We start from the raw sequence: 72,089 nt of genomic DNA on the forward strand, positions 1-72,089 counted from the left end.
ATATCTTTTATATGTTTCCTTTGATTCCTTCAGGGAAATAGCCAAGAGTGATATACCAGGATCTTAAAGTAGAACTATTTTATTATTCTTTAAGTTGTTGTACAAAGGAGTTGCTATTTAACAAAGCAGCTTATGAATATGATTTATCTTGATCAATGTCACCGCTTTCAACATTCTCACCCATCTTTCCCTTATCCACTGGCTCCCTCAATTTTTAGTTGTTTGAAAAATTCATACTGATGTCCATAGAGGTTATTTTAATTCACATTCCTGCCACCAGTTAACGATGATTGTTGCTCTGCTATATTTTTCTGGGAAATTGCTCTCATTTGTTTTCTCATTAATAGTCATTCTGACTGGGTGATAGTCATTCTGACTGGGTGAGGTAAAATTGCAATGTAGGTTTGATTTGCTGTGGACAAATCAAAATCATCTTTTTAAATGTCTAGAAGTATGACTCAAGTGGTATATTGTCTGACTTGCAAATGAAAAGGTCTGAGTTCAAACTCCAGTATTAAAAGGAAAGAGAGAGAGGAAGAAAGAGAGAAAGGAAGGAGGAAAGGAAGAGAAAGGTGGAGGAAGGGAGGGAAGGAGGAAGGAAGGGGAAGGAAGGAAGGAAGGGAGGAAGGAAGAAGGGAAAGAAGGAAGGAGGGAGGGAGGGAGGGGAGCAAGGGAGGGGAGCAAGGGAGAGAAGGGAGGGAGGATGAAGGGAAGGAAGGAAGGGAGAGAGAGAAAGAGAAGGAGGGCTCATTAGTATATAACCACTATATGAAGAAGCCATTTTCTTGCCAAAACCTCCCTACACCTTAATTGGTTGAGGATGTAGGAGCTCTACTAGTATACATTGGCTGACTTCTGAATGGTATGCTAAAATAGTATGGTTACTTTTGCTATAGCCACCAAACAGTTAGATTAGACAAGAGTCTTTGTCTATTTCTTTAGTTCAAAATAATTAGCCAATGGGGAAAGGATAGTCTCTTCAGCAAATGGTGATGGAAAAGACTGAATATCTACATGCAAAAAAAAAAAAAAAAGACTAGATCCTCACAATGTAGTTTCTATCAGGAACCTCCCTTGAAGGCCCAAGCTTTAAAAGGATGGAGCCAGCTTGGCGCCATTGAGAGGCAGTGGGCACTTGGAGAGGGATGAGTCAAGTAGAAGGTTTTAAGTCATTGAGAAATAACTTCAAAAGGGTTTGTGGCCCTGTCACAGAGGCTGAGATCTGAAGATGGCAGTTCAAAGCCAGCCTAGGCAGGAAAGTCCACGAGACTCTTATAATCAATTAAACACCAGAAAACTGGAAGTGGTGCTGTGGCTCAAGTGGTAGAGTGCTTGACTTGAGCTGAAGAGCTCAGGGACAGTGCCCAGGTCCAGAGTTCAAGCCCCATAACTGACAAAAAGTAAAATAAAATAAAAAGGATTTGTGGGACATCAATATTCTTCCCTTATTTCTTCCTTGCTCTCTCTCTCTCTCTCTGTCTGTCTCTGTCTCTCTCTTGATCCATATCTAGACCTACAGCTATATCTATACATCTATATCTCTATAGATCTAGACCTAGATAGATAGATAGATAGATAGATAGATAGATAGATAGATAGATATCCCTCCCTTCTCCCTCCCTCCTTCTCCAGGATGGCTTTGCTCTGCCATCATGGACTCCATCAGCATAGACTCAAAAGCAGGGGGCCCAACCAATCTTAAACTAAAACTTAAGCCATGAGAAAATAAAAGGTGTCCTCATTATAAGTTGGTTGTTGCAGGTATTTAATATCGTAAGTTATACACAAACATCAATTCAAATTGCATGGAAAATATGAATGTTAAGATACAAAACCATAAAAGCCCCAGAAGAAACAGAGGGAAAGCTTCGTGGCACTTCTCTGGTCTTCATGATGACTTTTTTGGTTATAACCTTTAAAAGCAGAGCAAAAGGAAAATTAACCAAATGGAATTACATACATCAGGCTAAAAAGCTTCTGCAAAGTAAAGTAATTAATAACATAGATATGGAAGCTCAGATATTCAGATAAATAGACCATTGAATATTACTCAGCTTTAAAAAAAACATTTCTGTGAGCAGGGAAGAGCCTAGAAGTCATTATGTTAATGAAACAAATCCAACAAAAAATGCAAACACGCAGGATGTCATCTTTGTGCAGGAGTTAAAACTGTCAAATTCAATAGAAACAGACTTTATATCAATCCATAATAGATCTGATGGTAAGTAAGAACCAATTTCTTTTCTTTAAATTACCCTCCAACATAAAATAGATGTATAATTCATAAGGAATTTTCTCTACAAACTTTACCCCACACACATTATAACAATAGGAAATACACTGCTAAATAACTCCAGGTTTTGTTTATCCAATCAAGAAGGTGTGAAACATAGACACAAAGGAAATGATCAATGGCTGTCCCCCTCTTTTCTGTCATCACTGTCAAATGACATCCAGAAATGACATAACCTCATCAGTCTTAACAATTATGTATGTGGATTTATGGATATTGCTTAATGGTTGAGTTGTAGGGGAAAAAAAGAGAAAATGTAGAAATCAAGAAAAATAGAAATCGCTTGCTTGCTCGCTGAGAGGCTCGAGTTCTTCATCACTGTTGCAAGAGACCTTGCTCCTGACACATTCCCTCAGTCAACGCCATATTCTGCAGGTGTTATCCTTGCTACCTAATAAAACAAATTGCACTTGAGAGAACGTATTCCCTTACCATTTTTCACCTTATTCTCTCTTTTGCCAAGTGGACATTTTCTGGATCACAGCTACTAGCAGAGTGCTAAACACACTAGATGCTCAGCATCTATACTAGTGGCAGCATCCATGAGAAACTCATGCATGCTCAAAGTAGTCTTATTCCCCCTATACCAGCCAGTCATAAATCCAGCAGGTTCACAGTGTTCAAGTCAGACACCTGGAACCAACCTCACCCAACCCCTCTGAGCACTACCACCAAATGGAAATGTGACTACATTCAGGAATCAGTGATATATGCCAAGGATATTCTAGAAAAGGGAGTAGGAATGTGGAGTTGAGCTCCTGCAAGTATTTAGCCTGGAAATTCTAGCAGCTCACTTAAAAGGGGATTCAGGTCCACTGCGGATATTTCTCACATACCTGTGATGACTAGGTTGCCTTTGTAGTTGAAAGCACATGAGAAGATCTCATCAGTGTGCCCCTTCAAAACCTGGAGGCACTGGCCGGTCTGGACATCCCATATTCTGGCTGTCTTGTCAGAGCTGCCAGTCAGGAGCCGGTTCCCTTGGGGGTTGAAAGAAATCTGCAAAAGAAAAAGCCAAGAAAGAAAAAGAAAGAAAGAAAGAAAGAAAGAAAGAAAGAAAGAAAGAAAGAAAGAAAGAAAGAAAGAAAGAAAGAAAGAAAGAAAGAAAGAAAGGAAGGAAGGAAGGAAGGAAGGGAGAGAGAGAAAGAAAGAAAGACAGACAGACAGAAGAAAGGAAAGAAGGAAGGAAGGAAGGAAAGAAAGAAAGAGAAAGAAAGAAAGAAAGGAAGGAAAGAAGGAAGGAAGGAAGGAAGGAGAAAGAAAGAAGAAAGGAAGGAAGGAAGGAAAGAGAAAGAAAGAAAGAAAGAAGAAATGAAAGAGAGAGAAAGGGAGGGAGGGAGGAAGGAAGGAAGGAAGGAAGGAAGGAAGGAAGGAAGGAAGGAAGGAAGGAAGGAAGGAAGGAAGGAGAAAGAAAGAAAGAAATAAAAGAGAGAGAAAGGAGGGAGGGAGGAAGGAAGGAAGGAAGGAAGGAAGGAAGGAAGGAAGGAAGGAAGGAAGGAAGGAAGGAAGGAAGGAAGATAGGTCATAAGTTTGTGAAATGGTCTCAAAAGGTTTTTTTCAGAAGATGGAGCTATAACTAAACACCAATCACCTCCTCCAGCTGGTATAATTGTTTCCTGATGGGAAAAATACTGTAGGGACTATGAACACTGAAGCCCACATGAAAATTGCCCACCCTTCCTAATTCTAAGGATGAAAACCAAAACACACTGGCCATTTGTGTATTCCCCACACAAAGAGGTAGGGTCTTGCTATGAATGAAAACATAAAGCAGACTGTCAGACACAAATCTCAATGTCATCTCCACAAGATGACTCTGTAACAGAGAACACACAGATGCCCCTTCATTCAGGGACCTAGAATGAGAGTATTCCAGGTCTACAGGAAAGGTCTTTCTGGTCTATTTCTGCATACAGAATAGCACTTCCCATGAATAGGTTTGTGCAAGGCAGTGTCAATTGTGATCTGAGTGGCAAGGAGGGGAATCGCATTTCCGCCCGTAGGGCCCCTCCTCTGTGGCGGAAGGCTTGAGGTGGGTAGGGTCCTGTATCATATATCATCACTGTTCGCCGGCACCTGCACAAGGTGCCTAGCAGAGTAGAACCTCTTGAAAACTGTTTGATGCATGAATAAATACTTTAGCTTTGCACACCATAAGAATCTCATAACCAGATAGCAATTCCATAAGCAATGTGTTCAGTTAACATGCATAATAAACTTAATACAGAGTCTGACAACTGTATTCACACATTCACAAGAACACATGTATATTTGTTGAAGAATAATGCCAGACGTGTCAGTAATCACCTAACCAGACTCAGCAACTTGGCCTAGGCTCCCTTTCCATCCTGCCTTCCACCTTGGTCTTTCCCACCCCCGATGCTACCAACTGCCTCTCAGCCTATGCAGAGGGCAGTTTGGTTCCTAGAGCAACCAGCATGGACAGGTTGGAGAGCAGTGGCCCCAGCACCAAAGGCTCAGAGGAAAGGGGAAGAGCAACAGAGCATAGGGCAGTTCCAGATCTGGCCAGAGCCTTCTGAAACCTGAAACTATCAAGCTCACATTTAAATATGGACAAGACAGATACAACTTCATGTGTGAGAACAAGTATATGGGCAGAGTTGAAAAATGAGAGGCCCCACAGCCCAGAATTCTAGTGTGTTCTGGTGACCCATGAAAATCCCAAGTCCCTGAGCAAGTGGCTCTGTGCTGTGAGTAGGTTTGGGGGTACACCGTTCATGCAAAATCTTAAAGCAGAGTTTGGTTGTTTCAGAATAGATAATTGTATATATCATGTATTCTGTATTTCCAGAAACTATTTTCTCAATTGCATCTAATTGAGAGAACACGTGGAAATGAATGCACAGCGTGGGTGGGGGGGAGGGGGGAACATAATATAAACTCAAATGTTTACTAGAAGCAGAAAAGGCACTTCATAAGCTCCATAAATTGCTGTATTAAGTATTTTCAAACTAACTAAAATCTGTCAATGGTTGAATGCAATGCTTCCTTATAGTTTCTTATGTTTGTTAGAAATTATTTATCATGGGAAGTTAGAAAGAGAACACATTTACAAATAAAAACCATTTAGCAGGGTACTGGTGACTCACACCTGTAGACCTAGCTACTCAGGAAGCTAAGATCCAAATAAGCCAAGCTGTGGCTCGAGTAGTAGAGCTCTACCCTCAAGAAAAAGTGAAAAAAAAAAGCTCAGGTACAGTAGTAGGGCCCTGAATTCAAATCCCGGGGCCTGCACATAGAAACAAATTAACTAATTACACCTTTAGATAACTGATTTTTAAGGGAAAATGATAAAAATCGGACAAATTTTCATATCTTGGTCCAAAGAGACCTATTTTATTAGACACTGCATTTTACATATCAACAGGGACCAATTGAATGAAGAGATTTCAAATAGTTTAAAAAGAAAATTAGCTGAAAGTCTTGTCTGTCGTGGGGCTTGAACTCTGGACTTGGGCACTGTCCCTGTGCTCTTCAGTTCAAAGTAAGCACTCCTTCACATGAGCCACAGCTCATGTTTTTCACAGCTCCAGTTTTCTAGTGGTTGATTGGAGATAAGAGTCTCACAGACTTTCCTCCCCAGGCTGGCTTTGAACCGTGATCCTCAGATCTCAGCCTCCTGAGTAGCTAGGATTATAGGCTTGAGCCACTGGTGCCCAGTTTAGATGAAAGTCTTATATTCCTATTAAAGTCAATTATGTACAAGTGAAGTTTGTCTAGTCTGATGAATTTTTAACTGCCAGTTGTCCAAAGACCAGAAGGGAAGTTCACTGCCATAAATGGACATATCTGAAAAACTACAGGCAGCAACAGAGAATACTTTCAGTGGCACATGTTTCTGTAAGGGGTCTAATGAGTTGACTTAAATGGATGTGAATGTTAAAATAATGATCAGGTTGGGCATGGTGGTATACATCTGTAATCTAGTACTTGGGTGACTGAAAAAGGAGAATTTTGAGTTTAAGGTAAACATAATCTACATATAGAAACTATGTTTCAGAAAAAGAGAAAAGTCAGAAAGAAAGAGAGATAATCAAATAAGGACATGACATAGATTAAGTAAAACCATACATTTTCTCACTTGTGTCTCTCTATTAGCAACAATAAATGACACCCTTTGGACTCCGTATCTTGCTTCCATCTGTGTCTTCTCTAGATCAACCCACATTATTTCTCTGCTTATTCCACATGAATAAATATGTTAGGTTTTTTAAGAGGTAAATGGCTAAATATGAAAGTCAAAGGAAGAATTCCTAACCTATTTTTCCTATTTCCACTAAGCGTACTATTTACGTTTGAAAGTAAATAAACCTTTGCAAATGAGCAAACAACTCACCTTTGAAATTTCGCCTTCATGGCCTTCCAATTTGATAATGCATTTTCTCGTGGCTGTACAATAAATTCTTGCTGTCCCTTTTTGAGAGGGGTGGGATATGTGTCAATTCATCTGAAATGTAGAATTTTGGACCAAAGATCTTGAATTACCTAAATATCTATCCTCTGACACACAAACTCTGTGCTGTCTTCTTGCCTGTAGTGAGAGTCACACTTATCTTCTAAATGTGTTCCCACTGCATAAGTGGGTGAGAAGGAATTTCTGTATGTCCCTTATTAGAAAAGATTGGGAGCCCAAGTTAGAAAAATGGGTGATGGCAACAAGAGAAAAAATTGTAAAGGGAAAGAAAAAGGAGCAAAGCAAGTTTCACGAGACAGGTAGTGAGCAAAGCGTAAGCATCTTCAATATGATGCACTGTGCTGTGTCTAACTCATCATCAGGAAAATGAGGCATATGTAATGACATCATATACATAGAGATTGTACGCACATGGTAGTATTTTGCACTGTCCTAAAAAAGAGTGTAGATACTCTAATCTTAAATATGTCAAGTACATGATACATAGTATAGTATCAAACAAGAAGATAAAACATAATCACAAGGACATGATACAAACCCAGTGCAGAATAATTCCTGATTGTTGGACAATAAAAAGTACAGTATTGATGTTACCCTTGACCAACATGGAGATAGTAGATAGATACAGCATCATAGGTGGCCTATATGAAATTAATACAGCACCAACTACATAGTTACCAGAGCATGACATAAGCACTTTACAGAATCATAAATGGTAACCAAAGATCATGCAAAACATCGGTCACATGGGCTTATCACAAAGACTTGACCGATGTGATAGAGCAGAGCATTGGTTGTAAAGAGATCATTCAGATTTAGCATAGTACCAGCAATGGTCTTGGTCTGTCTGATGAAGCTGACACAGGGTAGCATCAAGCAAGATCACCATGGAGATGACCCAGAGCAGGCTATAATATGGGCTTACCATGATGAAGGTGACACCATTCCTATCTTATCAAGGAGGTGACACACAGACTATATATGCTATCACGGCAATTTCAAAAATATGGCATGGACACCCTGGAGTGACACAGGTCATTAAGGAAATAAGATGCATGGTGTTTCCACCTTAGAGGATCTCAGAAAGATGCCTTATGGGCTAGAATCATGCATCTGCATCGAAGCAAAGCCGTACGCTATGCATGCGTATGCATAGACTGCCTACCGTCTGCAGAAGCTGTGGCAATGAGCTTCCCCGTGTAGTCAAAGCAACTATCCAGCACTTCATCGTCATGGTCTGTTAACGTCGTCACACATCGCCCGTTTGTAGCATCCCACAACTATGATTAGAAAAAGAGAAACACATTTCCTGTCTGAAATGTGAAGGTGGCCTTTATGACATGCTTATGGCTATTAAATAACTGGGTCCAAACTCTGAGTACGAGCTTCACCGTTCAAATCATTTTACCTTGACTTATGGTAAGAGACCACCACAGCCAGTCATGCGGCAAAGTGCATTTTGTCACAGCAAAAAAAGACAAAGGCAAGGTACTTTGAATCTATCACCACATTAAAAAGAAAAGAAAAGAAAAAAATCTTTCCAAGTATATGCTTTAATGATTGGCATAAAAGGCCCCTCTTTACATAGGAAAGACATTAAAAGGCTTAATCCCAAACCACAATGCCAGAAAATGAAAAGCATATACTGCAATTAATAAATAATTGAACGGTGATTCCAGAGTATAAAGTCATAATTACCTTGGGGGAAGCAAAGTCACTGGGGGTGAGCTCAGGGCCTCGACCCCCTGAGCCACACCCCCCCGTGCCCTTTTGCTTTTTAGTTTGTTTAACCGAAAAGGTCTCAGCACTTTTCCCTGAGCCAACCTTGAACTATGATCCTCTACCTCTCTTCGTCAGTTACTGGGATTATAGATGTGTGCCACCATCCCTAATTTAGAAACCATTTTTTGAAATTCAGAGGCCAGAAGGATCAGGCTAATCACAAAATCTAAAAATGAACAGCAAGACATTAACCAAAAATGATGTGACTTTTAAACTGACACCAGTAGCTCATGCATGTAAACCTAGCTACTCAGAAGGTTGAAATCAGAGAGCCAGCCTGGACAGACAAATCTGAGATTCTTAACTCCAAATTACTAGCAAAAATTAGGTGATGGTGGTTCACTCCTGTAATCCTACTTAATGGGAAGGCAGAGATCCGACGATGATGGCTCAAAACCAGCCTGGTTGGGAAATTCCATGAGACTCCCATCTCCAATTAACTACCACAAAACCAGAGGTGGATCTCTGGCTTAAGTGGTAGAGTGTAGCCTTAAGCAAAAAAGAGCTCAGGGACGGTGCCCAGGCCATGAGTTCAAGCCCCAAGATGGGCACCAAAAAAATTAAAATGCTAGCAAAATTCCAGAAATAGAGATGTGGCTCAAGTGGTAGAATTCTAGCCATGAGCAAAAACACTAATCAAGATCCTGAAGCCCTGAGTTCCAACTCTAATACGACCACACACACACACACACACACACACACACACACACACACACACACACACACACACACACGTGTTCATGCACACACACATGCACACACAAAGGATGTCCTTTACAAATAAGATCTTCTGACATTGCCCCATTTGTTAGGAAATGGAAAGACTTGGAAAAAATTATATTAAGTGAAGTAAGCCAGGCCCAAAGAAACATAGGTCCCATGGTTTCCCTTATTAGCAATAACTAGTATATGTCTGAGACAAGCAGAAAAGGTCAGATAAGATGATGTTAGGGGAATGAACTCCAAGATAACTATTCAAATGTTTTTTTGTTTTTTTTTTCCTTTCATGCAATTGTTTCTATCATATTTATAAGATGATTTCTATGTTGCTTTGTATGTCCCTCCCCCACAGTATAACCCATGCTTTCACTGTTTTTGATGTAGGTATAATTTGTGGAGGGGAAGGGAAAAAACAAATTGTTTAACTAGGGATACAGGTGGACCCATTGCAACAATGAGATGTACAAGTCGTTATGTCGAAAAACGAACTTTACAACTTTGATGGAGGGTGGGGGAGGTTCGGGTGGGGGAGGGGAGGAGTATGGGAAGGGATGGGAAGGGGAAACAACGAGGAGGCTACAATGCTTGATAAGAAATGTACTCGTTATCTTGTCCATGTAATTGTAACTCCTCTGTATGGTATTCTCACAATAAAAAAATTAATTAATTAATTAATTTTTTAAAGAATCAAAAAAAAAACAAATAAGATCTTCACTACACGTGGTGCAATTTAACTTGTTTTAGCACTTTATAGTTTCTTTTAACTTGGGAAACCTGACACTTGAAATAAATTAGCATTTATATATATATATATATATATATATATAAATGTTTAACTGCATACTATTTTTGCAATTTGTTAAGTGTTTTGTGGCTATCTAACATACTATAAAGCAAGCTCTTTCCTGAGCTCACCATGCAGGTCTTGTCCACGGAGCCTGTTAATATGAGAGAGCTATCCCAGTTGAACATTGCACTGCTGATCTCCGCACAGTGACCAATGAGGGTGTACATCTTCCTACAGGAAGGAAAACATTCAAACTGGTGAAAGGCTCTTACTATGGCATACACCCATGAAAAAGAGATTAAGTTCATCAGTGTGAACAAAGTATCTTTAATGTTGAAACATCAAGTGGTTCTGCTACCCTCAAAAGCAAGCTAATAATTTCAATGAAAATGTACCTAAAATTTAATCAGAGGTAACATTTCTATGACTTATTTCACTTAACATAATATCCTCCAGTTCCATCTATTTTATGACATGATTAGCGCACATTATGTGCATACTGAAATACTGCACTGCAACTTACGAAAACATGAACAATTATTGTACATTAGTAAGTGTGCAGAAATTTGGGGAAATGAAAATGTTAAGTACCCTTCTTGGTCATTACACATAGAACATATATCAAATTATCACACTGTATATAATAAATGTGTAGGATTAAAACACTAATATTGCTTCATAATAAATTAATAATTAACAAGTTAATAATTAATACTACTTCAGATAAACTTCAGAAAGGAATGGGTAGAAACAATTGATTATACACATGCAGAAAACTGAAACTGGATCTGTATCAACCACCTTGAGCCAACATCAAATCAAAATGGATAAAAGACTTCAGTATAAAGCCTGAAACCATAAAACTGTTACAGTAGGAAAAACATTAGGGCTCTTTGGTACAAACAGAAACTTTCTGAGCGAAGATGCAGAAGCACAGAAAAATCAAAGAAAAGCTGGATAAATGGGATTACATCCAGCTTAAAAGTTTCTGCATGGCAAAAGGCCTAGCTAACAAACTAAAAAGACAGCCTACAGATTGGGAGATTTTTGTCAGCTATACATCAGAAAATGGCCTAATATCCAGAATGTGCAGATATTGAAAAAAACTAAACGCTCAAAGAATCAACAACCCAATTAATAAATGGGCTAATGAGCTAAATAGAGACTTCTCAGAAGAAATAAAAATGTTTGATGGACACCGCAGAAAACAAATAAGAACAGATGCTGGAGGGGATGTAGTCCAAAGGGAACCATAATACACTCTTGGTGGGAATGTAACCTCGTTCAACCATTCTGGAAAGCAGTACGAAGGGTCCTCAAAAAATTAAATACAGGACTACTCTGTGACCCAGCAATTCACTCCTGGACATGTATCTCAAATATTATAAGTCAATGTACAGTAAAGCCATGAATACAACCATGCTCAATATAAGCAATATTCACTATAGCCAAGGCATGGAATCAGCCCAAATGCCCCTCAAAGGATGAATATGTCAAGAAAGTGTTATGTGTGTGTGTGTGTGTGCGTGTGTGTGCATACACAATGTGATTTTACTTATCGATTAGAAAAAATGGAATTGTATCATTTGCAAAGAAATAGGAGGACCTAGAAATAATTATGCTAAGTGAAGACAGTCAGGCCCAGAGAGGCCAAGATTGTCTCCCCTCATACATGGAGGCTAGAATTCATTTATAAATGTAGACGTAAATACATTGGGTAGTATGCAAGTGTATACAAATGTATTAACTGAAATATGGTAGATTCAGGAGAAGTCAAATAGTGTAATTCCCTAGAAATAGTAAAAGGTAGACAAAATAAACACCAGAAGATTGGTACTTGCAAGAAGTAGGGTAAAGCGGGGTGGAGGTCAAAGAAAGGGAGGAAGATGAATAAAGAGAAGAACTGGGGGGGGGGGAGGGATGCAGTCAGAAATTCAATGCATATCCTACAAAACTAAGAAGACTGAGAGAAGGGAGCAGGGATGGGTGCCAATGATGGTCGAGACAGGTTGCACTGATAAACTCCGTTGAATGGCAACTCCTCTGCACAGCTACTTAAAGTTGTTCTCAATGTACTGCATGATTTCTTTGTTTCTTTTGTGCTTTTCCCCATATGCTTTATCCCGTCGTCACTGTGTTTGATTTTGGCACACTGGGTATTTTGTATATACATTTATCTGAATTAGGGAAGGGAAGGGGAACAACAAAATGGTGAGACAAAGGACAAAGGGGAAATCACTACAACAGCAATACTCAGGAGACAGTATGTTGGAAATGATCCGTACAACTTGGGGGGTGGGGAATTGGGAGAGGAGGGAAAGAGGGAGAAAAATGAGGGAGGGGGTAGCAAGTTAGACAAGAAATGTAATCATTACCTTACTTATATGACTGTAACCCCTCTGTACATCACCTTGACAAGCAATTTTTAAAGATAAGCATATTTTAATAATTTTTTAAATAATGAAGGTAGTCTGACCCTTAACAGTGTTCTCATATACAAGAAAAACTATATTAGAAACTAGACATCATGTGACTGAAAAACTTCCTTTCCTCTCATTTCTTTTTGAGTGTGTCTTGGTTGGTTCCCGTGAGAATGAACCACTCCACCAAAATGCACACAAGTCCAAGAGTGAACTTTTCCAGTACAAAGAGGCTAATTTTGTTGACTTCCTTAAACTAAGACCAAAAATCCTGAGGAAGAAAACTGAAGATCTTGGACCAACATTAAATTTGGAAAATTAACTGAGTTTCATTTGCTCATGATACACATGCCTATCCCATAGAAGAGGTCATGGAGATTTGACTAGGTAGCACATGCGTGTGCCAGAGTTACACAACCAGGCTGTCGCTCAATCTCCTGTCATGGCGCTGTCTGCCATTATTGCACAGAACTCTGAGGGAGCTCTTATTTTATGGATCAGAACTATCAGCAGAGAATTAAGTAGTTCAATGTTTTTAGTATGTCCTATTTCTGTAGAATGCACAGCACAATTACTAGATACAAGTTGAAACTAAGAAGTACCACATTCTTCTCAGCCTGCTCACCATGATTCAAAATGACGGGAGGGGTGACATTGATCAAGATACATTGTCCTCATAAACAGACATGTTGAATGGAAACCCCTTGACACTAATTAAAGATAATGACAAATAATTTAATTACCTTCCGGTTGCGGTGTCCCACGCCACTACTGTATGATCGAAGGACCCTGTGATGATTCTGTTTCCCGAGGTATCAAATGACAAGGAAATAACCTCTGCCAAATGTCCCTAAAAAACCAGTATTTGTCATGTTTACTAAGTGATATAACAAATCCTACAAGTACATTTAATGTCACAATCTAGGCAATTGCTAGGAAAGGAAAAGTTCTGGAGAAGGAAATGCATGGTTGGCTACAAATGGGCACAGGTTTCTTCCTGGAGTAATATGAATGTTCTAACAACTAGATTAGGTGACAAGTGCACAGTAAGATTATGTACCTACACACCTAAAGCAAGTTCATTTTGACGCAGGAGAGATGTTTTGGGGGGGGTAGGCACCAGTGGCTCTTGTAACCCTAGCTACTTGAGTGTCTGAGATCTGGAAGATAGAAGGTCAATGCCACATCAGACCTCCCAAAAGAAAAATCCATGAGACTCTAACTCCAAAAGAGCCAGCAAAAATCCAGGCTGGTGGCATGGATCAAGCAACCCAAGACACAGAAGGGGTTAAGACTGGCAGGCAATGAGGAAGAGAGGGTACGCTGTGGTCCTTGTAAATAATCCTCTGGGATGCTTCCCTACTTCTGCTTCTCCAAAACAGGCCCCCTCTCCTCTTAGCCCAATAGACAACTACAGGTTCCAAGTTATAGTTTATGTGTTTGAAAACATTGCGTTCATCAAAATAAAAGATTGTCTGACTTCTCAATCATCCTTACCAGGTCTCTCGGGACAGTCAGCAGACCGATCGTAACAGACAACAATCAGTAGTTCAAAACCGCCTTCTAAGTTACTGTTCATTTTGTACCAAAAAATGCAAACAGAAATGGGCACGCAGGGCAAGCGTGCCAACAATTGTGTACATACCGTTAGAGTGAACACTTCATCTCCATTCTCAATATCCCACAACTTGGCCGTTCTATCCATACTGCCAGTGGCTACCACTGTGCTTTGAGGGTTAAATGATAAACACACCTAAATTACATGAAATGGAAACAAAACAACAACAAAAAAAAAAAACACTTTAGAAGAACAGACTTTGAAATCGATAACTGGCAACAGCAACAAAAAGCCCAACATACCCAGATTCCTTTAGTCTTCTCCCCATTCACATCCTTCATTGCTCAGTGGTTCCCAAAGCCCCAGGAGGCCAGGGCTTCCTCACTCCCAATGCCAGGACCAAAGAGTCAACTGCCAAAGAGATTCCCACTTGGGTATCACATGAACTACTTCTTTCAATCTGCCCAAAACTCCCGAGTCAATTGGCACAAATGGACACCTCTTTTATGCAGAATTGTCCATGCCGCTGCCAGTGACCCATGATTCCCAAACACAGGAAGGCTGGATTCCTTCATGCCAACGAACTCCTGTTGTCACTGCTCTCAAAACCCCTCATGACTTCCTCCTCTGCCTTTGGCCGGCCTTTCATATTTGACATTTGGAGAGCAACAAGATCTCCAAATTGTCCATACCCATGATCCCAATCTCTCCTTCCCCCTGCACACAAGCAACCTCACATGGCCAAGTTGAGCATACCCTGCCCCTCAATGGAAGAACTCTCAAACATGTGACATTATCTGCATGATAAAGCCAGGTTTTCTTGCTTCAACCCAACAGTGTGGCCTTTGCCAACCTTTCCCATGCCAGCTACTCCTGGCTTTGACTGGACCCTGCTCCCTGTTTGTATTGTGCCCAACTTTGGTCCTCAGCTCCACCCAGCCCTGGAGCTCCAGCCATACAGCTGGCCCCTCCCTCTCTCCACTCAAACCCACCCTAGCTCCCATCTACCTCACTTCCTACCCCCAGACCCTGCTGCTACCTAGATAGTGGAGGCTGCCATGTGCTCCTCTCATAAACCTTGTAATAATCTTTCTCCTCTTCCTGTCTGCCGCTGCGTGGTCCCCGGGATGGATATGAGGGATCCTTCACTTCTGGACACAGAGCCCCACGGGTTTTCCAGGACACATCACAGGTGCACACCTCTGCCACTGCCCAGTGCTGTTCCTTTGGCCTGCTGCCATGTCTCTGTAAGCCTTTCCTCAACCCCTTCCCTGCCCAAGGACACCTGATGGCTACGCTTTCCCATATCCTCTCAATGCCTGGTCCGTGTCTACCAGCCTTACAACCCATCTTTGAAGCTACACCTTGAAGCCTCTGTGACCCAATCAAAAAGATCTTTGGGGAAAATATTGTCCCATGCTAGTAGTTGCTCCATGCTTCTTAGCAGCTCCACACATAGTTAACACTTAGTAACTATGTCTTGAATAGAGGTACTTGGTTATCAAACCATAACTGTCTTTCTAGGAACTATACAAAGAAAATATCTTTTCAAAATTCCAAGGAAGTATGATGACATAGCCACTCTCTAAAGACAAGGAATATGTCTTTCTTTGACCTTGGGAAAAGTGCTCTGTAAGCATCAGCATCCTCAACTAAGCCCTCAGATGGGAAACTATCACTTAGGACTAGGAGCAGGGAAAACTAAGCTATCAGGGGCCAAGGGCTTTGGACTGGAAGTGCTGCGCAGGGGCCCCTTGTGTCTGCAGAGTTCCTTGGGTACAGCATGTGTTCTTGTTAGATGAATACACCATGAATCTGAATGGAGAATAGAAGCAGTTTGCTCCTAAAATCAGCAGGCTGTTTACTTTCCAGACCCATGGCTTGTTCTGCAGGGTGCCAATTCTCTCACTAATTGGTGGAGGGCAAGGGCCTCCCAGGAGTGGAAGCTATTTAGAGACTCAGACTGTCTATACAAATGCAAATTCTAATGATGCCCACAAAATAATAGGCTTGTTTTACAGGACACACAAAAAATTATTTTAAAAGCTATTATTTAGAAAAAAAAAAACAACCACATCTTCCATACTGGGCAGAATCAGTTCTTTAAAGATTAGCAAATTAAAAGCAAGAAGTAAGGTTGGATATTATACTGATATATTGATCACATCAGAGTGCATTGATCACATCCTTACTGCAAGCTACTGTTCTTTTTAAATTACAGCAACACTCTCAGCTATGATCAGTATGGGTCTGAATTTGAAAATGAAATCTACAACCTTACTTCCAAGATGGAATCCTAACAAGGAGCTACAATATAAAATTCCTTCTTATTTTTCTCATTATTCTTATTATCATGATGTAGTTGTATAAAGAAGATGCCACTTAGCAAAGCAGTACATAAATACAATGCATCTTAATCAATGGTACATTTTCCCTCCTTCCCAACCCACCCCTTCCCTTACTTTTCTTAATTTTATAGTATATAAATTACATCTACATATAATTCATTTATGTTTATATATATTATATTTATATATTATTGTTATTGTAGAGGTGATGCACAGAGAGGTTACAGTTACATAAGTCAGGGAAAGAATACATTTCTTTTTGAACAATGTCACCCCTTCCCTCACTCACTCCCAAGTTTTCCCTCCAGTCCCCACCCATTTTCACCATAGGGTCCAATGAGCACCACTCCTGCATTTGTTCACCTTGTTCCCACCCTTTATATGTCCCCCCCCTTACCCTCCCAAAGACAGATAAGCTAACAAGCAACAAGCAAGACAAAAGGAAAAGACAAGTTGTTGAATATACTCACGATCTCTTTCGTGTGGCCCCTAAAGGTGTGGTAGCATTTTCCTGTCTCCGCACTCCAGAGTTTGCAAGTCTTGTCAAAGGACCCCGTGGCAATTTTGTCTCTGCAATTTTTGGAAGTATGCATGTTAAAACATACTCGACTGCATCACATGATCCATTGGACTAAGACAAGAAGCATTCAGATGCGGACATAACTTCACTTTCAAGACAAGCAATAGTATATTTGTTTCAATGAATAACAAAATAATGCCTCATCTTTATGGGATCAATACGTATCAATTCTTAATTAAAATAATGAAATACGGCAAAACCTAGGGAGATTCTGTAAATAGCTATAAAGGACAAATAACATAAATATAAAAGGAGAAAATTAAAAGAGAGGCAAAAAGCCTCTAGCCGGTGGGTATTGTGGCTTTGAGAAGTTAGGCAATGAGAAACTCCCTGAGAAAATTGTATTATTCTTTTTGCAAGAGAATTCTGAGAGCAGATTGATGAAAGACCAGCCACTTTCAGGCAAGAGACACCCCATATGAGTCTATAGCTAGGCTATGTTCCCTACCCAAGAAGAAGAACTGGATTACACTGGTTAACCATGGGTCTTGGCAGTATTTTTTTCTTATTTTACCCCTAGCCCACATTTATCATTTACAGCAAGTCATCAAAATGTCCTCACAGTTATCTTTGGGTGCTGTTTTAAAATTTAATTAACTTATTAATTAATGAGCTTTTAGTTTACGAGACACGAGTCTCACTATGTAGTCCAGGCTGGCCTCGATCTCACGATCCTCCTGCCTCAACTTACCCAATGGCAGGATTACAGATGGTAGCCACTCCTCATTTTCTCTTTTAAGACTCAACAATGCTTTTGGTTTTTCCTTTCTGCCATGCTGAGCTCAAACTCGGGGCTCGCTGGGCGAATGCTCTGCCGCTGTGCCGCCCCCAAGCCCCGGGCTGCCATTTACGGAGGACCCTCATTGTTTGAAGGTATAAGAGATCTTAAACCCAAACCGCATATCTGAAGGCAAATTATAGCACCAAGAGGGTAGTAGAACTTATTTGTCCATAACAACACTGGTGTCTTGCTTCATTCTTCTGGTGTCAGCCCCCAACAGGGCACTTCAGTGGTCATTTTGGGCTGAAGGTCCTTTCTGCCAGCGCTCTAGGAACAGCTTTTCTTAGATAACACCCACACATTTCTCTGTGTCCTTCCGGCCATCAAGGCCGGCTGCCCATGCAGAATTTCTGCAATGGCCTCTCCCTTTGCCATCCAACCCAGGGTACCTGGACATTTCCCACCTATTGCTGCTACCTTCGACCTCTGCTCAAGGTAAGCTCAAGCCCTCATGGGTCATATCCATCCATTTGTTCGACCTTCTTCCCTTTATCAGTATTCAGTGGTCATTGTAGTTAACCAATATCTATTGTATGTCTATTGAAGTATACTCTGTGTCCTTATGACACCATTGCATAAAAGATGCTACTCATATCAACATCTTGATTAAGAATTGCTTTACTGAATCAAAACTTACTCATTGCCATACACAGCAGTACATGGCTGTAATCCCAGCATTTGGGAGTCTGAGACAGGAAGAGTGCAAGTTGAAGACCAGCTCGGACTAAGTTTCAGGGCAAACAGGGTTTAAGTGATTTTTTTGTGCTTTGTATATCCCTCCCTCATGTTATAACCCCTATTTTCACTGTATTTGATATTGGTATAATTTGGGGAAGGGAAGGGAAAAAAACAAATTGTTTAAATAGGGATACAGGTGGACCCATTGCAACAATGAAATGTACAAGACGTTATGTCGAAAAAACGAACTTTACAATTTAGGCTGGGGCAGGGAGTGTAGATGAGGAGGTGGGAGGGAGGAGGCAACAATGCTGGGTAAGAAATGTACTCATTACCTTGCTCATGTAACTGTAACCCCTCTGTACAGTATTTTCACAATACAAAAAAGAAAACAAACAAAATTCACACCTTACCTACTGTAAAAAAAAAAAAACACGTAAAAACACACTTTTTGTCACACACACATACACATAAATACACACATAAGGAGACATGCACACACATGCACACGCGTGAACACACCTGAACACGCAGGTGAGTGTACATGAGCTGATGTGAATGTGCACACACATGAACACAACACAAGCTCCATCTTATTCTTTGATGGCTGTCTTAAGCTCACTTTGTGGAAATGTTCATGCCACAGGGAACCATGAAAACTACAACTTTTGCACACAACTAAATCATCAGACGATTTTGCACAACTGGAACAGTGGTCATTTTCACCTGGGGCCTTTAACAGAATCTACTAGAATGCCTCTTGCCTAGACTTGCCAGAGAATTTTATTCCCCAAGAGATACCAAATAAAAGATCATATCTGTTAAGTAGACCATTAAGAGATATGGTATTTATGTAATGGAGACTGCATCACGATAAAATGAAATGGGAATTACACCAGCCATAAAACAATGTCACTTACAATCCCAATCACATTTCCCCCTCCACAAGATCATATAATAAACTATTATGAATGTGATCATTCTCTAGGAAGTAAAAATCAAAGTTAAATTTACTGTTTTAGTGTTCCAATTAGGGTGGATAGTACCACCTCAAGTAATGTGCTCTGCAAGTGTAATTTCTAAGCCTAGATATCACTTCCAGAAACTATAGTGAAAAATTCTATTTATACACGTCTGATCTTCTTATTTTTTAGCTCATGGAGCTTGAACTCAGGACCTGGACGCTGTCCCTAAGCTCTTTCGCTCAAGGCTAGCACTCTACCAGTTTGAGCCACAGCACTACTTCCACTTTTCTGGTAGTTAACTGGAGATAAGAGTCTCAAGCACTTTCCTGCCCAGGCTGGCTTTGAACCACGATCCTCAGATCTCAGCCTCCTCAGTAGCTAGGATGACAGGCGTGAGCCACCGGTGCCAGGCTGCACATCTAATCTCCAGAGCCCCTCTGTTCCCTCTGCCACTCTGCCTGACAATGTTCATTGTCTTACTAAGCGCTTTGCTTCCTGCTGCTTCCCACTGCCAATGCCCCCAACACCTTCTCTCTGCCAAGAAGACCTTCTAAAGAGCATGCTCATCGCTCCTGCCCTTTGTTCATAAACTCCATAGCAACTCAGCCCTGCAGGACGAAGAGCATTCATACCACACACGGTGCTGTGACCTTGCCCCTTTGGTTTCTCATGAGAGAGACTGGCCATGGGGCTGTCTGAGGAAACCCTGAGCAGCCAAAGTCCATGCCCCAGGGGTCCTGGGCTCCCACCGTTTATGAGCCCCTCAGGCTGAGACTCTAATCTCACATCTCAGATCAAGAGGAATCCCCATGCTCTCCCTCTCCTCTTAACTTGTGAAGCATTTGCTGTTTTGCTGTGATCATTTACCATAGGAAATAGGCCAGAAATACTGAACCAGCTTCACTGATGTGAAAACTCATTTCTTGGTGGACAAGTGCTTTAAAAAAGTTATGTGTGTTTAACTTTTTATTCCATTGTGCCTTCATTTCCCAATCTGTGACAGAGGCCTTTGAATTGACTGAGCTAAAGAATCGACGACCAGGTATGAGTTAACTGAACATCTTCCTCTATTAAACCTCTATAAATCCTGCTTTCTTTTCTTTTCTTTTCTTTTTTTTTTTTGGGTCCGGTCGTGGGGCCTGAACTCTGGGCCTGGGCACTGTCCCTTAGCTCTTCAGCTCAAGGCTAGCGCTCTACCACTTGAGCCACAGCGCCACTTCCGGCTTTTTTCTTTTTGCTTATGTGGTGCTGAGGAATCGAACCCAGGGCCTTGAGCATGCAAGGCAAGCGCTCTACCACTGAGCCACCTTCCCAGCCCCTGCTTTCTTTTCTTTAAATGAGAAACATTTCTGAAAAAAACCCGAGTCATAATATTCCCAGGATTTTGGAAGATGCTGTCTAGATGAACCTCACTCTTTCCAACAATTTCATTAGGAACACTATTTCTCACTCCCCCAAGATTTACCTTTGAGAACAACAAACACACTTTGTTAAATGGCACTTCTTATGTAGAACTACTTAAAGATAATAAGAATTAAAAAAAAAAAAAAAAAAAGCTGGGTGCCAGTGGCTCACACCTGTTAATCCTAGCCACTCAGGAGGCTGAGATCTGAGGATCACAATTCAAAGCCAGCCTGAGCAGCAAAGTCTGTGAGACTCTTATCTCCAGTAAACCACCAGAAAACCTAAAGTGGCACTGTGGCTCAAGTAGTAGAGAGCTCACTTTGAGCTGAAGAGCTGAGGGACAGGGCCAAGGCCCAGAGTTTAAGCCCCATGATTGACCAAAAAAACAAACAAACAAAAAATACCCAGCCTTCTTTCCACACTCTTCCATTCCATTGGTGTATGGAACATTTTAACACAACAATTTCTGTAATGCAGTTTCGTATCAAGTTCGGTAATTAAAGTTGAAACCATGGCTTGGTCAACAAATGCAGGTATCTCTCTCTAAGCTTAGGATCCCAGGTCATAAGGACAGAAAACATTGCGAGCCCCAGACACATCGAGCCAGAGGTTGTTTGAAAAATAACCTCTTATCGTATTTGCATGGTTACTTACGAGGTAGCTGTGAGCTGCCACAGACTGAACATTATTTCCAAATGGAGAAGCAAGCTGCGGAGTACATTATATCATGGCGTCCAGGGCCACCCACCCATCTGCCCTAACCACCACAGCTGTTTGTGGATGCAGGCTGGCCTTGAACTCCTCATTCTATACCTGTCCCACGGGCATTAAACATTGAAGGAGATTCTGGAAGGCCATCAGTGGTATAGCAGACAGCCAAGACATTTTAACTGTCTTCCCTTGTTCCCTCCCCTCCTCTCCCCCATGCCCCCTCCCCGCCCTGACCCCAAGCTTGAGGCCTGAACACGTGACTTAGTGAAGGATCAAGTGAATGGACACACAGACCCATAGGGGTTGTTGAAGGCGATGGTGTACACCACGTTGCCGTGGCCTTCCAGGGTGTGCAGCTCTTCCCCCGATGTGGTGTCCCACACCTTGCACGTCCGGTCATAGCTTCCTGTGATAAAGCTAACACAAGGGAGAAGAACACAGGATGAGAACAGAAGCGTGTTCGTGAAGACTCTGCTATGAGCCTGGTGCTCACGCCTGTAATCCTGACTACTCTGGGCTAAGATCACGAAGGTGGAAGTTCAAGGTCAGCCTGGGCAGGAAAGTCCACAAGACTCTATCTCCAAAAGTAGCCAGCAAAAAGTAGGCTGGACATGTGGCTCGAGTGGTGAAGTGCCAGCCAAGCAAGCAAACAAACAAGATAAACAAGGTCCTGAGTTCAAAACCCAGTACTGCTAAAAATAAAAATTAAAAAAAAAAAAGACTTCGTATTTTGTGATAATTTCATCATTTGGTGTTTGTGTGTTTTGGTAGCTCTGAGGTTTGAACACAAAGCCCCGGCCTTACTAGGTAAATGTTGTAAGGCCTCTGGCCTTCACTGCTTTTTTGTCAGTCATGGGGCTTGAACTTAGGTCCTGGGTGCTGTCTCTGAGCTTTTTCACTCAAGGTTAGCACTCTACCTCTTTGAGCCACAGCACTACTTCTGGCTTTTTCTGAGTAGTTTATTGGAGATAAGAGTCTCACAGACTTTCCAGCTCAGGCTGGCTTTGAACCACGATCCTCAGATCTCAGCCTCCTGAGTAGCTAGGATGACAGGCATGAGCCACTAAAGTTGGTCATCACTGCTTAACTTTTGAGGCGGGGTCTTGCATCCCACCTGCACACGTGCCTGGAGAGTTTCCCACTACACCTAGGAGAATAGGCATCAGCTGAGAAGGGGGGTCTCACAAAGTTTTCTCTTCTGGATGGCCTCAAATCACAAACTTCTCAATCTCAGCCTCCCTAGCTACCAGGATTATAGAGATCAGCCATCACTGCCCAGCTCATTTTGTTCTTTTATAGTAGAGATTATGTGTGCAATACAGAGCAAATTGAAAACAGTATCTAAACCCTTTGACTTAAAACCCCCACTTTATTATAAACCACAAGAGACTTCACCCATTAAAACCAACAGGAATTCCATTTAGAATGGCTACATTCCTTCAGGGCATATTCTTCTATCACTAAATCATGTGTACCACTTGATGAAACTATATCTCTACAAATGATGTCATTCTCCAACCGTGGAATGTTGGTCTCCCTTTTCCCCGCTCTAGCTTCTGCCTCAGTTCTCCACTTGGTCTTTCCAGCTTCAGAATCCGAGTGCATCCCATGCCTGCTCTAGACACAGGCTTGAAGGCTCTTCTTGCCTCCCCCTCAGACCCTGGGCTAGACGGAGAATAAACTGAACACTCTCACAAGCAGCCACTACCCAGCTCCCTCGGCCAAGAAGAACACAACTTCACACCCCAAGAGCTACTACCCTGAGTTAAATAACGCACAGCTGTAGCTTCCTGAGATCTCAGCATGCTTCTTACCCCAAGTCCACAAATACAACAGAAAACTCAGAGCAGTGAGAACAAGTGCTTAAAGTTTCCTCTGTACTAAGTAGGACACTGAAGCCAGAGGAATGAATACATGAGGTGCATAAGTAATTGCACTACTTGGCAACCCCAGCAATGGTTTTATAATTTGATTGCTACACAATTGAAATAAAAAGAGCCTTACCATGAGCCAGATTTGTTGAGAGCGACATTTGTCAGCGGCAGGATGTGTGCCCGGAGAACCTTCAATGCAAGAAAACACCATTTATTTTGGAGTCACACCATATTAAACTGGATTCATTAATTTTTAATTTCCAATGAATGAAGATGTTCAATGCTGTCGAATTTACAAGTAACAAATGGACAATCTATTAAGACAAACCAAACATTTGGCTCATACAGATAATTGCAGGGCATAATTGGTTCTGGGTTTGCTATCCACAACAATTTCTCTTAGGATAAAATTGTAGCCATTAGGTAAGATACTAAGCAGCATTCATTTGCAACAATTTTTATACATTGCATTTGTTTTTACATGTATTTATGAACACTAAGTGTGAACACACTATCTGTGCTTTATATGTACGTTATGATGTGCTACTGTTTTTTGAATCCTAAAACTTCCTGACTGAATATATGTCACCAGTTTTTCAATCTCCACATGGTAGGTAGTTTATCAATATTCAAAGATTTGAATCACCTTTGAATGGCTAGGTTGTTTATGTCTGGTTATGTCAGCGGCAGCTGTATCAGAGGAATAGCTTCCCTTTTCAGTATCAAAAGTGTTCCTTTTTTGAGACCAGAGACATGGCTCACTCTTGTAATCACAGACACTTGGGAGGTAAGGATCAGAAAAAAAATCAAAATTTGAGGGCAGCTCAGGCAAAAAAAGTGACAAAACTCCCTCTCCTAGCTGGGTATGACTTCCACGTAGGAAGCATACATGATCACGGTCCAGGCCAGCCCAGAGAAAATCACGAGACACTATCCCCAAAATAATTAAATCAAAAATGTGGAGGCATGGATCAAGTGGTAGAGCACCTTTCTGGTGAGCACAAGGCCTCTGGGTACAAAGCCCCAGGATCACCAAAAGCAGTTCAGTTTCCCTGACGCTGTCCAGTCCATGATGGTGCTTGTATTTGTGTATTTGAAGTGGAACAGTGCCACCTGCTGGAAAGCAAGGTAAGACAGCCATCACCCAGAACCACAGTGGACACCTACTAAAGAGCTCCTGGATATATTGTATCAGATGGAACACACCATATGCAAGAAAGAGTATCTATTACCATGTCAATATATTATGAAACAGAACTCCTTAAGATTAGTCTAGCTAGACAATAATTTCAATAATAACTTAAAATTCACCTAATGGCAATGACCCTGCTACAAATCTTTATTTAGTATCTGAAGAACAGTTTGAATTTCATTCATTCACCCAACAAATGATTTTTGTAACTTAATCTTAGCACATACACATGAGACATGGAAATAAAGAAGTATTTTTTTCTTCTTCAAAAAAGCGTTGTAAAGTGAGAAAAGTCCTGCTTTTATGGTAAGAGAAATGAATGAAGCATCGACTGTTTCACCACCCTTCTCCTCCCCGGTCCTTTGAGAAGCATGTCTCACCTTGAAGAGGTAGAAGCTGTGGTCACTGTGCTGGGCGAGTTTCTCCTGCAGCCTCTGGACTAGCAGTGTGAGCTGCTGCGTTCTCGATGTTGTGATCAGGGGCTCTACTTTCTGTATCTCTTCAACCAAGGCCCCAACATCAGTGCTGGAAATCACCCAGAAAACAGTGTGCATGTTAGAAATTACTTATATATATACACATATATATGTTCATTATATCAGAACTACATAGCTTTATAGAGATTGAGATTACATAGATTGAGAAACTGTTAAAAAAAGTACCATCTTGTTCTTCAAGAGATTCCTCAGAGAGATGAAAAAAATCACCCAAGTCAGGAAATGGCATGGGGTGGAGCAGAAGTAAATAGGATGCTAGAATGTTCTAGAATGACTACTTTTTACCACCATCTCCTCATCAAGACCCCCAAGTACAGCCCACTGAAACAAGCAGGAGGTAATACACCATAGAACAACTTTTAAAATAATGTAGAATATACAGCTCATCCGCCTATCACGCTATCAGCGTTTTCCAAATGAAAGAAAGAAAGAAACTGAGACAATGTCTCATTTAGCCTTCACTGGCTTTGAACTCTCCAGAATCCGACCTCAGCCTCTGTAGTGTGAGAATTGCAAGAATAAGCCATCACACTCAGCCTCCAACATTTCTTTTATGTGCTACTGCTAGGGCTTCATTCAACTTTCTTCCACACCACTTCCAAACCACTTGAGTCATGCCTCCAGCCTGCATTTTGCTGGCTAAGTGGAGATGGAGTCTCACAAACTTTCTTTCTCTATCTAGCTTTGAACCTTGATCCTCAAGATCTTAATTTCATAAGTAGCTAGAATTATGTGAGCCACAAGCACCCAGTAAACATTTCTGACATGTATTTTGATATAAAATACATATTGCATCCTATAGCTGACTTACCTAGAACTGAGCTCAAGCAAATCTATGGATTTGGTCCTCAATTCTCCACTTTTTTCATATTCCAGCAGAATTCCTGTACATAAATATAATATAGAACTGTGAATGGTAATGGTCTATGCCAAAATTGAATATTGTTCAACTTGGTTCTGTCATCTTTATGTTTCAGATTCTCAGTTATAGCAGGTTCTAAATAAAGATAGATTTCTCTTGGTCTTTTCCTCTAAATATCCCTGGAATTATTCAGCGTTCAATGATACAATGCAATTGTCAGGTAGAGGGATCTGGGAAGAGAGACTGTTTGGTTTGATAGAGCTGAGTCCCGGGTTTGCTCTTATTTCTACTTGCCCCAAACTAGAACCAAGAACCTGTGGCTAGGGATTAAAAAAAAATGAACTGGAAAGACTTGGAAAAAATGATGTTAAGTGAAATAAGTCCAGAGAGACATAGGATATATGTTTTCCCTTCTATGAGGAATCTAGGTTTAGCTTACATACTCATAAATACTCGGTATATGTAGTGTACAACAATGAGTTAACTGAAATACTCTAGATTTGAGGGAGATCACAAATAGTGTAATTCCTCAGAAAGCCAAAACCACAGTTCAGCACAAGAAAATACCAGGACACAGAAAGCTGAAAGGGGCGGGGTGGGGTCTAGGGGAACATGGTAGAAGAATGAAGAGAAGAAGAGGAAAATACAGACAAGAGTCCCATCAATGTGCATCCTACAAAAATTAAGAAGAACAAGGGAAGGTGTGTGTAGAGGAAGAATGGATTAAAAGGGGTTATATGGGCCAAGATATATTACATGCAAAACCTGCTTTGTAAATTGGCAGCTACTTAAAGATTATTTTTCTAATTTTTTTTGGCCTGTAGTGGGGCTTGGACTCAGGGCCTGGACATTGTCTCTGAGCCTCTTCATGCTCAAGGCTAGAACTCTACCTCTTGAGCCACACTACCACTTCTGTAGAGATAATTTTTAAAAATTAAAAATATGTATGGAGAAATTTTTTAAAAGGCGGGCTGAGACAAATCTGCTTTTTATTGTTGTGGTAAAGGTGATGTGCGGAGAGGTTACAGCTGCGTGCATCCGGTAACGCGACATTTCTTTCTGAACAGTGACACGCCTCCCCTCACGCTCTCGCAGGTTTTCCTTCTCAGCCCCTTCCACAGTTATGCAGTTCACTTTCAACACGGTGTCTGGTGAGCACCAGTGCTGCATCTGTTCACCCTCATCCCACCATTTCTTTGTCCCCATCCATCCTCCAAAGACAGATAAATGAAGAAACAAGGCAAGAGGTACCGAAAACAAAAACAGCAACAAAGGCAAGAAAATGTGGTATATATACACAATGGAATTCTATGCCTCCATCAGAAAGAATGACATTTCCCCATTTGTTAGGAAATGGAAAGGCTTGGAAAAAATTATATTAAGTGAAGTAAGCCAGGCCCAAAGAAGCATAGGTCCCATGGTTTCCCTTATTTGCAATAACTAGTATAGGTATGAGTCAAGCAGAAAAAGTCAGATAATGTGATGTTAGGAAAACGAACCCTCAAATATGTATTTTAATGTTTTTGTTTCTTTCATGCATGTGTTTCTAATGCATTTATAAGATTATTTCTTTGTTGCTTTCTATGTCCCTCCCCCACAGTGTAACCCCCGCTTTCACAATATTTGATGTCAGTATAACATGTGGAGGAGACGGGGACAAACAAGTCGTTTAAGGATTCAGGTGGACCTGTTGCAACAATGAGAAGTACAAAATGTCATGTCAAAACCAGCTTTACAATGTCGGAGTGGGGGGGGGTATGATTGGGTGGGGGGGAGGGGGGAGGCTGGGAAGGGATGTGAAGGGTAAACAAAGGAGGAGGCTGCAATGCTTGGTAAGAAATGTATGCATTATCCTGCCCATGTAATTGTAACCCCTCTGTACAGTATGTTCTCAAATAAAATAAAATTAAAAAAAAAACAGCAACAAAGGGAAAAAACCTCGTGTTTTCATTTCTTGGAGTTCATTTTGATAAATATTATTTTATATGATCACATGCGCATAGCTATTACACCTTTGTGATCATTTCCTGAGAATACCCTCCTTTGTCTCACTGTGTGAATGTATGTCTAGAGACCTGTATAATTTATTATGTCTCAGTATTTTTGTCGTTTACCAAAAAAAGAAAGAAAAGAAGAAAGAAAGAAAGGAAGAAAGAAAGAAAGGAAGGAAGAAAGAAAGGAAGAAAGAAAGAAAGTAATAGAGAGAGGGGGGAGGAAGGGAGGGAAGGAAGGAAAGAAGGAAGGAAGAAAGAGAGATGGAGGGAGGGAGGGAAGGAGGGAAGAAGGAAGGAAGGAAGGAAGGAAGGAAAGAAGGAAGGAAGGAAGGAAGGAGAGAGAGAAGAAAGATGAGGAGAAGAAAGAGAACTTAAGTACTTTATACTAAGTATTGGCTTTCTAGTGAATAAACTGTAATGAGCTACACTCTTTGGTCGAGGAGGAAACATTATCAGTTCCCAACAGTCACAAAAGGAAGAAATTGTGTATCTCTGGGCTATCAGTCTTTCCCAGAAATTTATATTTTGTGACCTACTTATCACATATCTTATTTAGTACAATTTTGAAGGGTGGACAAATGGTTCCTACTGGATTTTATGTGCAATTATCAGAAGGAAGAACAAAAAAATGTTCGTGGGAAATTGGACTGTTGTAAGCATCACTTTTCTTTGCGCCATTCACCATTTCAGACCTTGGATAAATTCCATTTTCTACTCAGGAGTGGGAGTGAGTGAGAACAGCGCTTGACTTTTAGAAACCTCATGGCCCTGAGCCTCTTCCGCAGTGAAATCTTTGGAACACCCAACAGCATGAGCTTCCCGTGGTGTGCCACCAGAGTGCTCAAAGAGCCAGGTGCCAGAGTTCTACCCTGAATCAACCGTCAGGCTGAATATATCTGTCTGCTCTGACTCAACTGTAAAATTATTAACTTCCCTACCAAGAATTAAACATTTTAAACTTAAAAAAAAAAACAGTCAAGAAAGCTTGCTCCCTGTGACCAGAAGACCAGGAAAGCTAAACAAACAGCATCCCACCCACCCGTGAACCAAGGGAGGTCTAAGTCCCACTACTACATTCCCTGGGCGGCAGCAGAGGCAGGGCTAAGCTCCAGACCTTCTGGGCTACTGCTCTGCAACCAGGGCCCGGCAGAGGTGCGATCTGCCTGCAGCAGCAGCAGCAGCAGCAGCAGCAGCAGCAGCAGCAGCAGCAGCAGCAGCAGCAGTACAACCTCACAACTTCCCACACCCCCTATACAGGCGGATTCCTGTCCCACCCTTCTGCCAAATGGGAGCAGAGAAGTCCTGTGATGTCCCGACTCCCCTTCCACACCAGAGCCAGCTCAGCAAGGCCTGTGGTCTCCCCTCCTTCCATCCAGAGGGGTGCACAGGTCCAGAGGTGAGCCTGGTCACACAGGGTGGCGCTGCCCTCCCTCACATAGCAGCTGCAGGAATTCAACACAAACTGGCAGCACCCAAAGCATCACACAAAGGCTCAGGGACTGAAGCTGTTAGTGGAACGAAAGCTCACAGCCTAGAGCGGAACATATATGCTCCATCTAACCAGGCCCAGGCCCTGCTAAAACAGACCTACCACATAGAGCTTCCTAATGGGACAGCCAGCATGTCCAGGACACCATCAAAACATCTCCAATCGCACACAGCCAGGTGAAGGCAATCAGCAAACGCCAGGGCAGAGACAGAGGAATTATCCATCCACCCAGGACTTCATTACTGAGTAATGAATTATTGATAATGTGAATGGTCTACATGGAGATGTGTTTCGGCATACAACCGCAAACATTTGTTACTATCACTCTCAATCACTATCATCAGAAAAACTTCTGCTTGGCGAGCTGGTAGGCAGCTATGGAAGATACAAGTTTTCTGAAATGCTTTCTTTTTCATTCACAAGCTCAAGTTTTATCACTGGCATGAAATGCTAACAGTTTTACTGGAAATTTTCAAGTTTACTGGGCTCGTTTTCAAGAAAATATCTGCCAAATGCCCAGATCTGGGCGGGGAGGGGGAAATCCTGCTTATCTGATTGTCTTCCAAAACGGCTAGTTTACTCAACAACTCACACAGTTTCCCTCAGGCCGCAGTGGCACTTGCCTGCCCATGGGAGATGTCTCTGTGACATTCCACCTGCTCCCCCAACGGATCCCAAAGGGCACACACAGGATCACGGGGTCATGTCCCACAGCCCGCTGCTTCCATAAGTTCTGCAACTTCATCAAAGACCTTCATAAGTGAGCGGAGTATTCTCTTCCTAGTGTGAGAAGATTAATGAAGAAGACACCCACCATCCTCGGATTCTGCTGACACTGCCCTGATGTGGAACCAGGGCCCACCCACTCCCAGCTCTTGCTGCTCCGTACCATCATGGTGCAGGTCAGGGCCGTGAGAAATCCAGTAACACTTTGTTGTTATTACCATAATAATCTTGGAATGGTTCAAGGGCTTCAGGACTTCGCTACACTTGGAGAGTCAAAGCGGCAGATTATATATGAGAACCTTTCCAGCAAGCAGTCAATGCTATCAGATCCCTGTGCTTGCTTCTCAAAAGCACAGAGTCCTTGAAAACTGAATGTGGCCGAGTTGAAAAGGTGGCACTAGCATCAGAGAGATGCACATTTGTATTTTGGGGGGGTACGGTTGTGGAGCCTGAACTCTGGGCCTGGGCGCTGTCCCTCAACTCTTCAGCTCAAGGCTAGCACTCTACCACTTGAGCCACAGCGCCACTTCCGTCTTTTTTTTTCTGCTTATGTGGTGCTGAGGAATCGAACCCAGGGCCTCATGCATGCAAGGCAAGCACTCTACCACTGAGCCAACTTCCTAGCCCGAGATGCATGTTTTTGAGTTGCTGTTCAAACCTTTATTCATTGTTGTCATGACACTAGAGAAAATAATCTTTTATGGCTCAATTTTTTTCAATCTGTAGATAATTTGAAGGTTAAGGTTAAATAAGATATATATATACATAATATTATACATACATATATATAATTCTTTTGCATATAGGAAGCCTAAACAGCCATAGCTTGCTGCCTACTTATCCATCACATCTTGTCTGAGCTATCCTACATGGGATATCACAGGTCACTTTGTACCAGTTGAGTTGCATTTGTGCAATCTCTTCCCAGTGAGGCTGAAACATCTATCAGGGGAAAGAAACAACTTACTGCGTGCTCCCTTATGTTTCCTAGAGGAACAAACAAGTCTCGGTGATGTAAATACAGCGGGCTCACATGGTTTGGCCAGGACCAGACAGTTCCACTTCCCTCTCCTGGCTTCCGTCTCTCCCTATGTCTTCCTGAGGTTTCCAACTGTGTAAGCAGACCTTGCTAAATGCACCAACTACTAGGACACGAGTGAATGGTTATCCTCAGGTTGATTAATTCAGTTTGCATTCCTTGCCTTTCTACCACATGGCCCTTTGGAAATAACCTTATTACAAACTCCCTTTTTCCCCATATGTTTTCTTCTTCAGGCTTTGTGAAATGTGTCTTTCTCTAACGACTTTGATATTCTCATTCTCCTTTGTTGCTCATACTGGAGAAAAGAATCTCCAAAGATTCTTTTCTCTTTTCTGCATTCTTTCTCTCTTTAAATTCAACCAGGTCCATAGTCTCAATTTCCATCAAAATGCTAATTATGAATTTCCAGTCAACAGCTTTCTGGAGTTCTAGATATAAAGGGACTTTCCCTCTCCTCGACGAAGTTCAGGGTCTTCCTTTTCGGTCTTTCAACTCTGACTCAGTGTCAGACCTCTCTGCTGTTGAGTGGCATGGCTACCATCTTTGAGGAAATTCACCTCAATAGGATCTCACTGCAGTAATTTAGCACAACCCACACAGGGAACCCAAGCAGCTGCTACGTAATGAAAGCTACCATTTTAGCACAGCAAAATCAATCGAAATATTTTTAATGACTTAGGAAACTGCCTGATACCCCCACACAGCGGGGAAACAAGTGGAGTCCAGCCTCATTTGACCTGGTTTTGCTTTGCCAGCCCCCTTCCTGAAGTCGCTCTTTTGAATTGAAGACCCAAAGCCACACTCTGGTTCTCTAGTCTGAGAAACAAACTTTAAAAGAATAGAAGGAGGGGCTGGGAAGGTGGCTCAGTGGTAGAGCGCTTGCCTTGCATGCATGAGGCCCTGGGTTCAATTCCTCAGCACCACATAAGCAAAAAGAAAAAAGCTGGAAGTGGCGCTGTGGCTCAAGCGGTAGAGCACTAGCTTTGAGCTGAAGAGCTGAGGGATAGCGCCCAGGCCCAGAGTTCAGGCCCCACAACCAGACCCAAAAAAAAACAAATTAAAAAAAAATAAAAAGAATAAAAGGAATGTTCTGCTGACAGCCAGCCACCAAAAAAAAAAAAAAAATGTAGTTTCCTTAAGAACACAAAAGACAGCATGTACCACATCAAGCTTTTCAGGAAAATATACATATTACAATACATTAAAATTCCTGAAAACCTAGTGAAACACCATTACTGGATGTTCTAGAAATAATTGAGGTGTGTTTACAAGAATTCATAGAATATAAGAGGCTCCAACTATAAGCTGGAAAGGCATCGATACGGGAACCAGCAGAGCTGGAGGTAATGGAAGGATCGTGTTCACAGGTGCAGGAGAGCTAAGTATAAAGTTAATGAAGACAGACAAGGTCTAACAGAGTTCTCAGATACAAATGAAACTTTTACAAATGAAATTTATACTCTATGAAATACTACCATAACCTATCAAGCAATATATATTCTGGTGCAAAATTAGGTAACTATAGTACAGTGATTCAGACATAGAAATTTTAAAGAAATCAGAAAGGAATGTCAAATTGATGAGGGAAGACTGGATTATTAAGTCACAATGTAATGATCAGATGAATTTCTTTTTCTTGTAAATGCTATACTTCTTACCTTGGAAGGAGACAGAAAAATGCACATGATGAAGCAGCATAGATTTATAGGGATGTTACACAGTATGTCCCTGGAAGGGAGGAGTTGTTTTGGGGAGGGAGGGTTGTTGTTGTTTTTGTCTTTATCTTTAAGTAGTTGTACTAAAGAGTTCATGAATTCAATGAAACAAAGTAGTTTATGATGAATGTGATCTCTTTCAACATTCCCCCCATCTGTCCCAACCCATCTCTCTCCTCATTTTTGTGCAACATGCCTTAGTTATTTTTACTAATCTCACCCCAGGGATAGAAAAAGCAAGATATTTTATTTTAATTTTTTTTTGGGGGGGGGGGTCGGGTCATGGGGCCTGAACTCTGGGCCTGGGCTCTGAACCTCAGCTCTTCAGCTCAAGGCTAGCACTCTACCACTTGAGCCACAGTGCCACTTCCGGCTTTTTTCTTTTTTCTTTTTTCTTATGTGGTGCTGAGGAATCGAACCCAGGGCCTCAGGCATGCAAGGCAAGAGCTGTACCACTGAGCCACCTTCCCAGCCCCAAAGTAAGATATTTTAAAGCAAATAAATTAGATTTTTACAATACAATCTACAAAAAAAAAAATTCTGGTTGGTTGGAAATTTTAATATTAAAAATTAGATATAAAATTTAAAAAATTGAAGATGTTATGTCTTACCGATAGTAATTGGCTTTTTAAAAACATGATATGAAACTCAACAATTAAAATTCTAAAATGGATAGATTCATCTTAAATAAATGGCCAGCTTCAACAAGTGAAACATACAACAAAGTTAAAGAGAAATGACAATCGGTAAAGACCGCTCAACTATTTAAAAAAAAAAAAAAGCTTGGAAAACTTAATGTAAAGAACTCCAAATTTGAATCTTTTTAAGAAAAGGAAAGCAAAATGGTCAGAAACTATGAATGGTCCACTTGCAATGAAAACAAATAATGAGCAGTAAATATACCAAAATTAAAAAACAAAACTTACAACTTCAATGATAGGAAACATATGCAATAAAATAGCAGGTGCACTTTTATCCATCAGATTAGCAAAGATCCCAAAGACTGGCCCTCAGCATTATGCAGGAAAAGCAAGCATTCACCCAGTGTTGGTGGAATGTTAAGCTGTTTTAGAAGGGGTCATCACACATTCAAGAGGATCTAGAGGTTCTTTTCTTCCTTTGTCTATTTTGCAGCACTTTGTAGTCCCTTTGTAATAAAATATATGATACAAAAATAAGAAAATAGGGAGAAAAAAAAGAGAGAACAAATAGGGGAGTCGACATTACTGGTATATAAGAACAAGATCTTGAAGAACAAGATCTCCACAAGGTTATTTCCAAGTACAGCAGAACATTCTGAAAGACATAAGGTCTACACAACCACAATGCTTTCCTTTCTGTGCTGAGAGAATCAAGCACTCAGTACACTTTTGAGTAAATAAGGGAGGTAAACAATGAATCCAATACTATAATAATCTGTAACTCAAGGAATAAATAATCAATAACTCAGAGAAATATTGGGGGGGAAGTACTTGACAGTCCACAGAGTACCACCTAATATTTTAAGAAAATGCCTTAAAAATAGCAAACAAATTAACAAAAGTCTGACTCTTTGATTTACAGTTTCCTTATTTCTAGGGAAAATGAGTAATGCTCAAAAGCCATAAGCTGGCTAAGTTGCTGAACTTAGTTAAATGGCTGAACAAATGGATGCAGGAAATAAAGTGCAAAATGTGACTGCTTCAAATATGACCACACACCAGGGCAGTCATGTTCATTGCTCCCTGAACTACTAAGCCTCCAACATGAGCAAGGAGCTGTGATGTATGCTAGGCAGAATGTAAGCAAGATTAGACAAAGATACTGATACGTTTGTCTTTCTCTGGTGACTGTTTCACAGAACACTTCCATGTTCTTCATCTTCTCATAGTCATGAGGCAGTAAGAATCTCCTATCTCAATTTTTTTTATGGTATATAAAAGGTTCTATTCAAACATGACCTATATTCTCTAATCCGACCAACAGATACCTTAAAAGCACTCAGAACATTAACCAGTTTAATTAATGCTGTGCAGTTCTTTCTCCTAGCTAAACAGCTCGTGATCTCTTACAAAAAATAAAAGATGGTGCCTGCTGTAACTGAGTCATTTGAAGAACAAACGGTCAGCATCAGCTCTTCCCAATGCCCAGAGTGTTGGGATTCAGGAACAGGATCGAATTCAAAAGGAAACGCCCGTGTCTGGTTACCGATGCATCACTATGTATGTTTAGTCATCAGGAATGGAGCTAGAGAGGCAAGTTCTATGGAGGCTAACCGGAGAATGCTCCACATCTGTATGTCATTCACGTGGCAGTGGGAGGGCTGAAATGAGTGGATGCACACGGGATCCAAGGTGGCACAGGCGTGAGTCAGTCGTAAGCAATCTTTTTCCTATTTGATTAGGTCATTGAAACACTCACCTACTATCCAGTGGAATCTTGGGACCTTGCCTATCACCTGACACACCAAAGATTGGAATTTGGAAATGAAATATTTAAATGTGCTAAGTAATATGATCTCATTATAAAATAATCATTAAGGCACCAAGTTGCCAGGCTGGGTGTAATGTGTTTCTGGAGTTGAAGGCTGCTTCTGTTAGAACTGAAGTAGGAGCGGAATCACTGAGATGAACTCTTTCCCAAAGAGTTTTAACCGTCTACTTAAAACACATCATCTCAGGCTGGGAAGGTGGCTCAGTGGAAGAGTGCTTGCCTTGCATGCATACGGCCCTGGGTTCGATTCCTCAGCACCACATAAACAGAAAAGGCCAGAAGTGGTGCTGTGGCTCAAATGGTAGAGCGCTAGCCTTGAGCTAAAGAGCTGAGGGATAGTGCCCAGGAGCAAAGTTCAGGCCCTACGAGCAACAAAAGGGAAAAAAATCATCTCATCATATGTGTTGTAGTCAATAAATGTATGGATGTCAGGGATTCAAAATCAACAAAAGAGGCAAAGGGCCTGCCCTCATACAGATGGTATTCTTGTAGAGAAGACAAGGCAAGAAAAATAAGTGAAATTACGGTGTCTGTGTGTGTCTGTGTGTGTGTCTGTATGTATGTGTGTTGAACTGAGACAGCCCTAAGAAGACAAGACGAATGTAAAAAGAGGACCAACTGTGAAACATCTGGAGAAGACAAACATTTTAGAAAGGGAAGTCGTCTAAGCCTGCGCTTCATTCATGTTTACAGCACATGTGGATGCAGCACATGTAAATGCCCAGGGGAAGATTATGCGAAGCAGAAGGAACAGCAACTTCAGAAGCTCTAAATGGCAGACACACAGGGCTAGCCCACGTCACCTGGGAGTAGAGCAGGTAACAAGGGTCAGTCAGCCTGCAGGGCCTGCACGATCACCCTGTCACCAATACCTGGGTTGAAGAGACTACGAAGGGCTTGGGAAAAGAGCAAAACGGTCAGATTTGTGTTTTACTATAGTCATCCCTAGTGGGGAAAAGAGACTGAAATGAAATAAGAGTGGGAGCATTAGCCGTGGACAGCGTGGGCAGCGTGGACCTTTCACAGCACAGAGCTATCATTGGATTACATCCAGTTTGAAACCAAACTGCCAAGACTGTTACTGGACCAGATGATAAAGAATGGAGACAAAGATGAGCCCAAAACATTGGCCTGAGCAAGCGGAGAAATCAGGCTACAGTTAACTGGATGACGGGGGAGCACAGGAGCCTGGCTCCCCTGTGAGGTGCACTGGCCCGCAGTGGACAGAGGAGTCGGTTGGGTTGGATGCAGCTCAGGTAGGAAAGATGGATGGCCACAAGGGGAGGGGGGTGGGGAACTGGTGTAGGGAGCATTCAGAGTGCAAACACTGAAGTGATGGAAGACGCATTCCCTCAAGGAGAGAGAGGCAAATGAGTCAGCAGTGAGGGATGTGTTACTGTCACCAGGCTGGCTGACAGCTTGACGACCGTTACAGACTGGCCTAGGGGAAAAGTTCATCCGTGGCTTCAGCCAGGCATTTGGATCTCAGACTCCATATTTCCGACCTGCACCCCCAAGAAAGGGACAAAGGCAGGGTGATCATTCATTAGAAGGGACAAAAACCAGCACTGGCTTATGTGCAGGCACAGGCAAGAGGAAATGGAGTGCTTAAAGAGAACAGGTTACTAATTTCCTAGCTCCCATGCCTAATGGCTTTTCAGTTGATTTTACTTGGAATCCTACAAGGAGTGGCTTTCTGCAAAAATTAATGTTGGAGAAAGTTGCAGCCCGGTTTTCATGTCTGGGCCGATCTTTGTCATAATCTACAGGCATCTACATGCAGTCACTCAACAAACACTCAGAGCCTCCTGTGCCTCAGGATCTGGTCTAGGTGCTAAGGATCCAGTCATGGACAAAGGAGAAGTTTTAGTTCGCATGGAGTTTACATTCTATAGGTCAGACATGAACAGTTAAACATAATAGTGTGTCCATGGATGATAAATACAACAAAAGTGGGCTAGAAAAAAATCAGTGAGGGATACATTTAACAGACTGTAAATAAGGATATCTCTGGTTTTATGGCATTGTCTGAAATGAAATGAAGAGATCAGTTATTCCAAGGCCTCAGGAAAGTTAGATCCAGAAAGAAGACAATGAGTGTGAGGTCCTCCCATTCAGATTCCTCCAGCTGCTAATGACAGAGACTGGCGGGAAGAGGGTGAAAACCAGCAATTCAGAGGCTTGCCCAGCTAGGGGCCATGGCTGCCAGAATAGAAGACTGGACTAAAGATGGTAGCTGGTAAGAGGCTGAGCCAGGAAAATCACAGTGGAGAGAGGAACACTTTGTTGTGATGAATTCATAGACTGTTCCAGAAGCAGAGCTGGCCAAATCTGTTTCTAGAATAAGAGAGTGCAAAGGGACTTAAAGGGATCCATGAAGGAAAACTACCAAGCTTTCTCAGAAAAACTAGATGGGTGGTGATACCATTTACAAACAGGGAGCAGTCTGTAAAAGAAGCAAAATTACGATGGGATAAGTGAAAAAGAACCATAAATTCTATCAGATATTTCAGGAGAGATGTTAACTAAACCATTGACTGCTTGCTGGGGAAAATGAGATATTTACCCTCATTTGTGTGTGTGTGTGTGTGTGTGTGTGTGTGTGTGTGTGTGTGTGTGTGTGTATGTGTACTGGAGCTTGAACTCATGGCCTGGATGCTGCCTTAACGTTTTTGCTTAAGGCTCTGTTCCAGTTCTCAATTTTTGTTTATTAATTACAGATAAAGAGTCTCACAAATTTTCCTTCCTGGGCTGGGCTTCCAACTACAATCCTCAAATCTTAGCCTCTGAGTAACTAGAGTTACAGGCATGAGCCACCAGCACCCAGCCCCCTTAAATTCTTTTAAGTCCTACCTTCATAAAACTATAAATCAAATTTAACCTATTCTCCTTTGAAATTTTATATGATCTCTTCATTCAAACTTTCCGTGACAGGCAAGCATTGTTTTTGATCATCTGTGTTTTTCTGTGGCAAGTGTCATATCCTTTATTTTGCATTCATATTTTGTCAGTCATGGGACTTGAACCCTGGACCTGGGTGCTGTCCCTCAGTTCTTCAGCTCAGGGCTAGCACCCTACCACTTGAGCTCCAGCATCACTTCTGGCTTTTTTCTGTTTATGTGGTGCTGAGGAATCGAACCCCAGGACCTTATGCATGCAAGGCAAGCACTCTACCACTGGGCTACCTTCCCATTCCCTGTATTCATATTATTTTTAATATGAGTTCAGTCATAGGAACCAAGCATTCTACTCCTGGTTTTGTCCTTGTTAAGCTTAGTGAATCACTGGATGTCAGGTCCCCCCCCCTCTTTCCCTCTCTCTCAATGTGGCCATACCCTTACCAAAAAACAAGAGAACCAGAGAAGCACACCCTACTGTGAAACAATGGAATTTCGTGAGTGTATTTCATAATTGGCTAACTCATTAAAATCAAGGGCTACTGCCTTCTTCAAACTCACATGGCAAGGTGCGCACCGTGTAAAAAACAGCAAGCAGGCAGTGTGTTGATCAGGTGACAGAAAAGGCTACAGTCACTAGCTTAGTAAGCCTTGTGTGTGGGTGCATTTTCCTTCTCACCCTCCATTGACATTGGCTTGATCCTTCTGGTGCTTAATTTGGGGAGGGGAAGGGAAAAAACAAAATGCTTAAATGGGGATACAGATCCACCCATTGTAACAATGAGATGTAGAAGACACCATGTTGAAAACAAACTTTACAACTTGTTGGGGAGGTAGGGAGGGAGGAGTTTGGGAGGTGGGAAGGGAAAGGATGGTCGGGGAAAAACAAAAGAGGTAACAATGCTCTATAGGAAATGTACTCATTACCTTACTCATGCAACTGTAACCCCTCTGTACACTATTTTTACAATAATATATATATATATATAGAGAGAGAGAGAGAGAGAGAGAGAGAGAGAGAGAGAAAGCAATGACATCCTTCTATTGTCTTCCCTTCCAGAAACCAATATCCCAGGACACCCACCGATCATTCTCTCTCGGGCCAAGCAGCCTCACTCAAGAACAACCAGGAAGCATGGCATTTAAAAGTTTTTGAAAATTCCTATACGTCGCTCTAAGTGTTTTGAGGAGCAGTGTCCAGCATCTGAAAGGCTGAGCGGCGGGGGAGGGGGAAGGGAGGGAAGCCTCCCCCCCCTTCTTTGTCCCACCAAAGTCACTCACTTGGGATCCCACCGCCCTCTGGGGGCCCAACCCCTCCTCCGCCCCAGACCCTCACAGCCAGTATGTTGGGGGGCAGGTACCCGCTATGTGGGGCGCCTTACCTGGCGGGTAATATCTGAGCAGAAGGCTCTTGAGCTTCATTTTCTTCCCTTCGGACACCATGCTGATGGTCTTCGTAGCCATGGAAACGGCCAAACAGCAACTGGCGGCGGTGGCAGCAGCGCGCACGCGCAGGCGCCTCAGCCAGTTTCTCTAGTTCAAGCTGCTGTGAGCCTGGCTTGGCAGCCTGCCCTGCGGGGTCCCCAAGTCTGCAGGGATGGTGAGTTCTCCTCAAGTTCTCAAGTGATTCACTTACTGTGCTTCTCTTTTTAAGAAGGTAATTTGAAAGAGAAGAAAAAAAATCTAATTCCTGGGATGTATGATACTGTCATATCATTTCCAAAAATGCAGGTTACCGTATATGCAATTTTTTAAAGGGCTGTTAAATTACTACGCTATTGCCTGCTAAGTATTCCGAACCTCCCGTTTCTTTGTTTAAAAAACAAAGAAAAACAGAGCAAGTGTCTCAGATGTTCAAGCATCCAACTGAGCCTTTTTTACTGGATGTACTTAGCAGATGAGAAAGATCATTGAACCAGGAAAACCTTTGCTGCTAAGTGAGTGACACAGTCAAAGCTGACAGAAAGCCACAACCCACAAAAACCATCTTCTGCCAACCAGGGACCTACATGAAATTCAAGATAACGTCTCCACCTTTCTTCTCCTAGTCGGGAGAGGCAGAAAATTACTTTTACAGAAATGAGGAGGTATCTGGTACATTTTGTTAAAAAACACTTTATTGTATAGGTCATGGCATTTTAGAATGTGTCTTTTTCAACAATCCACTACAGTGGAGAAAGGTGCACATCATCTAAACCATGTCATCAATGTTGACATCACCAATCTGAAGACGCACTGACTGGCCCAAAATGCATCATTTGACCCTGAGGAAAAGCAAATCAAGGAAATAATAAAATAACGGTCAAGGTCAACGAATTTAAAAAACTAAAGAACTAAGCCTGATTAAAGAAACTAAATATATAAAACACTGAAAATACTAAATGATCATGTACCCCAGACCAAGTAAATAGTTATGAAGGTGATCACTGACACAATGAATGAAATCTGAAGAGAGTTGTGATTTAAATAATAGTATTTTTTATTTTGATGGCAATATGGTGATGATTTAAGAGAATGCCTTTGTTATTGGAAAAGACACACTGATTTATTTTGAGATAAAAGGAACATGACATTTGTAATCAACTCTCAAACTCTTGTAAGTCACCAGTAAGTATACATTTATGTGTGTATTTGCATGGGAAAAGCAATTAAAAAATGATAAAGACAAAGAGAAAAATCTTGAATTTAGCTAAAAAGCTCCTTGTGTGGAGTTCTCTGTTAAGCTTGAAATAATTCTTAAATTAAAAGGGCTTTTGTTTCCTGCAGAGCAAACCGGGCTTCAGAATATTCTAACACAAGATGGAGCTGAACAAGTATTTGTCTCTACTTTTATCTTTTAAGAAAGCCTGAATTTTACTTCTTCTTTTACTTCTAATCTAATCTCCATACTCCTCTTGCTCTGAAATAAGATGCTGCTGAGGTTTCAATTCATGCTTGGCCCAGTCACTTTGGAGCCCTTGATGAGACAGAACACCGTAAGGATGACAGAATATGGTGGAGGAAGCTGTTCATAGCAGCTGGGAAGGAAAGACAGACAGATAGACAGACAGACATAAGACAGATAGAGACAGATGGAGTCAGGGACAGACTGAGGACAAATCATACCCTTCATGGCATGACCCCAATGTCCTACTTCTTGCAAGTCTAATCTACCTCTTGAAGTTTCCATTAATTCCCCACAGATCACTTAAACTGTGACACCGTCAATGGATTGATCTATTGATGACGGTAGAACTTTCAGGACCAAACTGCCTCCAAGAGGCCCTAACCTCTGGATATGAATGCATTGGGATCCAAGACTTCAACATGTGAGTTTTGAACAAACACTTCCTATCCAAACCATAATACCTGCTTTGCCAACTCTGGAGCCAAAAGAAGTAGCACAGACTCCTGGACGGGAGATCCATTCTCCCAAGGGATCAGCAGGCCTCCTGTGACTTTGCTTGAGAGCCATTTGTCAGGGATATCCAAAAGCACTGACTTCCATTGCTTCCAAAGTCAGTAACATTTTCTTCTGTAGGCCTCAAGCCTTACATAAATGTATGGAGCCAAGGGTCCTAATTTAATAACCTAGAGTCTTTGTCAAGTATTCAATTAAAGCTTTCCTACACCCTTTCCTGAAAAATAATAAAAATGATATGTAAACAAAATGACGGCCCAAACAGGAACTAATGAATTTGTTGAATGCAAGCAAATCACTTTGGCACTGGCTCCAATCAAGATTAAAGTGGAACTTAGTTGATACATAACCTGTTCATTTCCAGAAACTTTTGCACCATTCTGATACCTCCATAATGGATTGTTCCTGCCCCACACCGACGGTGAGGAGCCACTAGTTATGAATGATGTGCAGAAATCCACAGGAGTTAACTCTACATGCCCTGGAGACTGACATTGCCATGGTTCCTCACAAAGCATCTTTATTAACACTCCTAATCAAGCAGTGGTGTCCTGTATCATTCTGACCATTGACTCACTAGATCAGCAAGTAACATCCACAGGGATTTATGCACACAAATATAAATATTTGACTCTGCATTTATTCCCTGCCAATGGACTAAATTTCATATATTAAGATCCTAAATGTGATAGTACAGGCACTGGGTTCTTTGGTGCTACTGAAGAGTAAAACAGGGGATCTCATACCAAGGACCCCAGAGAATTCTTCAGCCTTCTTCAGTCGGTGCAATGAAAGGTTGACAATCTATAGCCCAAAAAACAGCCTTCATCAGACCGAACTATGCTAATTCATCTTAAATTTCCAACATCCTGAACCTTGAGAAATAAATTTCTGTTGTCTAAGAGGCACCTAGTTCATAGTACTTTATGAAAGCAGCTTGAACTAAAACATCCCCATGAGACTACCTTGAACAACTAGAAATTAGGTACTTAGCAGCCTTAAGTTCCCTTTCCCTAACCAATCCACTCTAGTGGAATGAACTTGCCCTACTGGTCCTTGAAACAGCAGCAACAGAATCACTGGGGAACTTATGGGTATGCATAGGCCCTTAAGACTCAGTGGCCAGTGGGGGATCTTACTTAGGGCATTCAGAGTGAGCTTGGGAAATGAAAGTGGAACTCTAGGCTCATCTTCTCCATCTTCCTCTGGGGCCATGAGCAGCTGAATTCCATCATACCATCTTCACCAGGGGTAAAGCCTCCAAATCTATGAGCCAAAGTAAAACTTGCTTCTTTGAAGGTTGACTTATCTCAGATATTTATTACAGAAATGGAAAGCTGGCTATGTGGGCTGTCTCCAAAACTCCTAAAGAGTTTCCCAGAATTGGAAATGATCTAAGCCAAGAGTGTGAACTCGCTGCCAGGATTCGTGGAGAACACGAAACTCAGTTGGCTAAGGGACAGGGCTAGGTAAGATTTCCCTCAGGCTTCTCCAACCCAGTTATGGCTTTCTCTCTCTAGAAGTGTGGATGTGTTTTGACAAGAGAAGAAAAGTGAATACCAGGGGATCAATTCCAGCCTTAGGCCCTCCCATCTTTGACCTTAAAGAGATCCACTTATCCTTCTGATCTTGAGTTACTCAACTGGAAATAATCTTCTCTCATTCCATTCAGCTCTTGCATAGCATGACTTGCTTATTCCTGTTTTAGGGTTTATTCTTGTCAGGCCTGACACCTGATAGGCTGCCCACTTCAGCTGTCAAAGTCTCATCAAGTCCACATGCTCAACTTGATTTCATTCCACAGTGGGTGTGGGGGGAGAGGCCTATTTCACATCACAGAATCCAGACTATGTCTGCCATGCCGTGTCTCTGCTGTTCTGTGCCTGCATCCAGTCTCCATGCAGAGGACCACTTCCAGCCAATTCCAGAAGAACTCTCGGGTCCCAAGATTGCACACAGATTCTCCCTCTTGCAAATTCCATTATAGGCACAATTGTTTAATTTTTTTCTTCCTCAACAAGGTTTATTTTTCCCTCTTCATTATGTGTGTACATGTGTACACCCTGTGCCTGTATGTCTGACATCTGTGTTACACGTATGTGATATGTGTATGCTGACACAATTCCTTCTCATTGGACTGAGTCCCTTCATCTTCCTCATCAGTTTGTATCGAATATCCAACCATACTACTCTGCTTCTGTTCTTATCCTACTCACTCTGCCAACTCAGATTTGTTTCCTGGACACTAGGATTCAAAAAGTCTATGTAAATGTATTATGGATAACACCTTAGGCACAAAATCTCAGTGCCAGAGAGAGGCTACAACCTCTCACCACGAACCCAGGAAACCTTGTGAGGCTGAAGATTGGAGATTTCACTGTGTCTAGGCAAGGTTTGCCTAGAGCTGCCCTTGAGTAGGCCATTTAAGGTGCAACAGAAAACAAAGATGTTCGCCAACACTATCATAGATTCATTCTACTCTAGGAATAACCTTCCTAAATCCTCCCAACATCATTTCCAGGAACCTATGGGAACTCTCACAAACCACCCTTTAACTGCAACAGCCCTGGGCGTGATCCGTGTTTTATCATGGAGCACCTGTGCAGTGGTCAGAGGCAACTGCTAGGTCTCTAAACTCTGTGGGGTGATTTCTGTGCCATCACCAAAAATATTCGAGGGGCAAGCTGGAACTTTGAATTGGACTGAGTCATCAAAAGATCCTCTCGAAGGATCTTTTTTAATAGCCCACTTACTGTGGATGGAGAGGGAAGACACCTTAAATTCTCCATCTGGAATATCCTTAGTTATAAGCTCCTACTTGCAGCTACAATGCCTCCTGGGGTTCCTAGGCCTTCCCCTCCCCCAAACTTCATGCAACTATTTGAGGAGATCTGACTATGGCCCCCTGTTTCCATCCTCCCCCACCCCATGCCCGCAGGCAGTCTACTGGGACCCCAAGTCTCGTAATTCCTTACCAGGAAGCTGAAACCTGTTCTGTGTGAGGGAGGACAATGGGAGTTGCAGGGAGGTGGGTGTGGAGTAACTCAATACTCTCAATACTCAATACTCTCTTGAGACACAACTTCCTGTCATCTCGATCACATCGGAGAAGTAGCTGAGACTTCAGTGAACTACATGAGCTGTGGTGCTCATGGAGACAATGTTAACTTGAAGGGTTTGTCAGGAGAAAACCCAATGTAAGTGAAGCAGCAGCTGAACTTTCTCAGAGGGCTTTTCAGTGAAGAGGAGAGTAGGGAAAGCTGCCAGAAGACTTGCCAGGAGTCAGACTTCTGCTGTTGTCAATGCCCCTTTAGTGAGGCATCATGGCCTTGAAAAACTACAGATACGAGTTGAGGAAGGTTGACGCTGGAATGCCAGCTCTGTCATTTACCAACAGACAAGTCTCCTCAAAGGAAAATGAAGTTAATAATGCTTTCTTCCTCACAGAACTATTCTAGAGTCCATGACATACAATATGCTGCATATCCAATTTCTAGACATTTACAACTTATTTTTTCCTGGGAAAATTATCCTACTGCAATTACCCATCCCTATAATGGCATTATTTAACTCTGAAATGCATACTGACATACACAATGTATCTATTCTCTAAGGAATTTTTGCCATCCATGGATGGTTATATATCAGCAGTAGGGGGCAGCAGTGTGCATATATTATATCTGAGTAATGCTTTTCTTACTTTTCTCTGGAAGACTAAAGCTTAGGTTAGACCAGAATTTAAATACTGAGCCCAGTAAATGGCTTCCATTGGCTTCCGGAAACCTATCTTTAAGATTATCCCCTGGACATACAAAAAAATAACATAAAGATAGATCCTTGTTTGGGTTTTTTTTATAACTTTGTTTCTTGAAATTATTTTAATTTGAAGGCATCCCTCTCTTTGCTTTAGAAAAAAATTCAGACTTGGTGAGCTACTGTGCCCCATCGATATGTACCAATACTGTGCATCAAGTACAAATAAAAATATACAAAAATTAATTCAAAAAAATTGAAGGCCTAGACTTACTTGTCAGTTGCTAATGCATTTACTTTTCATTGTTTTAATACTGTATCTTTTAAAATTGTTAAATGAATAATTTGAATAGATCTAATACTGACACACAAATATGCTATTCATGGTAGCAATAAATAAATAGCTCTTTTTATGGCGATTATATTAAGTGCCTACTTTGAGCTTGGCACAAATTATTACTACATAAATTATTACCTGATTCAACTTCCAAAGTTCCTTATGGATAAGAACTAAATCTCTAAGAGGATCAACAATCTTAAATTTTTCTTCCTGTGTTAATGTCCATTTTCTTTGTACTTTTATTTGGCTACTTGTTTGTTTGATTCTTAGTTTAAATTTTTTTTATTTTTAAAACTGAGCCACGTGTTAGTGGTTTGTGCCTATAATGCTAGCTACTCAAGAGGCTGGGATCTGAGGATCATAGATAGATGCTAGCCAGACAAATCTGATACACCTTATCTTCAATTAACCAGCAAAAAGCCAGAAGTGTAGCTGTGGCTGAAGTGGTAGAGTGCCAGCCTTGAGCAGAAAAAGCTAAAAGATAACACCTGGCCCTGAATTCAAGCCCCAGTACTATCATAAAAAACACAAAGAACTGAAATTCTATTTTCTTCCATCTTTTTAAGAATCTAACTTTTTCACTGAGAATGGGAAGAAATGCTTTTCTAGGTGTTCCTATACCAGAATCAGCACACATGGTCTCTGAAAGATTCATGAAAACATGTAACCAATGAATGCCAAGATGCATTGTTGAACAGCTCTCAGACTTGGACTAAATACGTATGAATGGAATGAATATGTGTTCTCTGGGTTGACACCCTCAACTCATTTAACTCTCAGGTAATTAACTTGGACAGAGCTGAATGTAAGGAGAGTCTTCCCCAGTTTAGGTTGTAAATGCAGGCAACATGGCGACTTGCCTTTGAGTGTCACGTGGCCTTTCCCTGTTATAAATGGTCAGCAGAGCCTCCACAGAGCCTTGGTGGAAAAACATCAGGTCAGATCCCAGGGTTTGGAGTGAACCAGATTCTCTTAAAGTAATATTTCTTTTGAAAAATACTATTTGGCTTGCTATCAGGCCCAGACAGAGACCAAATATCTGGCCAAAAAAGACCAGAAGATCTTATAAACAGAGGTGCCTATCCTGAACGGGGTGTTGCTTGGCTTGTGAAGCCATAAGTCGGGAAGAACCAAAAGCATGCCAAATGTGAGCATAAAGGAACATCCTGAACATAAGGTAGCTACATGAACGGAATCTAAATACCTTTACACGCAGACATCTTTGGTCTGCCCACATCTGTGATGCCATGGTGAGTTCTCATCCGCTGACTAAGGCAGAAAAAAACACACATTATTCAAATATGTCTTCACACGTAGGAAGTAGACTGGTCTAATGCTAAGGCCCTTCTAAAAATAAAAATAAAAATCCCTGCTGGACAGAGAAGAAAATTATTGGCACCAAACATGGCTCAGCCATTCTCAAAGTCCACTGCCTGTAGAGTGGAGGACATGCCATGTATTCATTACTTTTAAACCACATTGCTGTGGTCTAAATACCTGTGAACAGCTTAAAGGAAAAACACCGTTTGGCTCCCACTTTCAGCAGTGTCCAACCTGGCAAGGGGGGCGTGGCAGCACAGAGCCATTCTCCTCATGGTGGTCAGGAAGCTATGAAAGGAATAAAGAAAGAGGCTGGGAACGCTACAGCCCAAGGAGGGTCGGACTGTGAGAATATTTAGTACTTAACATGAATGCTCACAAAGGCCTCTGCTGGAGTTGATCTTCTTAACAAAGTTCAGAGCATAGTTTTGTTTTGTTTTTCAGTCAGTGCTGGGCAAATTCAGAGCCTCATATATGCTAGGCAAGTACTGCACTATTAAGCTATATCTCCAGCCCTCTAGAGATGATCAATTACCAATGGACAAAGAAATTTATCTGGCAGTGCCAGCCTGCCCCCTCCTTACCAACTCTATTTTTTGTTCAATGGTCTTATGAATCAAGTGGCTTGAGGGGTAGAGATGAAGGCAAATCCAAACCAAATTTACTCTGGACATGGTAAGCTGACTTGTGTCATTAGATGGGAATATCTGTTGCAACGGAAGATATCCAAATCACCTCCAGAGTATCCAACCAGGAAACCTCGTCTTTTACCATGTCTTGGAGGACCAGGCTGACAATCAGAAGGAAGCCCTCCGCCCTACAGAATATGGCCCTCTGTAGAAATGACTCATGCTAGAATTTCCCTTCCTTTCCTACCATGTTCCTTATGGACATACAACCTGCTCTATCTATCTTCAATGGCTCCAAGCAATATTGGTTTCCAAATCAGAATTCTCTTCCAGGCAGAAGAACTAGGAACGCCAAAGGTCTCCCCACGAACTGGAATTGACTGGTCAACACAACACACAGCCGCCCAGCCTAGTGAAAGCATCTTTAGGTTGGGACATGCTGTTGTGGTGTGGTGACTTTCTCTAACGAGCAAAAATCATATCATACGCAGTGTCCCACGGTAAGAACGCATTGTTCTGGGACCCAAAGGATAAAAATGGTGTGACATCTCTCAACATCCTACCCAATAATTCACTGAAGAAAAAATTTAGCCTCTCTTCCTCTTGCAGTTTCCCTGATTTGGAAATCAGAGATTCCAAGGGCAAAATAATGCTGTGAGTAAGCCCAACCGTGTTCTTCCTAGCTAAAGTCTTCCTTTGGCTATTTGAGGCCAGGTCCCAAGCTCAACAAAGAACAGAAGGATTATGACACTATGGAGATGAGATGATCAGGAAAGTTGATTTGCTGCTACATTATGCAGTCAAAATGAGAATACACCTCAACCCCAGACATTCTGTGGAGTGGTCCATTGCTGTGCCATATCATTGATAAAATCAATAGAATCCAATGGACATTAATACCTTAATTTTACCAAAGGTGAGGCTTATTTTTGTAGAATAGCATGAATGTAATTAAACTAAAGGAGGAAAGACCATTGTGCAAAGACCAATGCTGTAACTGATGAGGTTGGAACAGGGCTTGGGGGGGATGTCTCTGCTTTGGAGGAGATATTAAAAATAATCTCATTTATATGAGGGGTGGTTTCATTACAACCATGACAGAATTTTTTTGTCATTTTGTTTTGAAGCCGGGGCGGGGGGTAGAGGGGGGCGGCAGTGTGAGCATGAGTGTCTGGTAGGCCAATATGGAGCCTGGAGCAGGAAGTGGAAAAGTACTTTCCACAGCCTGGCCTTACTATGGGGAAGAGGCTGAAAAGCCCACTTCATTTCCCAAACATTCTGCTAGCTCAGATTTCCCACATGACCTTGCAAACCAAACCCTCCTGAATTGTGCAAGATATTGGTAGCGGAGTGCTCAAACCTACAGACAGGCTTGATTCTTAGCTCTGATGGAAAGTTCAGAGGTATTCAGGTTACAAAAACAGCAGTTTGAACTTTACAACTTTGGTGCAGGGGTGGGGGGGTGGCGGGGAGGATTGGGGGGGAGGCGGGGGGGGGGGGCGGAGGATGGGAAGGGATGGGAAGGGGAAACAAAGGAGGAGGCTACAATGCTTGATAAGAAAGGTACTCATTATCTTACCCATGTAATTGTAACCCCTCTATACAGTATTTTCACAAAAAAAAAAAAAAAACCAGCAGTTTGACTCCCCCTGCTCTGCCATCAAATCCAGCGAGAATGTGAGTGGTTCATTGATTTAATTAGAACTCTGAATTCCAACGTCCTGTGTCATGGGACAATGGTAAACCATAAATGAAAGAATTATTACATGAAATAAGCAAAAAAAATAAAACACCCAAAACACCTAGTATAGTACCTGGCACAAATCATGAAATGTTGGTTCATGATCCTTTAAAAACTTGACAGATCTCTTTGGCAGATCAAACAACTGGGCATCATGAGTAAAAAATGTGTGATAGGACAGGATTGATAAGAAAAGAATTTATAGCCTGATTCCAGGGGAAATCTTTTGCTTATGAGGAGTCATCTAGACAAAATCATTCCCCAGAAGAGTGAACAGTAAACCTTTCAACTATGTTGCTACCTCAACAGAAAGGCACTAAGTATCTGCATGCACTTTGTAGGGGGCAAGGGAGAGTATCTTGTATCTTTAAAGTCCAGCGCTTCCTTTCCCATGTTGGTTTATAGCTGTCTTAGAACAGAATGTGGTCTTTAACAAACTTACAATGCCTATGTACAGGTGAGGGAGACAAATGAAGAGAGAAGGAGAGGGAGAACACAGTCATAAAGCTCAATGCATATCCTGCATATTTTTTAAAGGAGGATAGGGTAGGGTTGAGAGGGATGGGGAAAATAATAAAAGGGTTGGCATCCATCAAGATGCATTGTATTCATAAACTGATCGTTGAATGGTGACTCCTTTTTACAGCTACTGAAAGATAACAAAAATGTCATTTTTTAAAAATGTCTACAGAGATTCCTTTTAGAGTAACTTCCAAGTAAACGTTCGTGAAAGATGTAAGTGCAGGCTCTCCAACTGTGTGAAAGGCGAACTATTTAAAATGTTTGTTTGCTTGTTTTAAAATTCACCCATGGGACTGGGAATGTGGCTTAGTGGTAGAGTGCTTGCCTAGCATGCATGAAGCCCTGAGTTTAATTCCTCAGGAAAAAACCAGAAATGGTGATGTGGCTCAAGTGGTAGAGTGCTTGCCTTGAGCAAAAGAGGCTCAGGGACAGTGCCAGGTTAAGCCCCAGGACTGGCAAAACTCAATCAATCAATCAATAAAATAAATAAAAATTTAAAATATAAAATAAAATTTACCCATACTTTTGACCACCAGAAGAAAGAGAGAGAGGGAAAACAAAGAAAATAAGAACATAAAATGTTAAGCAGTTTCTTCATCTTGGAAACCACCAGCTTTTACTTCTGTTTTAGAATGTTTGACACCTGTCAGCCCTGGGCAGGATAAGAAAACTATCCATTATCCTATAATAAAATACACAATGCATGAGACACACTCTGGTGTACATGGTTTCCCAGGCTCAAGGTGAAGGGAGGAAGTTGCCCTCGTGAGAACTGGGTTGGAGTCAAGAAGGTGCGTCGTCTCTTTCTTGAAAGATATCATGAACCTGAGGAAACTATGTGTGGTGTTTATGCATGTGTCACTTAAATATTTGTAATAATTTGATTTTGTCTCTGTTTCAACAAGCAATATAGAAACAATGATATTTTAGATAACATTTCTACAAGTATTATCTAAATATATTCATCTCAGCATGTAACAAGGTCAATAGAAAAATAGAGGGTAAACAAAGCTTGATAGGAAATGGACACATTATCTTGCTCATGTAACTGTAACTCCTCTGTACAGTATCTTTACAATAATTTATATATATATGAAAAATAGGGGGTAGACAGGCACCAGTGGCTCACACCTGTAATCCTAGCTACTCAGGAGGCTCACATCTGATTGTGGTTCAAAGCCAGCCTGGGCATGAAAGTCCATGAAACTCTTATCTCCAATTAATCACCAGAAAACTGGAAGTGGCACTGTGGCTCAAGTGGTAGACACTTTCCTGGAGCTACTCAGGGACAGTGCCCAAGCCAGGAGTTCAAGCTCCACGACTGACTAAGAAAGAAGGAAAGAAAGGAAAAAGATAGAAAGAAAGAGAGAGAGAGGGAGGGAGGGAAGGAGAGAGAGAGGGAGGAAAAGAGAGAGAAAGAGAGAGAGAGAGAAAGAAAGAGAGAGAGAAAGAAAGAGAGTAAGAGAGAAAGAAAGAGAAAAAAGAAAGAAAGAAGGAAGGAAGGAAAGAAAGAAAGATAAAAGAGGAGTAAAAGACAAAAAAAAGGCCAGGATAAATTGCCTAAGTAGGAAAAAAGAACCAAGAGTCATTATAAGTAGAGAAATGATAGAAAACTGAAAAGAAAAATCCAGAGGAAGGGACAGAGGGACAAAGGAAGTAAGTCAGGGAGAAAGAGCAAGACTCTAAAATATAAATAGGAAAGGCATGCTGAGTAATCTGATCTCACAACATTGGGAGAAGTGCAGGAGAGCCACCATTTCTTCCTGTTCTCTTCTTGTCACGTCTGTGTCCAGCACTGTAATGCGTATGGTTGCCAGAGGCCAAGAACCTAGTTCACTGAACTTAGTGGGTTTGTTTATTCTCTGATGTCACTTTTATTTCTGTACCTTTTGTCTTGTATGTAAGTTTATCTGATATGAGGAAGGGAAGGGGAAATCACAGAAACGGTGAGACAAAAGGTGAACTAATACAACAGTGATATTCACTAGACACTCTGTTGGAAATGAACTCATGAACTTTACAACTTGAGAGGAAGAGGAGCAGAGGGTGAGTGGGAGAAAATGAAGGAGTTAGCACTGTTCAAAAAAGAAATGTACTCATAATCTTACTTATGTGACTGTAACCCCTCTGTACATCACTTTACAATAAAATTTTAAAAAAAACAGTGGGTTTGGAGAATGATCAGAGGACCACAGAATTTCCATTACAACAACCATAAAGGTAGAACCTCTCTATTGTTTTGGCTATATTGTTTCTTTTAAGCATTTCAAAAAAAAACTTTGTAAAACACATGAAGACAGGTTTCTCCTAAAAGATTAAGTCTTCATGCCCCTGTTTACCACCAGCTTAACTGTTGGCATTGTACCTAGCAAATCTAACCTCTCTCCTACAGGAGGCCAATAGAAGCCAGCCTTACAAGATCATCACAAAATACCACCTATTTGACACACATTTCCAGGGCATCCTCATTCTCTGGAAGTATTTGCCTCCTTTCCTCTTCTTTTTCAAAACATAGCTAGATCACTCTCTTGGTATGGTCTGAACAACATAAAGAAAAACGAGTGTTACATCTCTCATTCTAGAAACTCTCAGTCTTAACACTGTGCTTTCCATAAAAAATGACTTTGAAGGAGCATCAACCTGAAAATAAGAACTCACCCTTGAAGAGCACTTTACAGTTTATATACTTTACACACACACACACACACACACACACACACACACACACACACAATTTCTGTCCTTTTCTCTGGAAAGTTATTGAAATCAAGCAGGAAATTTGCCTTGGCTCATAATAACTTCACGCCCCAACTCTCTCCTTTCTGCTAAGAATGCTCCCAAGAGCACCTCTTCCTTCAGCCTCTGTATTTAGCAGTCCCTGGACTGTTATCTGTCAATATGACACAAGCCTGGATACTAATTTTCTTCTCTACCAATCCTTCTCCAAACCCTTTCCTAGCTACACTCTTCTTCCTGCCCAGAAGTCAGGTTAAGAGGCAAATACTGAGTCAGGTCATGTCCTATTGGATGTAGATCCAGATGACAGATTTAATGTCCATTCCTCCTTCTGCAGAATGTGGAGAATAATAATGCCGATACTCTGGGGAGACATGGCAATGTATGTATACCCCTAGTACGAACACAGGAAGCATGGGTTACCTACACAGGAAGCATGAGTTACTATGCTACTGCTTGTTCTAGCTCTCCCTCATTTATACAGCAGACTAAGGAGTGGTTGATGATTGGTTCCAGACTGTCATGTGCAGAATTCTCTAATATCGGATGCTAGGACAATTAGGCACAGTTACATAGGCACAAGTCTTTCCCCTAACTTTCTTCACCTTAGTTGTTCAATAGAATCACCCAGCAGACTTTAAAAAACTTCCCCCTACCCTATATTTAAATGAACGCAGGACGCAGGCACTTCTCTCCAGAAGACTGTAACAGACAGGCAAGAGTGAGCCACAGCAGCACAATGAGGCTCTTCAAGAGGCTGGGTGTCCAACCACTTACACGGGTGAACAGCAACAACAACAAAATCCACAGGCCCCCAGGGTCTCTGACCCCACAGATCTGAAGCAGGACTGCCTGCCTGCCTGTTTCTAAGTGTATACAGGTGATCTGGTGTGCTTTGGAGAACCAATGGTTGGCAAATTTTCATCATCTTTTCAAACATGATGGAGAGAAGTTGGAACCCAAATGCAAGGCAGTAGCAAGGCATCTGCTCAGAATGTGGCTTCCATGGGACTGGGAAGGTGGCTCAGTGGTAGAGTGTTTGTCTTGCATACATGAGGCCCTGGGTTCAATTCCTCAGCACCCACATAAGCATAAAAAGCTGGAAGTTGCACTGTGATTCAAGTGGTAGAGTGCTAGCCTTGAGCTGAAGAGCTGAGGGACAGTGCCCAGGCCCAGTGTTCAGGCGGCTTCCTGACCAAATTTGTCTCATCTCTATCCAGATACTTAGTCCTAAACTCCCCCAGGGTGCAAGCCAGGATAGGAGGGGCTCTAAGGAAAGGGGGGTTCCTGGGGCCTCTGGCTATTTTCCTTCCCAATAGGCAATGCCAATGGTGCGGCTACTTCACTGAGAATGACCATAGGCAGAGGAAGAGGAGTTGACGAGGCCCTGTGGACCCATTTATCTTTATCTGTATGGAAAAAGGTTTTCAGATGGAGTGATAGAGCCTTGAGAATGTCGTTTCCATTTCTGTCCCTATATGCATGTGAGAACAGATTTTTCCACAATAACCTGATAAAAATGAAATGCGGGAAGAAGTGGGATATCCTCACTTCGTTTCACACTGCGCCCAAGATAGATGTGCCACCTGACAAATTAGGGGAAAGAAAGAAAGATACTCGGGCCTAATAAACTGTTGCGTTTCCATTTATTTCTTTGTCTCACTCAGTTTCTCCCATACTCCTCTGTGGTCCTGAGGATTGAACCCAGGGCCTTGCTCATTCTAGAAGAGTGATTTGCTACTGAACTACACCACCAGTTACTCTTAAAGCTATACTTTGAGACAGGGTCTCACTATTATCCCAGGCTAACTTCTCTCTGCCTCCGTGTTCTAAATAGCTAGGATTATAGACATGTACCAACATACCCAGCTATTATGCATCAATGTAGGTTTACCTTATAGCACTGTCTCAAAATGTATTTTTATTATTCTGAAATTGTTCTTCACATATTTATGACATTGAAATACCCTTAATAAAATGATGACAATACTCACTAGTTCATTTAATAACTTTGAATTAAAGAACCAGCAACTCTGCATTAGTAAAAACCACATTGGCTATTCATTCCTAAATGTTAAAAAATGGCCTATAAAGTTCCAAAGTCTTGAAAACAGGTACAATGTACAAACACCTGTACAAACACCTGAGCCCCACCCATCTCTATCAAATGAGTAACTGCAGAATACTGGCATTTAACGGGTATTCAAGATGCATAATGAAATCTGACAACTAAATGAGAGGTGTCATTTTTTTTGGGGGGGGGGGGTCCAGTTGTGGGGCCTGAACTCTGGGCCTGGGCACTGTCCCTCAGCTCTTCAGCTCAGGGCTAGCACTCTACCACTTGAGTCACAGTGCCACTTCCGGCTTTTTTTTTCTGCTTATGTGGTGCTGAGGAATCGAACCCAGGGCCTCAGGCATGCAAGGCAAGCGCTCTACCACTGAGCCACCTTCCCAGCCCATGTGTCATATTTTTTTAAAGGTGAGTTTCTTTCCTCAAACGAGCTGGGTCTCTTTAGTGACATGCCATGACAGAAATCACAAAACACAGCAAGTATTTGGGGGAAGTAGTGTATTTGCATATGTCTCTTTGGGAGGATTAAAAACCAAGTGGAGGAAAGGACATTGGATGGATAAGGGCAAACATGCTGCACGGCTGGGTGGACATATAAATGCGTTAATGTACGGATGGTTAGACAGCTGATGAATAAAAGGATGGGTGATGGCAACTGGAAGGCTAGAATGAATGGGAAGGAGGGAGAGGATTACAAGAAGAAGAGGAAGTAGAAGACAAATGTGAGTGTGTGGACAGCTCAAGAAAAGAAGGCACTGTGCTGGTGAAATACACAGCAATTATGCTGTCTCCGTTTCTGACGCTGAGCACAAAGCTCAGTTACAAGTGTGGCTCAAGTGGTAGGGAGACAGCCATGAGTGAAAAAGGTGAGTAAAAGTAACAAACCTTGAGCTCAGGATCTTGCACCAGCACACATGCGTGCATGCACGCAAACACACACACACACACACACACACACACACACACACACACACACACAGCAGATGATCAGAATTAGCAAATAAAGAATACTAAAAATAAAAATTGTCAGCCAGCACAGATGTCTTATGTCTAGCTATTCAGATGGCTGAGACCTGAAGGATCATGGTTCAAAGCCAGCCCAAAGCAGAAAAGACTGTGAGACTGCATTTCCAATTAACCAGCCAAAAACTCAAGCTACAGTTGTAGCTCAAGTGCTAGAATGTCACATGTGAACAAATAAGCCAAGCAAGCACCAGGTCGTGAATTCAGAGCTTAGTACTGGGAGAAAACAAATACAAAATGTCCTGTTAACTTTGAATTTCAGATGAATAATACATTTTTTTAGCATAAGTGAGTCCAGAATATTGCATGGGACCTAATTGTGCAAAACAAAAAAACTTCTGTTTATCTGAAATTCAAAATAACTGTATATCTTCTGTTACTTCATCCGATAAACTTAGTTGGGGCTCATATCAAACCTTTTCCAATCAGCCACATGGGAAAGCCCTTCCTCGCAAGTCAGAACAAATTGGCTCAAACTGCTTGTTAGCCCAATGAGCTCCCTTCCCATAGCTTAGCATGTCCCTTCCCCTCTCCACAGCTTAGCATGCTCCCTTCCTAGGCAACACTAGGCCCATGTAGTAAAGGCAGAAACAATTAGCCTCCAACCCCCTTTACCTTGGGATGGCACTTCTCTGGGTCAGCTACCACCATAGAAGGCAGCAAGAGCCCCTTAGAGTGACCTTCAGGTCTGGGCAGCTGCAGGGCCCCTGATCTACTACTTGCGCAGCAGCCATCAATCCTAGTCTGCCATGATGAAGGCCCTGGTCCTCACGTCTACACCGGGGTCTCCGCCTCCTAGTCCGTTCTAGCCCCTCCTAGCCTCAGTAGGTTATATCCCTTAGCCATGCTGCTTCTCACTCCTCTCTTGTGAGAAGGGGTCTGGCCAGTCCCTTTACCAGCAATAAACCTTTTCTTTGTTCTTTGTACCTGGATGCCTGAGTGGTTTTCTGGCAAAGTTTAATATACTCTAATACTGCTTCCCCCGCCCCCCCCCCACAACACACACACACACACACACACACACACACACACACACACACACACACAGAGTCTTATTTGTTCACATGTGACATTCTAGTACTTCAGCCACAACCATAGCTCCTCACTCTGGCCAGTGTTTCTTGTATCACTGCACCATCCACTGCCCCCCACCCCTACCCCCAGATCCCCCTTGGGATCCTTTTGATACACTTCAGAAATCAAGTCTGGTCATATTATGTGAGGGGCTTGAACTCAGGGCCTGGGTGCTGTCCCAAGGATTGTGCTCTACCTCTTGAACCACAACTCTGCTTCTGGCTTTTTGGTGCTTAATGGAAGATAAGAGTCTCACAGATTTTTCCTTCTCGGTCTGGTTTCGAACTGCTATCCTCATATCCTAGCCTCCTGAGTAGCTAGGATAACAGGTTGACAGGTATCCAGCCTCATTGAGGAAGCCTGAATGTGTCCCTTCCCCAAATATGGCCCTGCAGCCTTCTTCCTATTCCTCCCCCTCTACACTTCTGACACACTGCCTCCCAACTATCCCTTCTGGAAGTCTCTGAGCTCAATGCAATTCATCACACTTCAGTAACTGCCCAGAGAGGATGATAGTCACACAGGAAATGAGCTAAATGTCAATTAAGTTAACACCGAGGGTGGGCTGGCCAGGCACAGAGGGAGTCTATAAACAAGTCTTCTTCCCTCCCTGTTAAATCTGTGATTCTATTTTTTTTTTCCCATTTTATAAGGATTCTGAGTCTAGTGTGTTCAATTGGCTTTCGTAGCTTTTCTTAATGCCTCCAAAAAGGTAGAATAGAAAACTGAATGGAGACAATGGGGCAAATCATGAATTTGTTCAAGGGAGGGTAGTTTTTAGGCTTCTGTATAAAAATAATAATAATGATGGCCTGACCCACTTTTCAAGTAGGTCAAAATGTGGTAGTCTGAGTGAAAGCAGGAAATATGTGAACTACCCCAGAGCTGAGAAATAACTGTCTGGAGTCACTTCCTGGCTGCTGTGCTTGGCAGGAGTGAGACTGGCCTTTCCAGTGGAGTGAGTATGGCATCCCAAGGGAACTGGAAAGATGAACTCATCTCCCGGCATTTCCTACCCTCCTCCAGCCTTTGCAGGTTGGACCTTCCTTCCTGCCATGGCTGGTTTCCCCTGTTTTGATAAACTGGGATAAACCAAAAATGGGAGACTGTGATGGCTTTCTTATCTTCTGTCTTCTTATACTTTATTTATTTATTCATTCATTCATTCATTTATTGGTCAGTCATGGGGCTTGAACTCTGGGCCTGGGTGCTGTCCCTGAGCTCTTCAGCTCAAGGCAAGTACTCTACCACTCGAGCCACAGTGGCACTTCTGGTTTTCTGATGGTTAATTAGAGATAAGAGGCTCGTGGACTTTCCTGCCTGGGCTGGTTTTGAACCGTAATCCTCAGATCTCAGTTTCCTGAGTAGCTAGGATTACAGACGTGAGCCACCAGTGCCCGGCTTATCCTTTATTTTTATCAAAATAAAATGCAGAAAGAATTGAAAATTGGAAGAACAAAATTTTTAATCTGTTTTTCAAGGTGCTGTTTTTCCAGCTTCTTTCAGTAACCAAACTGTTAGGACTGTTAAGTCTCAGTGTTTTCCCATCATTTGTTTTAGTTGATCTTTGGAATTTGAGTACTTTCGATTTCCTATAGAAATATATGTCCCTTCTAAAGTAAGAAATAAAAGTGAGCCTCATTGTATTCTTCCTATTGAATACATCTGAGCAATTTCTCTTTCTCTGATAAAACTTCTCTTTCATTCATCTTTCTTCTGCTGACCGGGGAAGAAAGAACCCAGTTAGAAAGAACCCAGTTTCCAAAGATGTCTTTGCTTCCTGCCTTTACTTCCAGCCTTCCTTTTCTCACTACAATCCCTCTCTATCTCCCTCTTTCATTCATTCTCTTTCTTCCCGTGGGCCTATGCCTCAACTTTCTAAGTTTCCCTTCATCTCTTTCTTTAGGTCTTCCTAGTTCATTGAATTGGTTTTATTTGTTTTAAGAGGGAAGGGTTATTTTTAGATCTTCCTCTTTATAACAAAACTTATCCTTCCTTCAAAAAAAAACTTCTTGTAAATTTTTCCAAATACAAGAACATGTATGGCCTCAGATCAACCTTACCAACTCCATTCCTGCAACCCTTGCATTCACCTGGAGTATTGGCCGTCAAATGCATTGGCTTGCTCTCCACAACTGAGTTTTGCCTTTGCTTGGAATGCTTGGAATTCTTTTATCTGTTTGTCTCCTAGCTTTCTTTTAAGATCTGACCAGGATATCACCTTCCAACTGACTCTTCTGTCCTGGTCAGTCAAATCTCATAGATGCCACCATTACCTTATGTATTTAACCTCCTTTTCAACCTAAATTCTCAGTGATATTGTGGAAAGAAGAATGGTGGGTAAACTCAATCAACATTCAATGTATGTATGTGAAAAATGGAACCAGATAACTTGAGATGATGGATGAGCCTAGGAGAGATGGGAGAAACTGATGGAAAGGGTGATATGATCAACTATTTATACTCACAAACCGACATGTTGAATTGAAACCCCTTCTCACAGCTACTTAATGGTCATTTTTTAAGCATATAAAAATAAATAAATACATTGACATGTAGAATTGAAATCCCTTTGTACTTAAAGATAAATAAATAAATAAATGGGATTTTAAGGACACAGAGTAAGGAAGATGCTGTAAGCTCTCCTTGTGAAGACCTGGACTTCTAGTAGATTCATTTGTATTTAGTTTTTCACTCAGTTATTCAACAAGTTGTATGTGTATGTGACTTAAACAAAATTTTTCATTGTCACAGTAAAAAAAGTCCTCCAACTATAACTTGTTATATGTTATTATATATTAGTGTTATTATTGTTATATAGCAACAGTATATTGAATAATTATTTTTTAATTCATGTTGACTTCATGCAAGTTGGTACTTCCTGAAGTTCTGTCCACTTCAGTCATACTCTGCTCATACTTTTGGCCCTGAAAAATCACAAATGCCTTTCCCTTGGTAGTAACTACTGCCTGGCTGTTGACCTTTGCATGCACGTTGAAGCACTTGAGTTTAGTACTGTCTGCTTTTGAATTTTATAGACATGAGATCATCTCTTAGATGCCTTCTTTTGTGTCATCCTTTCCTTCAAAGCTACATAAGATGTGGCTATAGGATGTGGCTATCATACATTTATTGTTTCTTCTGTATAGATTTCTACTGCATGTCAGATTCCACAATTTCTTTATCTGTTCTAAAGTTGCTACTCCAGTTCTGAGTTACTGTAAGTCATACCACATTCTTGGAGCAGAATGCTGGTACGTGTGCATGCATGTCTCTGTGAGCACTGGGGAGAAACAACTGCTGAGTCACAGAGTCTACACATGCTCAGCTCTAGCAGAAATGGCAAACCCACTTTTCCAAAGATGTTGCAACCATTTGCATTCCCACCAGCAGAGAATGGGAATTCCTTTTGTTTCATAACCTAGCCAAAACTTCGGCTTATTGTACCGGCAGGTATGATATTTTCATCTCTGAATGCCTACAGCTGCCAAATTGACCGGCATGGAGCAGTTGTTCCCACCCATTTTGTATGTATTATACAGATTTATTTCATGCTTAAAGTTTTCCAAGGAGGACTTGTGGTATAAGGACAACAGGGGTTTCTGAAAAAAATCTCTTTGTCATCAACTCATGAAATAGAGTTTACTAGTATCATAAAATGCTCGTATATACTAGAATTTCTGAAATGTTTGTTTTGCTTATATCATATAAATGAGGGTAAGAGGTCCTTCAGTGTATCATATATATAGCCAGTGCTTACATCCCTAAGATACCTCAGTCTTTCTCTCAGAATAAGAAGAAGGGGAAGAGGAAGAAGAGGAGGGAAAAGAAGAGAGGGAGAAAATGAGGAAGAGGAAGAAGAAGAGGAAGAGAGGAAGGAGAAGAGGAGGAGGAGGAGGAGAAGAACTCAAAATCACATTGTGGGTTCTAATTACATCTTCAGTTGATATTGAGGCTCAGAAGTAATAAGATTTTTTTAACCAGGGAAAAAGCATAAAGTTTTGCATATTTGGAAGAATAAAAACTAAGTTTAAAAATTCACTGGATAATTTAAAACCAAACTGAATGAAAAACTACACTGTACATTTACCAAAGTGCTAGAGAAAATGATAAATAACACCTCCAAACGTTGGCAAGTGTGTGGAACAAGTGGAACTTCCATGCACGGTAGTGAGATAAATGTTTAGGAAAAATAACCATCATGTTCCTATACGTATATATTCATCCCCCTGAGCTGTTGATACCACCACTCCTTATTTACCTAAGAGATATACAAATGTATGGCCAAAAGTGAAGTTTATAAGAGCGTTCCCATCAGCATTGTTCATCATTGAAAAGTGGGCTGTAAATGTGGCTTAGTGGTAGACCAACTGCCAGCAAGCACAAGGCTCTGAGTTCAAACCTCAGTACCACCAAAAAGACAAGTAGAAATTGCTTGGATGTTCCTCTCAGCAGGTGAATAAATAAACAATAGCATATCTATACAATTGAATACTATTCAATAATTTAAACAGCTAACATGAATGAAGCAAAAACAATGTGCTGAGTGAAAGAAATCAAAAGCCAAAGAGACCAGGCTATATGATTTCCATATATGGCATTTTAGAACAGATATAATCAAAATTTGTCTCTGGGATTAGCATTGAATATAGATAAGAAAGAAAAAGATACTTTCTAAGGTCTTCCTGCCTCAAGCCTCTCCAGTGCTGGGATTACAGGAGTGTGCTTCTAGCTGTGTTGTAAATATACAGACTTGATGGCTTTCTCCTTAATAATAAAATAACATTTCTATTATTTTTAAAATGTTTTATTTATGACATGCAAACAGTAGGATAAAGTAAATAAACAAACAAGCATTTGTGCTGTTACCATAAACCCAAGTTGTCAGGGTCAAAATAGATCAAAACTAAACCTCAAAGAAGTAAAATATTTTGGAATTAAATTTTAATTGGAAATACCAGCATGAACTTCCACGTGTTTGTGAATACATTTCCTAACTCTTCCCTTCTGGAAAGCATTAGGAGACCCAATAACTTCTTATGGTGCACACCTTAGAATTGGGATCTTGGTTTTTCTCCCTCATCATCCCCTACCCCCAACACAACTATGGCTTCTTGGAGAATTTGTTAATCCCAGGTCTGAAGCACAGAGAATACAGAGTCAGCCTAGAACATCTTGTTGCAGAAAACAAGGAATACTCAAAGGTGAGTGGGTATGTGTCAGAAGACAGCAGGAGATGTAGGACATTATGGGCTCCACAAAGAGGACCTGACTATGACACCTCCAAGAGACAGTCAAAAAGCACGTGCCCAGTGAATGAAGAAGGGTCACATACATTTGCTGTCTGCCACTGGCAATTAGCTGTCATAGCAAATCCTTACCCTGAAAAATGGTGACTTGTTGAGCACTACAGATTACCCCAGAGGCTGAAGAAGAGTTCCTTACAAATGTCAGTGAATAAAAGCAGAGAGAAGAGTTTGTTGTTGTTGTTGTTGTTGTTGTTGTTGTTGTAAACCACTAAAGAAATAATTGAAACTGGGCAATGGTGGCTCACAGCTGCAACCCTAGCTACACAAGAGGCTGAGATCTGAGGATCGAGTATCAAAGCCAGCCCACTAAGTCTTCAATCAACCACCAAAACCCGGAAGTGGAGCTGGGGTTCAAATGATAAAGTGCTAGCCTTAAGCAGAAAACCTCAGGGACAGTGCCCAAGCCCTGAGTTCAAGACAAATTTTACCTGAAACTATCTTACAATTTGAAGGAAATAGAAGATAAAAAAAGAGTTAAGAAAAAAACAACACATATAAAATTCAGTAATTTTTTAAAAATCTGTCTTAAAAAAGCCAATATAATTTTTCAAAGATAATTAAGGAAATATGGTGCAGTTTTTTAAATTTAGCCAACAAGGACAATATGTAAATCCTTGTGGGAATTTAACTTGAGAAAAATGAATGGCCAAAAAGCCAGGAAGCACACAGTTTGAGGAAGTGAAATAAAACTTAGTACTAGATATAGCAGCGAGGGATTATTAATTTTATTAGGCATGATATTGACTGATTATGGAAGAGAATTTAATTACCTTTGGGGAGATTCTTCTAAATACTTAGAGGTGAGTATCATGACAGCAATTATATGTATAATTCAAATTGATAAATGGCGGTGGGGGGGGGACAAAGAGAGAGAGAGAGAGAAAGTCACTGTCACTCAGTGGTGGCTCTTGAATCCAGCATGGGGACCATGGTGTATCCATTTTTCCTGATTCTACATTGATGGCTAGTAGACCCAAATCTGAACCCATTCCTTCAGCTTTTCCAATATTCTCTGTGACCTAATTTCCTATCCTAAGCCCTTTTCTTGGTTAAAATAGCTAACAGTGTTTTCCAACATTAAATTCTGACTGCTAAGATTTCTGTGAACCAGAGAAATAAGTATGTAAAAGGCAACAAACTACTTTAAAATAATAGGAACTTCTATATAGGAAGAGATCCCAAAATCTGCAAGAGAAATCCACCACAACTGAGGAAAACCCGGAAGATTACTTGACTCCTCCTAGAACAATTGTGTAAGAAACTCTCCAGGTGGAGATGAGAGAGACTCTGTTAGATTTCTAGGCACTGGTGATGCAACTTGCTTAGCATGGAAGTCCAAGGGCTTGTACACGTCATGAAACCCAACCTGTTGCTGATGCAAGAGTCTCAGTGCTGACATTTTCTTATTTCCCAATCTGCCTCTCCTACGGATTATGTACTATGTCTCCAGCAATTTATGAGCCCAGCAGAAACTCCTCACTAAGAGAAACCACCTTCACAGAAGGAATGAGGTCATTTCTTCCAAAAACCATGCAATAAAATAAATGCTCACATTATACAGTGACTTAAATTTTGGCACTTTAATTTACAAATGTGTTAAAGTTGTGATAGTCTGTGATATACAACTAACTAAGCTATTTTAAAAGTGTGTTTATTAACTCAAAACACATTCTGGGGCTGGGAATGAGGCTTAGTGGTAGAGTGCTTGCCTAGCATGCATGAAGCCCTGGACTCTATTCCTCAGTACCACATAAAACAGAAAAAGCTGGAAGTGGCACTGTGGCTCAAGTGGTAAGAATGCTAGCCTTGAGCAAAAGAAGCTTAGGGACAGTGCCTAGACCCTGAGTTCAGTCCCCAGGACGGGGAAAAAAACACACACACACACATTCTGGTTAACAGTCATATACTAAAACAAGATCCCAGTGAACACATGGAAACACAGAAGTATAAAATTAGATGCAACTTTAAGGACAATTATTTTACAACAGAGTCCTACAGTAGAAGGTATAATTTGAAAATAAGAACATTGTGGAGAAAATTAATTCAGGGGCCTTACTTTGGTCTTTTACTCTGTTAGTGGCCAAAAAATAATGTGTTTAACTGGACATTCAGGAACCTTTAAAAATAAATATCAGTATACAGTTATTCCCTACTTAATCGTTCTTTAGTTTTCATGTAATTAAATGTCAGCACATGTTTATCCCCTAATTGATTTTTCTTTAATTTTCACTAAAATTGTTCTTTAGATATCTATTAACCTCATCCTTTCAGTGAATTCCCCGTGGGCATAAAGAGTTCAACAAGAAAAACAAAACAAAATAATTGCTGGGTACCCGTATTTCACGCCTGTGATCCTAGCTGCTCAGGAAGCTGAGATCTAATGACTAATTTCAACGCCAATCAGGGCAGGAAAGTGAGACTCCTATCTCCGATTAACCATCAAGTGCAAGAAATGGAGTTGTGTTCAAGCCCCAGTACCAGCACATATGCACACATGTGCAAATAGCAAAAGTTTGTAATTTTCAAAGAGACAAAATAATTATGGAAATACATACAATACCTAAGCCGGCAGTAGCAAAGTTTCTTCCAAACTTACTTCTGTGTTTGTTTTGTTGTTTGGATTTCATATCAATTTAGAGTTTTTTTACATTTTTGTTAGCAGATATTAGTTACATGTGGGGGGATGTGATTTCACTGTCACATTTCCATGCATATATACAATATATGCCAATCAATCTCACCCCCTCAATCATTCTTCCTGCCCCCCCCCTTTATCTCACCCTAAAACAATTTCAGTAGGTTTCCATCTTCTATTTCCATGCATGGAAGCGATCTACTTGAACATTAGCCATCTTCATTCATCCTGTCTTGGGAGCCCAACTCCTCCCACTGGTACCGGCTCCTCCCCACAAAGCTTAGTTCTGCTTCTCAGACCCCATTCCTCTACTAACAATACCTGTCATCGATGTTCTTTATGCTGATTTCATGTGTAGTTGCACTGTAGCTCAAAATTATTCACCCTGTCTCTTGTTTTCCTTCCCCTTCCTCTTCTCCTCCTATGCAGTCACGCTTTCTACTTGCATTGGAATAGAAGCTCTCAGTATCCTGACTCGCAGCAACATGGTAGATGTTGCTTCATGTGGATCATAGAGAGGAACCACAGCTGTGCCCCCAATTTTTCTTTCTCATCTCTTTTGGGAACTACATGACGTTCCTTAAAAGTATAATACTCACAGGAATAGTTCGAACTGACTTTTTATGATTAAAATATACATTAGGCCGGACACCATTAGTTCATGCCTATCATCCTAGCTACTCAGGAGGCTGAGATCTAAGGATCACGGTTGAAAGCCAGCCCAGGCAGGAAAGGCCATGAGACTCTTATCTCCAATTAACCAGCCAAAAAAAACAGCCTGTAAGTGGAGCTATGGCTTAAGTGGCAGAGTGCTAGTCTTGAGCAAAACAGCTCAGGGACATCACCCAGGCCCTAAGTTCAAGTTCCAGGACCATTATACATACTCAAAATGTACATTGGTTAATAAATAAACAAGACATACATTTTTTTAAAAAAAAACCTATAGGATCCATTCAGAGATAAATTAATGGTTAATGGCTTCATGTAGACTTTACATCTACTAAATTATGATTTCAGGATCTCAGAGTTTATGGTTGAAATTACCCACACTTCCTAGAACAGTAATTGTTAAAGATTTTTTTCCCCCATCTTGGATATATCCACCAACATGGTACCACCTTGGAATAAGAAATGACCTGATTTCATGATCTAGGGAGAAAGAGACTTCACCTGTGTCCTTCAGATGAGAAAGGGTGGTGCTTGGACAAAGAAAACAAAATTCCCTTGCAAACATTTGCTTGCAATCAACTTTCCTCCTTAAGAGCACCTAGATCGGCTCTTTGCCTGCTGACCCTACGCCCTCCACAGAAAGAGTAAGCCTGCCCCTTCTCCTATGGACTTTGCCCAGAGATCACATTCACCTACTGAGCTCAACCAGTACCAATTCTAATACAGGAGTATCTCCAAGGATTTCTATTTTTAACAAGAATCATGGAGAAATTCTATTTTAGGATCACACAGTGTGGCAAAACCTAATTAAGAGCTGAAATCAAATGTTTTGCTAAACAGCGGGAGGAATTTTTCTCCCAGAGTATTAACAGCAAAGGTTCTCATCTAATTTCTTTCACAGGATGAACCTTTAAAAATTATAGAAAAAGCTGTGAACCGTATCTTTGTTAAAACAGTTCCTGGTGTCTGGGTTTCTGAAAGAGATTTTTTTTTTGTCAGTCATGGGGCTTGAACTCTGGGCCTGAGCGCTGTCCCTCAGCTCTTCAGCTCAAGGCAAGCCATTCTACCACTTGAGCCACAGCACCACTTCCAGTTTCCTGATGGTTTATTGGAGATTAGAGTCTCATGGACCTTCCTGCCAGGGTTGGCTTTGAACCACAGTCCTCAGATCTTAGCCTCCTGAGGAGTTAAGATTACAGGTGTGAGCCACCAGCCTCTGGCTGAGAGGAATTTTTTAATTAAATTTTTTATTTTGAAAATATGTACAGAGGGGTTACAGTAACATGAGCAAAGTAATGAGTACATTTCTTATCCAGCATTGTTGCCTCCTCTTTTGTTTTTGTTCCTTAGGTCCACAAATTTTTCTCTAGACATCTTCCAATTTTACCAAGTGTACATACCCCATGAAAATTTTTCATAGTATTCTTTGAGGAGAACTTTTCTCTGATTTTAATATATGTACATAGTATATAATTTCATTAAAAGAAAAATATGATAAGAAGAAAATAAAATATACCCTTACTCTCAAGCGTCTACATTTAAAAAAATTATCTGAATATTGTGTTTTTTCATTTTATTTCCTCTGCCTATACATATATTCTTTCCATAATATTTAAAAGTAAATTACAAGCATTCATTGCTTTGCTTATAGATTTCATATTTTACATATATGTATATATTCTGAACACATGTCTGACCAATAGTAGACAGAAATAGTTTTACTCATCTATTATTACTAAGCATCTACTATGTATAGACCTTATTAGGTATGGAGGATACAATATTGAAAGAGTAGAAAGAAAACTGTCTTACTGTTCCATGGTGGGAAATAGCCAAGAGATTAGCCATTCGATACATAAATTAATAAAATAATTACAATCAACCAAAGCGTCAGTCATCATAACATTTGGGTGTCTGCAACATGACCAGAATTATTTTAGTGTAAGCTCATTTAATGCTCATAACCCTACCAAGTAAGAACTAGGATGGCTCCAGTTTTTAAGTGCAAAGACAGGGAAACTAATTGCTTACAAGTATATCTAACTATTAACAAGGTAGTATGAAATAAGTAATTAGGAAGAATAAGTATGGGCAAGTGACCAGAAAGGCCCTCTCTGTGAAAGAGTGTCCTTAAGGGCTACAATTTAGAGGACAAGAAGACAGGTGACATCCGCTGCATAAAATTCAGATACACAGAATGGTTATCACACATGTAAATTGCAAATGTATGAAAATGATCCTTCTCAGTTGAGTACTTTGACTTTTCTTACCTAAAAAACTCTGTTACACACAAACAACACAGTTCTGAGCATTCATACATTTTGTTCTCTTGTGTAATTATTTCCTTAGGATAAATTCATACAAAATACCATACTATAATTTCATGTAGGTACATCTTTAAAGCTTGTATGCCTCAAAAATGTTTGCCTTAGAAAACTTCTGAGTTACATGTCTATTAAATATATATTAAAAAGCTGCTTTACACTGGTAACTACAAAATAGATTTTGTAACCACTTAAAATTACCTGAAGAATGCCTTCAATGGTAGGGACACTTTTCTGTCGATTGGCTATTATGACTTCATTTGCAGGCCATTCAAAATTATCAGCACAGGCAGGCAGATATCTATGGGCAGCCAATATGAGAAACATACTAGAAGCACATGTGGCTGCCCTGTCAAAAATCAATCAATCTTACAAACCTTACACGGCCTCTGCCAAAGACTCTTTACTCCCATAAGGCCGGAAGGTTAGCAATAGCAATCCCACTTTTGGGCATTTATCCAAATGATCACAAACAAGGCCATACTAAAGCTACCAGCACATCTATGTTTATTGCAGCATTATTCACCATAGCTAAGATATGGAACCAACCCAGATGCCCCTCAGTAGATGAATGGATCAAGAAAATGTGGTGTATATACACATATATATTCTATGCCTCCATCAGAAAGAATGACATTGCCCCATTTCTTAGGAAATGGAAAGACTTGGAAAAACTTATATTAAGTGAAGTAAGCCCGGTGCAAAGAAATATAGGTCCCATGGTTTCCCTTATTTGCAATAACTAGTATATGTCTGAGTCAAGCAAAAAAGCTCAGGTAAGTTGATGTTAGGTGAAATGAACCCCAAGATAAGGACTCAAATGGTTTTTACTTTCTTGCTATTGTTTCTAACATATTTATAAGATGATTTCTTTGTTGCTTTGTATGTCCCTCCCCATGGTATAACCCCTGTTTTCACTGTGTTTGATATTGGTATAATTTGGGGAGGGGAAGGGAAAAAACAAGTTGTTTAAATACAGGGATACAGGTGGACCCATTGCAACAATGAGATGTACAAGATGTTGTGTCGAAAAACTTTACAACTTTGGGGCCTGGGAGGGGGGTGGGGAGGAGAGGGTGAAGGGGTAAGGGGAAACAAAGGAGGAGGCAACAATGCTTGATAAGAAATGTACTCATTACCTTGCTCATATAATTGTAACCCCTCTGTATGGTATTTTCACAATAAAAAATGTATAGCAAAAGAATATTCATCTTGTCAAAAAAAAAAAAGAAGAAATGCAAAAAGGAGGCCAGGTGCTTGTAATCCTAGCTGCTCAAGAAGCTGAGATCTAAGGATCATGTTCAAAGCTAGTGCAGGAAGGAAAGTCTATGGGACTCTTATCTCCAATTAGCCACTCAAAAAACTGGAAGTAGCACTGTGGCTCAAAATGGTAGAGCTCTAATCTTAAGTGAAAGAGCTTAGGGACAGTACCCAGGCCTTGAGTTCAAGTCCCACAACAAGACCAAAAAAATAAAAAAAGTAAAGGAGAGACAATCCAACCCTCTACATGAAAGAGAGCACAATGGTGTGTAGAACATGAGTCACACAACATATAAATGGCTCTCTAGAATCTGAGAGCTAGTCTTTGAAATAGGATCATCATAAAAATAAAATGGTTGTCTAACTTCAGTGGGCAGATACTATGTTCCAAGTTGCAAAACTCTTCCTATCTTGAAGATACAAAAAAGTCTGATTTCCTTTAGTACAGCCCATCACCAAACCCAGGTGGCTATCATACCCAACTCTAGTTTTTCAAAACTCTTCTGCAATTGGTTTCAGGAGAGTTGGACCCAGACTTAGTACTGGCCCCCAACCTATGGTGATAGCTTTGCCTGTATAACTTACTCCAGGGCAATTTTTGCTCTGACTGGCCTATGATGGGCCCAGTCAGCTTAGAAAATGATTAATTTGCTACAGCACAAGACCCCACGTGGTGGAGGATGCTCACCCATCAAGAAGATGAAAGCTTCTGAACCCCAGGCACAGTCTGAAAGCACTGGCTTTCAGTAAGGTGTAAATGGAAAAGGATATGAACGAGAATGTCAAAGATGTGAATGAAAGAGTTAAATTTCATGTGACATCCCAAGATTGAAGCAAGCTGTGGAAAGAAAAGGCAGGGATCAAAAATTTAAAGGGCTTCCTGAGATTGCACCATGAAGCAAACAGATGAAAGGAAAATGGAGGAACTTCTGGGAAGAGATGCAGCCATTTTCAGAGAAGAGCAGGCCAGTTCACATCTAGAGAGACATTGTTGCGGTAGCTTGCTGGACTCTCACCTTCTAAGGTGGGAATATAAGCACTTCCCTAATGGTTCCATGGCCTCCTCCACCCTCCTGACCAACTCCTGCAGCACACACCTGTACACACCTGTGGGCGCACACACTCACTAGCACATATATACATGTGCATTGTTGTACCCATGTTTATTTCTCCATCTGACAACTTAAAGATATCTTTTTTCCTCTCTACTATCAAGATAGAGCAATGTATTCAAAACCCTGAATGTGATCCAATCTGTTTTTTCTCTCTTGAGATTAATGAGCTATGATACACAGGTGATATTTCCCCTCAACAGTGTGAGGAGCAGGGAAATGACAAAGCAAGGTTGATGCTGTTGAACAGACATCTACAATGCTACAACGTGTTGTCAGAGAACCACATCAGACGCTATGTCTGACACAGACAATAAAATCTGCAGAAGTCAGAATTCAAAATGTCAGTCACTGGTAGAAGAGATATTTTCATGTTTGCAAGAAACCACAACAACAAAAAAAAAAACAGAACAAAAAACTTAGAGAATGAAAACAGATTGTTACATTGACAATGTATACTTTGCTTGGCTCCATGATCTATTTTTAAAAACAACTAATCTGCCATCTATGTTTCTTAGATACCTTCTGCAAGGCCCAGATGGAACTCACAACCTTTCCAGTAACTTCTCTAACATTTCTATTAAAGACAGTTCTTTTATGAGTCAAAAGAAAAAAGGCCTTTCCTCATCCTTCTCAATGGATGTAGGTTATAATGTGGGACTTAAGGGGTTTGGTGACAGTGTTTTATTTTGCTTGGAGGGGGACAATATTTTTACTCCCTTTACTGTAAATGGAAAAGTTCTCTCCACTCAAACTGACATTTCTGCCCAGACTGACTCAAGTACAGGCACAATTCACCATCCAGAGAAAGTCTAAGTGACTTTCACAGCAGGACATGGAGGAGGGCAAGCCGGGTCAGACCGGGGCAAGGTCAGAGCTGGGCTGAGCAAGATGGTAGAGCAGGGGGAGGCAGGCAGGGAAGGCAGGGCCTAGCCTAGGAGCCTTGAGGTCAGAAACTGAGCAAGTGGAATCATCCCATCAAGTGAAATGAAACATCCGGACCAGATAAGATTGCAGCTAGATGACATCAGAGCAGGGTGATGAAAGATGGGAGTCAACTGTGGCGATTGCCTAGACTTTAGATAATTAAAGGAGATAGACACCGTGTGACCTTCCTGTTAGGAGCCTCTGTCTTGAATACTTCGGACAAAATGCCAAAGCCAGGAAGGTAGAGCAAAGCAACAGAGTTTACTGTCTCCCCCCCTCAGAGGACCGGCTGGAAGGACACAATGACATCCTTTGTGTGTTTATAGAAACACAAGCATGCGATCTTTTTCCTTGAGATGTGAGGGGGGGGAAAAGAGCTGCTAATTGATCTGGGTGGTGTATGGCATTCCATTTGTTAACAGAGCTTTGCCAGGACTATTTCCACTTCACAAGCATATTTCTGCCCACAAAACAGGATGATATAGGCATTTAAAAAAAACCCATTCTAACACTGAAGAATACACACAAGAAATTGAAGACTGAAGAAGAGATACTCTTGGTGAACATTATATGTGAGTTTAGGAGCAGATGTGAACTTAACCCCAAAGGCTTGGTCTCCTTTGGCTCTCCTGGGCTATGTAGTCTTTGAGCTCCATCCTACCTTCAGTGTATCTCTAGATTTCATCACTCAGGAATGAGCAGTTCTAGTCTTTCCTGAGTTGGAGGGTTAAAAACACTGAGCTCATTATTGCCTGGGTCAGAATAGTTCTAAATCCAACAGTTTCCCCCACCTCCTGGGGTTTAGGCGAATTTAAATTTAATACATTTCTCTTAAGATGTTTGTTATTAAACTAGTAAGAGAAAACAATTTGCATGAGGAAAAGTGGGGGAAATGTCTCTATGTTATCCTTTTATAAATTCTCTCCTTTAAAAAAAATACCTTGTTTTTAATTATTAAAGAATGGAGCCAAGGGCTGGATAGCCAATGCCTGTAATCCTAGCTACTCAAGAGGATCTGAGGA

General features: G+C 41.2%; 1 protein-coding gene across 1 annotated transcript; it reads right to left on the reverse strand.

Annotated features, from left to right (window-relative positions):
* Positions 1-2,649: 2,649 nt before the first annotated feature.
* Daw1 (dynein assembly factor with WD repeats 1) lies at positions 2,650-39,686 on the reverse strand. The gene is made up of 13 exons (XM_042679331.1): positions 39,605-39,686; positions 25,837-25,909; positions 24,909-25,053; positions 23,467-23,525; positions 21,757-21,879; positions 16,814-16,913; positions 14,083-14,190; positions 13,181-13,287; positions 10,146-10,248; positions 7,894-8,008; positions 6,651-6,727; positions 3,130-3,292; positions 2,650-2,684 (listed from the first exon to the last, which is right to left on the reverse strand). The coding sequence occupies exons 1-13, from the start codon at positions 39,684-39,686 to the stop codon at positions 2,650-2,652; spliced, it is 1,290 nt and encodes a 429-aa protein (XP_042535265.1).
* Between the last annotated feature and the right edge of the window lie 32,403 nt (positions 39,687-72,089).

Source organism: Dipodomys spectabilis, unplaced genomic scaffold (assembly GCF_019054845.1).
Source record: "Dipodomys spectabilis isolate Male_0828 unplaced genomic scaffold, ASM1905484v1 ptg000051l, whole genome shotgun sequence".
NCBI lineage: Eukaryota > Metazoa > Chordata > Mammalia > Rodentia > Heteromyidae > Dipodomys > Dipodomys spectabilis.

What these genes read in the sequence shown, in the direction of transcription:
- Daw1 (XM_042679331.1), bottom strand. Translation starts at nt 39,686, where the DNA reads ATGGCTACGAAGACCATCAGCATGGTGTCCGAAGGGAAGAAAATGAAG. An exon ending in GGGGCCACACGAAAGAGATC is followed by an intron (nt 14,191 to 16,813) that starts GTGAGTATATTC and finishes CATGTAATTTAG; the next exon opens with GTGTGTTTATCATTTAACCC. An exon ending in CCGTGGACAAGACCTGCATG is followed by an intron (nt 8,009 to 10,145) that starts GTGAGCTCAGGA and finishes TTCTAATCATAG; the next exon opens with TTGTGGGATGCTACAAACGG.